We start from the raw sequence: 53,477 nt of genomic DNA, 5'->3' as shown, positions 1-53,477 counted from the left end.
AAAGCAAATTCTTCTGCTGTTTATACTTTTAGTATTTTTGTTTTTTAATGTAAAATGTGTGGAGTCAGCTAACCAAAGATATAACTGATGTAATGTCATTTTAATAGCATGTAGATATAAATATAAAACACATTTTAAATCATTTTCCGTTATTATAAATTATGATTATTGAGAGCACCTGTATAAGAGTAAAACATCTAGACCTATATATCATAGAAACTGCATATAAATTTATTTAGATAGTGTAGTTTTATTGTTTAATTATAAAGAGTTTTTATTTAATTAAACAAGAATTATTTAACTTGTAAAAATGTATCAAACTTATAAAACTTATTTAAAAAGGCAGCACCTCTAATAATTTATTTGATAAAAGTTGAAATTATATCAATAGTAACAGTTAACTATACATTATTAATAACATTCAAAAATGATATTTTTAGCCCTGGTATATTATTCTTGTAAATTTATGCAAATATTTATAAAAAATTTTGCATTTAAGTTTTACTAACCAACTTTTGTTTATAAACTACCATTTCAATTAAAAAGCAAAATTTTTTTTTGGTTTTTGGATCTAGGGACTTATAAATTTAATGAATGTTTCTTTCAAAATCCAAATGAGAAAGTTTTTATGTCTAGTTTATAGGTTTTTGATGACATAGTCTTCCTTTGCTGTTTTAAGTTGTTCCTTCTTAACTCTCTATTGTTGTTCCCTTACATTTCAAAAAACAATTTGAGCTTTTTTAATTGTAAAAATTCAGGTTGGCCTTACATTATCTTAAATTTGAAAATTAGGTAAAAAATTTAATAATTGCTTTTGATACTTTTTGAACAAAAATCATGAAATTTATTAATGTAAAAAAATTAATTTAATTTAAATACAAATAAACTATGATAATATTAAAGTAGCATTACTGTATCTTTTCAGTAATTTTATGATATTATTTTTTTTTTTACTCAATTTGTATTACAAGGTGTGTACCCTAAAATAACTTAAAAAAATCAGAAACTTTGAAAGCAACAAAAAAAAAACAGTGGTCATTCACTTTAAAGCAACTGTTAGTTTAGTAAAAAAAGCAAAAACCAGTTTGTAAATAAAAGTACCTTACCATATTAAGGCTTGAACTTTTAGAAAACACCCATTGGATTAATTATAAGTATTACAGTACTTTAAAACTATAACTTTATATTAATTATTTTATATTTAGGATAACATATTGCAATTAAATTTTAATTACTTAAGAACAGCTTTTATTTACATCATAACTGTTAAAAAACTAGATAATAAATCAAAATTAACTTCATGTACTGAGTAGTCTTCTAACAAATTTTACTTTGGTTTTAAATAACAGGGTAGCCACTAAACCTGGAATCATGGAAAAACCTGGAGTTTATGAAATTTTGAAAAAAAAAAAGGAAAAATCTAGAATTATGAATAAAGATCACTAAAAAACCTGGATTTTCTAACAATATATATATGTTAATTAGAAATATTTTGGTTTGACATAAGAAGTTTATCATATAGATAAAAAGTTTTTCAGGGTTCGTGCGCGTCAGGCTAAATCAGTTTTTTTGAAAAAAGTTGAAAAACGTCAGGCTAAATCAGTTTTTGTGTTTAAAAATTTGAGAATCTCAGTTTTTGTCAGTTCAAATGTATGAAATTTTTTTAATTAAGATCAAATTGAGATGTGAATTTATTTCTAAATAAAGATTTAGTTATTAAAGACAAAATCAGTCAGTATTTGTAAAAATAAGTGCTTAAAACCTTTTGTTGAATCTCTAAAATAATTTTAAGAATCTTCATTATTTTGTTTTTAGTAGATTATATACGTCATAATTATAAAAATTCATAAAAAAGTACAGTTTAAACATTACAGTTTAGTTCAACAACTTGACTGTTTGTTTGAATTTGTTTACATGAGCTTTGTTTTTCAGAGCTTATTTGGTTAAACTGTTTTAATTTCTAATATAAAGGCTTTATACCAAATACTTTATAGATTAATACTCTTAGCAGTTTGTTCATATATTTTATTTTCTGTTTATTCAAAGTTATTAGAGATATTCACAAGACTAAAAAATTACTTGTGTAATATCATGGTTATTTTAATTAGTTATTTTAAAAATTAAGATGCTTTAATGATAACATAAAGTTTTTGAGAGATGTGTTTAATTACATTTTGTTTTTCTTTTACAGACTTATTCACATTTCTGTTTTAATTAATAAAAGCTTTTGGTCCAGTCATGTAACTTATAATTGACAAATTCAAGTACTAATTGACACGAACCTTGTATATGGGTGATAAGTGGTGGATGTAACTAAGCCCCAAAATTTAATAAATGTATGAATTCATTGAAGCAGAAATTATAATGACCAGTTAAAAATATTCAAGTTGCTGGGTGAGGGATTGATAGATGTTGAAAAATAATTCATTTATATTTTTATTTTCTTTAAAAGTAGTTTTGTGAATACTTTTATTGTGTTAATTTGCTATTTAAGACCCCCCGATACCCAAAATGCCTTCTGAAAGTGATTTTTTCTACTTTGAAAAAATGTCAGGCTAAATAGGTCTCTGTCAGGCTAAATGAAAAGGAATTTCGCGCACGAACCCTGGTTTTTGTCATCATTAAAAATTTTTTGTATTAAAAAACATTTAAAGTAGCTGTACTGTTTCTTTTCAATCTTGTTATACTACTTAACACAGTTTTTAACCTTAAACTTAAGTTTAAATAAAAAATAGACTCAAAAACTTTCAAAATCTGGAAGTAATTTCTTTTAAACCAGCGGCCACCCTAAAATAAGTTTGTTATATGAACAATTTGACTTATAATATAATCTTGATTGCTTTCTAAAGTTGCATGACCTTGATGATTATTCTTCAAAGAATAATTATTCTCTTTCTTGTAGAATATAAAACAGGGTTGCCACACATCCATGCTAAATTGATGGTTAAAAAAAACTCAAGCTAGTTTAGAGAATTTTTGAGAAACTCTGGCTGTGTTTAAAAAAAAACTTGTATGTATTTGTATCACTTAGTTAACAATGATTGTTGTTTATAGTTAACGTGGGATTTTTTTGTCTGTTTAAAAATTAGGTTTTAATTATTCGTAAAAAAGTTACATCATGATACTAGCTTTGCTTTCTTGATAGAATTACAAATTTTGCTTTAGTACTAATTTAAGATTTATGAGTATAACACAAACTGTTTTGAAATCAAAATTAGTATTTATAGTTTTTGTATCCAATATCCTATGTAACAAGTCCTAAGTCCAGTTGATAAAAAAAAAAGGAATATGTTTTAATTTTTGGTCTTTTGTTCTACCTATAATTTTTACTTTATATTAGTTATGTACTAATAAGTTTTAAAATTTCTAATGCTAGTTGAAATTTATATCAAGTTGGTACAAATTCATATTATTAAATCTAATTAATTGAATAATAACATGACAATTTTGGATTTTTCCATCTACCTTGAGATTGAAAAACTAATTAAAAGTTTTAGATACTCTTTTAAAGCTACTTATAATTTTTAACTTAGTAAGTATGTTATAAAATTGCATCAAGATCACTTTAAAGATCTTGTACAAAAGAAATCACAGGAAGTATGAGATATATTTGAAGACAATACATGCAAACTCAAGATTTTTTGAATTTTTTCAGGCCATTTTAAAATCTTAAGATTGTTTGAATTTTTTGTGCAAAATTCACTTATACTTAGGTTTTCTAAATATCATGTTGGTTTTTATGGCTTTTCTATCTAGATTTATGTCTTTTAACACAAAGTCCTTTTGTTTATGTATATTTTGTGGTATTCAAGCTTGATTAAGGCCATAGGGGGTAAGCCATGTTTTTTACAAGTTGATCTTAATTTATAGAGTTTTTAACAAGATTCAAGTTGCTTTTTACCGTTTAAAAAAATTCAAATTATATTTTGAGATATGACCGGTCAAAGTGGGCCACATAATAGGTTCCAAATGGGAAGGGAAAACTAAAAAAGCAAAAACAAGACTATTTTATTTAAAATCTATCTCGCCCTACATTTTTCAAGCAATCTTCTTCAAACTTTCAAAGTCTAATCTTTATACAATAACAAAAAAACGTTATTTGGACTTGAAAAAAATTTTAAGTAACAATATATTAATAAAAAAAGACTAATTTTTTTAATTTTGTCATGAATTTTTAATTTTTTAAATTATTATAATTTATAAGTACCTTTTTTTTTTATAATGTAAGGAAGGTTTTCTGTAAAATTGAATAAGATTGCCTAAAAAATGAAGGAGAAGATAGGTTTTTAGTAAATTTTAAAATTTCCAAGAAAATTGACCCTGAAAAATTGGGGTCCATATGTTTGTATCAAAAACTTTTTACAAAATATATAATTTGATATTGATGATAATGATATTTTTGAATTCTATAAAAACTAGCCTGTAGTTTGTACATATAAAAGCCAAAGTTAGTTTTTGTAAAAAAAAAGTGTTGGACCCCCATCTGGCCTTAATCACACTTAAAGTAGAACTACATTATCTTTTCACTACATTTTCAGTATCTTTTTAATACAATTAAGACCTTAAATTTAGTTCTTTACTAAAAATGGACTAAAAACTTGTACTTTAAAAAACCTAGAAGAAATTGAGAAAACCTAGAATTTTTTTAAAACCATTGTAACCCTGATACTCTGCATTAACTATATAAATACAAAAAATAAGAATGGCTTAGACTCGCTTTAAAGAAAGCCAACTTTGATGAAATATGATAACGAACATTTTAAAATTATTATTACTAATTTTCCACTTCCCTAGATGTTTGCAGTTTCTGAAAATTCACTGGAGTTTCCTAGATACAGGGTTGCCACTTTACCTGGAAAAACCTTGAAAAACCTGGAATTTTTAATAATTTTAACATTTTCAGTTGTAAAATTTTGATTTGACACAAATAATCTATCATATAACTAAGATTTTTTGTCATCATCAAAAAAAAACACATTTAAAGTAGCTTTACAGTATATTTTCAATATTTTTATACTATATAACACAGTTTCTTATCTTAAACTAAATATAGACCCGAAAATGTGTACTTTTAAAAACCTAAAAGAAATTTAGAAAACCTGGAAAAAAAAAAGAGTGGCAACCCTGTAGATAGAATTAAAAATCTTGTAGAAAGAATGGCTTGTCTAGAGATAACTTTTTTTGCTTAGTGCTGGAAATTGTTGTAAAAAAATATCAGATTTTTTTCTATATTTTATTTATTTTTTAGGGTTTAAGCTTAAAAAAATACGAGTTCTAGAAGTATAATAAATTTAGTTGAATAATTTATAACTTAAAATATTTTATTTCTTAAAGATTATGTTTATACCAAGTCCTTTTCTTATTTTGTCAGAAATCTGTTTGAAATGGTGTTAATTCTAGTGGTCCTTCTTTAACAACAAATTAGTTGTGTTAAACAAACAAAGCTCATAACCACAATGACATTTAAGTATATATAATAGCTCTCTATGGCATTAAAGGCTTGCATTTATTTTAAATTATATTTAAAATCTTTTACTGAATCAATTAAAAATTTCACAAAGGTTTTGTAATTTTGATTAAATCAAATTTTATCAAAGCTTGTATGTTGTTATTTATGCTAAATATTTATTAGAATTAGTTAACTTAAGTATTTTTAAAACCCTCAAAATAGTTTAACATAAGTATATGTAAGCTTTCCTTAATATTCTAATTTGCAGTCTTTTGTTACAGCTAGTTAGTGTACAAAAATACTTTAAAATGGAAGTACCACAAGTTGCAATAAAGACTGAAAACAGCTGTTCAACACTGATGCCAGAGGACAATGGTGTGAAACTTGACAAAAATGGGAAAGTCAAGGTGCCGCGTGTCAGATTGCACTGTAGTGATGGTGTCTATGAAGAGTATAGCACAGACGAAGAAGAAGAGACCCAGGATGAAATTGAAAAGAAAGCTTTGGAACAGCTGTACAAAACTGATACATCTTCAATGGCTTGGTTACCTTACCTGATGCACCGCTCTAAAATACTTGGCTGGAGGAGCTTGTTTGCATGTGATTTCTTTGGTGAGAAGCTTGCCTATTTCCTTGGCATTACCAGCCCAAAGTATGAAAGCATAATTGAAGACATTAAAGATGAACAGGAAGAAGAGAAAAAGTTGGCACAAGAGGAAAAAGATGCTGAAAATGAATATGTAATGCAGGTTTTAGAGGAAAAAAGAAATAGTGCTGCAATTATTACTACAAATTCAAATCCTAAAGAGGAAGTTGGTGTTGTGTAGAACTATACTATCCAAACTTCTTTGATTTACGCTTGACTATTATGACCAAAAACGTATTTCTAAATTGATACACAAAAGTTCAATTCAATTTAAACTAGTATGTATTTTTTGAATAGATAATAGTGTATTTTAAACATTGTGAGCAACTACCAATTTTACTTTGATTTTTTTCTTTTTTTCTATATTTCTTGTTGAAATAATTTACAGTAGAAAAAATTGATTGTAAAATGCCTTTTTTCTGCCAATTTTCTTCACATTTTTTTTAAGATTTTAAATGTATAAGCATTTGATTGTTTAATTAAAAAAAAGATGTGTTAAGAACCACTCAAAGATTTTTAATATAAAACCTACAGTGTAAATTTTTTTGTTTCAATTCTAATTAAGCAATGTTAAACCTTTATTCAAACAACTTTTTAGCTAGTTTTACTATAAACAAATAAGATAATAGTTAGTTTATTATGTTATTATGTATAAAAAAGAAATATAAGGATAGTAATTTCCAATTCCGATTTTTAATGATTACAAAAAATATTTATATTATTTATTTTGCAGATAATAAGTAAAAGTATGTCAGTAAAGGAAATTAATTCTGATGAAGATTTTAGTAGTGCAGTGCAGCAAGCTGCAGGCAAGATGATTCTAATTGATTTTTCAGCAACGTGGTGTGGTCCTTGCAAAGCTATAGCCCCGCTTCTTAATGAACTTGCTGCTAAGCACGCAGATCTAGTGTTCTTGAAAGTTGATGTTGACAAGTGCCCTCAGACAGCTAGAATTTACAACATTTCAGCCATGCCAACTTTTATTTTTGAAAAGGATGGCAAAGTTATTGAAACTTTCAAAGGAGCTAATCCAGCAACACTAAGAGAAAAGGTTGAATCAGTTAGCAATATGGCAGCTACTGCTGTTAATATTGGAGGAAGCGAGTTTGTGGATCTTGCACAGTTTATCACTGAGAAGTCTTGCTTGAATGAAGATGAAGAACATCCTTTTAAGTGGGTATTTGAGGATGATGAGCATTTGTATCTTGAGTCAGACTGTGATGAAGAGTTGCTTATGTCGTTCAGTTTCAGCCAGCAAGTTAAACTTCACTCCATCAAGATTAAAGCTCCTGATGATGGCACAGGTCCGAAAGAGTTGAAGCTGTATATCAATCAGCCCTCTAACATGGATTTTGATGGAGCAAGAGATGGTAAAGCGGTTCAAGAAATTACCCTCACCAAGGATGACATTTCTGGAGGTAATCCGGTGACATTGAAGTACGTCAAATTGCAAACTGTAAACAATGTTACGCTATTTGTCAAGTCCAATCAAGGAGATGAGGACACAACTAAAATTCAAAACATTGTTTTCTACGGCAAGACTGTCAGCACAACCAACATGAGCCAATTTCAGAGGGTTGCAGGGAAAGCAGGAGAATCGCATTAAAAAGCGCATTTTTGTGCATTACTACTTTTATACTTGAACTGGTGGTACTAATTTATAGCTATCTAGAACTTTATCATTTCTTCTAGTTAAATATGTAAACAAGATAATTTACTTTCTTAGTTATTTTAATAAAGTTTATTTGTTGTTGTTATTCCCTTTTTAATATTTTTTTGTATTTATTAAATTGATGGAAAATTAAAAAAAAAAACATAAATGTTTTGTTTTTATTTTGATGTTGCAATAAAATGTAATACTGGTATATATGTTAAAGCTAAATAAATGACTGCCTCATTTGAGTTTGTTAATGGAAAGCTACCAATTACCAGCGTGTGTGTCCATGAAAACTGTCTTTTTATAGGTTGGTAATTGTTATGAAAATCTCGATAATTTATTTGAAGCTCATCTTTGAGTTAAGAGCATTCACTGTAATTTAAAAAGATATATTTTATCTTAACTATATTTTGTGTAGTTGTTACAGGGTTGCCAAAAAACATGGAATTTGAGAAATTTTGAAAAAAAATTGGAGTTTTGAACCAAAATTATAAAAAACCTAAAAAAACATGGAATTTTATATGTTAAGAAGTAAAACTTCAATTTGACACAAAAAATTTACCATATAGATAAAAAGTTTTGTCATCATCAAAATATTTTTATAAAAAAAGACATTTAAAACTTTACAGTATCTTTTCAATGTTGTTATACTAACACAGTTTTGAACCCTAAACTTAATTATAAACTATAAATAGACCTAAAAACGTGTACTTTCAAAAACTTGGAAAAAATTAAAATCATCTGTAAGAAATTTCTCAAAAACCAGCGGCCACCCTGATAATAGTAACATGCCAACTTTAGTTTATGAGAGCAAGATTATTTGTAAGAGATATTAGAATATGTCAGGTGGTCACTAGTCATAGAAGTTTTTTCAGAATTTCAAAACCTATCCAATGTTTACTCAATTCGTAGCTGAACTGATATAGTTATTGTAGTAAATCTGACTTTCTTAGTAAATAAACTCACTTGATATTTTTTATATAAAAGGATGTACAGTAACCTTTTGCTTATTTACGCACATTGTGTCCTCAGAAAAAATGCGTAAAGATACGAAATATCGTAAAGATACGAGAGGTACCAAATATATTTACTATAATGGCTGTTTTTTGATACTGCTTCTAGTCAAAAGCAGACTGGGAACTTTCTCACTTTTAACAGTTTATTTACTTTATTTATAAATATAAAACTATAGAAATATTAAAAAAAAGGATTTAAATTTATACAAAATAATAATACTTGTAGAAAAGTTTATGATATGTTTTCTAAAAAAACAATTGAGATTTGTGTTAAGTGTAAGCTCTATATTTATTAAGTATCACTGCTACTACTTTTTGCTAGGAAGTTTCATTAGATTTCTTTTTTAGGTGTTTATTCATATATAGGGCAATAGTGCTGTATTATTTATTTGTGTTTTAAACTCTCATTATTTAACACAGTCGTATTTCTTTAAGAATTTTAATTTAATCTCTAATTGTTAACAAAATTTTCTGATATACTGAGGTATAACTAAATATTTATCAATTAGTCAAGGAACAAAGTTTAAAGACATAGAGAAGTGAGTTAGCATTTAAAAATATATACTAAATTAAAAATACACAATAAACCTAATTTGCGCAATATTAAAAAAATTCAACTTTTTTTTTTAAATTTTTTAGAATTCTAAAATGCGTAACTAAACGAGAGTGCGTAACGTCACGAGTGCGTAAATATACGAGAGGTTACTGTATTTATATCTAAAAAGTTAATTAAACTTTTGCATATAACATTTCTTTTGATTGTTCTCTAAAATTTTAAATGTTTCTTTTTATTAGAATTTAAAAAACTAAGGTTTGTTTTTTAATAAAATGTAATGTATTTAACTAATAGGTTTTGAAAGAGTATAAATACTTATAGTTTATGAGTGGTAAGCATGAGAAATTAAGACGTGTTAATTTAATAAAAGAATAAAATACAACTGTTGATTTACATTTCCGAGATATAAAGTATAAAGTAGTATTTGAATGTAAGTAATAGAAACTTACATTTAAATTTTCTTTATTATTTTAGTGGCATTTGTTAGTATTTTTCTAAGATATATAGTACTTTCATTATAAAAATTTTTTTACAAAATAATGTTTACGGATATTTATAACATTTCTTAAAGTACAAGTGAAGTTACTTAGTCAGTAGTTTTTCAATAATTTTTTTTAACCAATTCAGTCCTATGAAATATTTAATAGCATAAAAACTGCTTATGAACTGTAAGTTTAATGTATCATAAAATGATAACAAAATAACTTTTTAAAGGGGGGGGGGGGAATGACAATTTAAATTCAAGCTGCTCAAATTCTATTATTTCTAAGCTTATTTCAATTACCTTTTTTCGAAAACATTTTTTCGTTTTTGTTATTATTAAAATATTTTAAATTAGACTTGCATGATTTAAAAAAAAATTATTGAGATATTGATAAAAAATTTAAAATTTATTCATGTGGATAGTTTATTAACAACAGTTTTATATATATTTTTTTTACCTTCATACTCTTATTAGTTTTACCTAAACGAGTATTTATATACCTATAAATTTAACCAACTTTTTTATGTGGCCTAAAGAATCTTTTATAAGAATTCGAATTGTCATCTAATCTCTTTAAGTATTGTTTATTTGTGTCTTTTTCAGTTAGAAAATAATACTTTTGATTTAAGTTATGTCAATTTAAATTTTTAACAATTTTAGAAACTTAAAAAAAAAAGTTTTTTAAAAGTATGAATACTTGTTAGCGTTATCTAATGCTTGGTATTTACTTGAATAGCAGGGTTGCTAAAACCTGGAAAAACCAGGAGTTTGAAAATTCAGTTAAAAAAACCTGGAGTTTGAAAAATTGTGAAAAAAAAAACCTTGAGTTTTGAACAAAAGCCACTAAAAAAACCCTGAATTTTAGAATTTTTTCAACTTGTTAAGTAATGAAATTGCAGTTAGATACGTAAAATCTCATTAAAATAGATTTTTTCTTGTATCATTTAAATTTTTTATAATGAAACACATTTAGAGTAGTTTTACTGTAGCTTTTTAATATTGTTATACTATTTAAGACATTTTTGTTTAACTTAAATTTAATTTTTTCTTAAAATGGACCAAAAAAACTTTTTTTTTAACCTGGAAGAAATTCAGAATAGCTAGAAAGAATTTTCAAAAAAACTATACGCAACCCTGTAATAATTTTAATCAAATATTATTATTTTAGTTTCAGTTTATATTAAAAATGTATACTCTACAAACTATTCACAGTCTTAAAGGAAAAAATACTTGTTCTTGCTGTGCTTTCACATAACTGTATTAAACACGATTATATTTTTGTTGTTTTAAAAAGCTCAAGACATTTTATAGTTCATCAAAAAATTCAATAAAAGTTTCTTGTATTGTATATGGTTGTCTTTAAGCATCTTTACTGTAATATTATCTGTAAAATATTGTACTTTTGATGATTTAAATGAAAATCATATTTAAAACAGTTATTTTTAGGTTTTGGGAGGCACTTAAAAGTATGGATTTATGAAAATGATGGTTACGTTTCTACAAAACCTATATATAAAACTGAAGTCTTCAAGTCATCTTCTATTCATAATATAAAAGTTAGCTATATAGTGTTTAATTTTAAAAGTTAAGAACTTACTTTTTTAGTGTAACTTGCTTAAAATTTTTCGAAACTGTGAATGTTGTATATATGACTAGTAACTTATTTAACTAGAGGTGTATAAACATTTCTAGTATAATATAAAATGGTTACCTAAGTAGATGTGAGTAAAACTTGTTAACTTTTATAAACATAGATTACACGTTTTTGTTTACTCTAGATTCTTAAAGATATGTATGATGAAGACATAGTTTTGTGTACAGGAGCCAAAAATTTTGCTGGTTTCTTTTTAGGAAATGGAAAAAGTAAGGTTATTTATTGTTTGGTTTAATTTTCAATTGTTCTTGAATTTTTGTTGAAAAAAATGTAGTTTAAAAAAGTTTTGTTGTTTTTCAAGTTCCTAGTTAATAAAAGTGAATTAGTTTTACATTTCTTCCTCGCTTATCCGGCTATGCTGGGCAAGCTTTTTTTGTAAATAAGGCTGGATTAGCCTTTAACCGGTTAAAAACAAAATATCTTTTTTGTTTTAATAATCTACCCCATTAATATTATGCAATGCATATAAGAAAACGTATTTTTATTTATCTGTCAATTTGTTTTTCCTTTCTTCAACTAATCAAAGAACTAAAACAGACAAAAAATAAACCAAGCAAAACTTTGTAATATTAAGAATTAATTTAACGAAAACAAATTATATCGTAAACAGTTTAACTTATATCAGAACTCTTTCTGAAAAAAAGAAAGAATGTAGATTTTTCTGACATAACTTTCTTGTCTCTTAGCATAAAACTCACTGAATCGGATAAGTTGTTAAAGACTTTCTGATGTGGTTTCTGATGTTTTAATTCATCCGGTTGGTTGTGTACTAATGCTAAGATATTTTCCGACAACATTGTTAAATACAACTTGGTTTCATCGCAATTAAAAAATTTGATGTTTGAAGTAGCCCTTTGTTTAATCTTCTTATATTTGTATTGCGCGAAAAATATAAATTATAATTTTTTATATTTAAATAACTAACACATTACTATAAACTGCTTGGTTAGTTATTGAATCAAATTAGATATATATGTTTATATAAGTAAAGCATTGATTCAAGCTCAATTAAATAAATCTACTTCTCAACAAAAACCGGCCGGATAAGTGAGGAAGCTTTATACTATGTCTATTTTGTTTTAATTTATGTTGCAATAATAAATGGAAAACAGGTAGCTCATTCATGTCTCTCATAACTTCTCACACATGTACAGATTGGATCCTTGATATTGATTACTGCATTAAAAAGTAAGTGTACAATGTACAAGTTACTATAAAATAAGTACCTACTCTAACCTACCGCGTAACTTCGCACCAGTAAAAGACTAGATTAGTTCTAAATTTTAATAAAAATCTTAAATTTTTACATTGAAGATTTTATGTAAAATTACTAAAAAAGTTTTAAGGGTGTTTTAAATTCAAAAGAACTGCAACTTTTTTATTGAACTATTTTTTATGTAAAAATTTATTTAAAAAAATTGTACATGTATTTTTTACTAGTTTATGTGTAATTATTAATAGATCCATTTTAAAACTTAATTTAACTATTAATTTTAATAGTAAGTTTGTGTTAAGTAGAGCTATATACAAAACAAGTAGGCATATCGAACATCAGTTTAATGCTTAAGTTTTCCATCTTGTTTGCATATTTGCTTTTTTGACCTTCAATGTACGTAGTTACGCTGCAGATAACTGTATATAATTGAGTTTTTAAAAGTACTATTATAAATAACATGTTAGTATAAAAAAAGTTACCTGTTAAATATTTATTAAGTTATCATGAATACAACTTAATAAAAAAATATAATTCGCTGAAAATTTAAAACCAAGGATAAAAACATTGTAAAATGATGTTCTTTTTAAACCATAACTAAAGTTTAAATAGAAAAAGTATAGAAAATTTAGTATTTTGTTGATACAATAACTTTCAACTTATCAAGTTTATTAAAATAAAACTAATGTTTAATTTATTGTTTTTAATAATTATTTTATTTTCAATGATAATACAAGCTGTTATTTTACAGTGGGAATCATTATATAGTATTAGTGCTAGCCCACAATTCTATTGTACTTTTCAACACATCGTGTCAGTCTATTGAAGAAGAAATACATTGCTCTGAAAAGTGCATTTTATATTCAGCGAAAATTATCAACAGCTCGTCAAGGTATTTATATTAGTTTTTAAAAATGTTTGAAACTTATTGTATGTTTTTTGACACTAAAACTATTATAAGAACATTAACTAATAGTTTTTCAATTTTTTTTTTCAGTATATGTATTGTACAGAAAGTTTGTTAGATTTATTTTGTTTTTCTAAAACATTTATTTTATAAATTAAGAGTATAGGTTTCCAATTAGTAAATTATTGTTTATTTGACCAAAGTATTATGTATTTAGTCTTTTATTTATAAGAAAAGATGAATAAGTGTTCTCATACGTTGAAAATTAAAAAATATCAAATTAGATGGAATGATATACATATTTGCGGAGGTACGGTTTTCAATCAGGTAGTTGTTTGGAAACCTTCACATATCGACCAATCAAGAGTTGCTCCACTTGACTATATAGCAGGTCACAACGGTGTGATATTTGCTATTGAATACCAGTCTCAAACACAAGTTTGTATTAACGAATACTTTTATAGTTTTAATTTTTTTTAAACTTATATGTTAAAATAATTAGAAATTTTTAAACAAAACTTAAGTTATATTACAAAACTTTTAAGTATCTTTTTATTTGTATATTACTTATAATACTATGTATATACACTTTAGTAAAACTTTTATTTTGTTTTAAAAAAAGTTTCTTTAGAATTTTGTTTTTAATTCTAAGATACTTTTTTTAACCGGTATCATTACAAAATAAATTTTGTGACGCAAAAAGAACTAAAAAACTGCAGTTCATAACAAGTAATGATAACTAAAAATATCTTAAAAATATAAATAAAATAAAAAAGTTTGATATTTTTTATAGATATTGTTTAGTGCGTCAGACGATAGAAGCATTCGAGCGATAAGATGTAGCTTATGTAGTAAATACAGCAGAGATGAAAGTCTTAAAACTTGTGCTGTTTATGGACATGAAGGCAGAATATGGGCAATAAAGTCTTATTATCAAGGTTAGAACATAAGTTTTTATTTATAAAAAATGCAGTTTTACACTAATTGTTAGCTTTACAATTTACTTATTCCATTTTAACTGATGGCTTGTGCAGTCTTTTTTTTTTTTAATGTTTTGATCTTAAACTATGTTTTTTTACTATCAATGCATTTAAACCTTCATATTCGTACGTATTTTTATTGAACTAGACATTGAAAACAATTTTTTACTGAGCGTTGCTGAGGATGGCTTCTGTTTAGTTTGGAAGATTATCAGTATTGAAGGAAAAAACATTGAAATGTCAATTAGCAAGCGACTTAGTTTCGGTTCAAATAATCTCAGCTTAGCTGTAAATTCAAAGGGTATGAGTTAGATTTTTAGATACATAATTCATCTTACGATTAAAGCAAAGTTTCTAGCCATTTTTTTAATGTATTATGATATTAAATTTTAGAATTATTGCCTTGCATTTTCAAAAAAAAAAAACATAGCGTTTTGTGATGCGTACGGTTAATAACATACATTTATTTTATATTACTTTTGATAAATTCTGATGTAAGTTTTTTTTTTCTAGGACTAGTTAAAATTTCTACCATTTGCTTTTTTGTTTGAACTATAAGTTTTATAATTTTGTTTTTTAAATAATTAGTTTATAATTTAAATATTTTAATTGGTTTTAACTAATTTAATAGATTAACTGTAGGATTTTTTTCTTTTTTAAGTTTATAAAAAGTGTTAATGCTAAATAAAGTTACTATAATAAGTTAATCAAATAATTTATAGGAATATTTGGGGTTGGAAATATTGATGGTAGCGTCAGAATAATGCAGATTGATCAGCATTCAACTAAGCACCAAATAACTCAAGCTCCACAAATTTGTATTGATTCAGTTAATGCTGGTATGTTTTATTAAGTACTTTTTTTGTATTTATTTTTCTATTTACTAAAACAGTTTTTTATTTTACTGGTATAGAAAAAAATCATAAATTTTTAAAGTCATAAATTGACAAAACCAATCAATTTTTTTATCTAATAATAGTTTATAGTACACAAATATACTCTCTTTACTTTCAATTTATTGTTGTTTTATTTTTATAAATGAGGATTAAGCTACTTGGTCTTTGTTTATGCTTTTATGTTTATTAGAAACAAAATAGTTTATATTTGTTTAGTTTGTTGCTTAAATGTTTTTGTTTCGTATTGTTCATAAAGATTAAGATATTTAAAAGATTTTAGAACTAATTCTATTTATGTTTTTAAAGTAAAATATATGAAATTGTAGAAAAGTTTTTCGTTTTGTTTAACTACTAATTGAAACTTAATTAATGAAAAACTTTACATTTTAAAGTTAATTATAATTTTCACAAAGTTTTTCAATACAAATTTTATATTCTTAAGTTATAAATGATATTAAAATTACATTTTAAATTAAAGAATTTTTAATTATGTACTTAAAAATTTACAGTTCTACAATTTAAAAGAACCTTAATAAAAATATCTTATAGAGTTTTCAATGCAAACAAGAGTTAAAGCAATAATATTTTTTATTAAAGTCTAAATATTTTTGTTTTATGTTTAGATATCCCAATCACCAAGTTAAAAAAAAATAACTTAATTAGAATATAATTTTAACTTCACTCATCACTTGATAAGAATATAATGTTTACATTGAAAACGTTTTTGAAAATAAAATTTGAAAATGAATAGTTTTTCTTTAATAATTGTAAGTGGAAAATGTTTTAAATTAAAACTCTTTAGTTTTCCTGAAATAGGTTATAAAGTTAAATAAAATAAGATTTTTTTAGTTAAGTTTTAAAATGAGTATTACATCAATAGTAATAATAAAAGCTGTATGTAGCTTTTTTTTCTTTTAGTCAATTTTCAAAGTTAACATTGCTTAACCAAAAATGCATTTATTAAAGTGAGCTAAAAGTTGAGATGCATTTTAACGTAGCTTATTTTAATTGTGAAGTAACTGTTGAAAATTTTTACAATTTTGTGCTTGTAATAGCTATGAAAACTTTAAATCCCACTCGAATGCTTTATATAAAAACTTATAGTTAAAACAAATTTTTACCTAAAAACAAAACAAGCTAAATTATAATATTAAGATTGGATTTGTGGCAAAGTTTAAATTTTAGTCAAGTTTCAAAATAAAAGAACAACACAAACAATAATAAAAATTTGTATGTAGCTTTCTATATTCTTCTAGTTGATTTTCAAAGTAAATATTGCTTAAATAAAAATGTAGTTAATAGTAATAAGTGAGCTTAAGTTAAGATGCATTTTGAACAAGCTAATTTTTATTGTGACTTGACTATTGAAAATTTAAGTAATTTTATGCTTGTAATAGTTACAAAATATTGAAATATTGCTTAAATGATTTTTATAAAAAAAAACTTTTAGTTTCAAGAAAATAATAGTTACACAAAAATTTATTAAAAGCATGCATAAAACCTGTATTATGGGCAACTTAAGTTTTGAAGTGGAGTTTTCGGAAGTGCGGGCAGGATTAAAGGGCTCGTACCGATTTAGGTTGTCCCATATTAGGTTTCTAATATGCAAGTATTGCAAATGCTTTGTGGGTTTTTGGCTTTGCCAATATGGTGGATAATTTCCCAATAATTTGTAATTTCTAAATAAACTTTCCCAATAATTTCTTAATATGGTGGAAAGCATATAATAAGAATATTTATTTATGTTAATTACGAGATTTATAGTTGGTTAATAGATTTATGAAATCAAAAAAAGAACGTAAAGTAATCTTTTTAAAATATTTAAAATTGTTTCTACATTTGTACCCCTATAAGTCATGTATAGAAAGTATTTTCGAAAATAGATTATGCTTTTAGCTTTAAAGAATTCAGTATTTTATGACTTAAAATTACTTTTTTTATTGTAGGTTTACAACTGTACAGTAGTAAAATTAAAAAACGTCTCAGTTTATTATACTTCTATATCTAAGAAATTAATAAAATTAAAAATAAGTCTCGATTTTTTGAAAAGTAACCATAGCAGTCTCAAATTTACTGTTTTTTTCTAAGATTGCATCTAAACTTGTAATACAATAGCATCAAAATGACCAATCAATTACTTTACACAGGATCGATAAAAACAGTTCATTTGTTAAAAGGGTCGAGAGTGTTGTGCCACACGGATACCGGGTTGTTGTGCATGCACGTCGATGAAGAGTGGAAATATTTGTGCCAATTCCATTCATACTCCTCATACTCGTGCATGAAAGTTTCCCCTTGCAATTTAGTTGTGGCTATCGGCAACATCAAAGGTGGTCTATATTGTCATTTTTTGATTAATTTCAACTTGTAATGTGAACAATGAGGAACATTAGATATCGTAGTTATTGAAAAGTTACTTTTAATTGTAGTGTTTATACTCTGAAGTAAACATACTTATTTTGTAGTAACTTTTATGCTATAAAAACTATAGACTAAAATAACAAAAAGTATTAAATATGTAATTTATGACAACAATAATGATAAAAAAGAATATTAAAGTTTTTTAAGTAATATTTACAATAAAGATTAAGTACAACTTTAATAGCCTAGAGTTCGGTAGAAATATTTTTTACCTAAAATAAAAAGTTTTCTACACCTAAAAATTATGTACTTAATTCTAAAAAAATGTCTTCGTTTTATGGAAGTCATATAGGTTCAGAAAATTAGTTTAGTAAAGCAAAGTTTAAGTATACTATTTTAATTTAAAAAATGAAGTTGTTTTTATTAAAAGCATAAGTACATCTCGCATATTAACAATAAAAACAACGTAACGAACATAAAAGAAAGTAGGCAAACATTTTTTGTCTCGCTTTTAATGTACTAAACTATAAAGCTGAAACTTAAAGCTTTAATGAGGGCTGAAAAAAAAAACTTATTGTATAGTTTTTCGTATTCACTCAACAACATTTTACAATCTTTTTTCTGTATGTTTTTTATAAAAAGTTCAAAAATAGTTCTATTTTACCAATAAAGCTTTTAAAAAATATAATTTTGTATAGTTGCATAAATTACTTTAATTCAACATTTTAATGATTTTATTAAATATTAAATAATTTATGATATCATTAGTTGAACGCATAAATACTTATGTAAAAAACACGTCATAATGATTTTTGTAAGCAAGTATTAAGTTTATTTATTGTATTTGATCACTGTTATACTTAATCATTTGATTAATATTGTGTTTAAAATTAAAAAAAAAAATTAAATAAATAAATTAAAGAAAATTGACATTAAAAACTTACAAAAAGTTATTAAAGTTTTATTAAATCATAAACTGGTTTTATACTTTTGACTTTTTGTTTAAAGCAATAGGGGGTCAAAACACTTATTTTTACAAAAAATAATTTTGGCTTTTATATGAAAGCTTTAAATACAAACTACAAGCCAGTTTTTATAGAATTCAAAAATATCATTTCAGTTTTGAGATATTTTGTTTTTTGTAAAAAGTTTCCGATACAAACGTATGGACCGCAAATTTTTCGGGGTCAATTTTCTCGGAAATTTTTAATTTCACTAAAAATCTATCTCCTCCTTCATTTTTCAATCAATCTTCTTCAAATTTTCAGGAAATGTTCCTTACAATGTAAGAAAAAAACGTTAACTATAAATTTTAATAATTTAAAAAAATTATCTCAAAAAAAAACTTTTTTTTTTTAAATTCCAAAGTAACGTTTTTGTTATTGTATAAAGATTAGACTGTGAAGGTTTGAAGAAGATTGCTTGGAAAATGTAGGAGAAGATAGATTTTAAATAAAATAGTCTTTTTTCGCTGTTTTAGTTTTCCATTCCCATAGGGAACCTTTTATGCGGCCCGATTTTGACTGGTCATATCTCAAAAAATAGTTTGAATTTTTTGAAACGATAAAAAGAATCTTGAAGCTTAGAAAAAAATCTATAAAATAAGATCAACTTGTAAAAAATGGCTAAACCACCCTATGGCCTTAATTTATCAAAATGCAATGTGTAAAGTAATTTTTAAATTAGTGTATGATTAAATTTTTTTAGTTAAGTTAAGTTTAGTTAGTCTTTTCAAAGTAATTTATAAAATCACAATTAAGGGAATAGGGAAAGGGGGTACTTCTTGATTTTTACAAGTTGATCTTATTTTATGGAGTTTTATCTGAGCTAACAGACATATTTAATCGCTTGAAAAAATTCAAAGTAATATTTGAGATATAAGCGATCAAAGTCGGTGACCTAATAAGGTTCCTAATGGAAGGCGCAAACCAAAAACGCGAAAAAAAGACTATTTCATTGCATCTTCTCTTTTATTTTTTATCAATCTTCTTCAAATTTTTACAGATAGTCTATTATTAAATTTTAAAAGATTGTAAGCAGATTTTTTTTTGAAGAAATAAGATTTTACTTAAAAAAACCACTTTTTTTTTTGTTGTTCTTATCTAAAATTTTTATTTTTTAATATTTTCAAAATCGCAACATTCAGAGTGTTCTAAACTATAAAGGAATGTTTCCTGAAAGTTTGATTTCTGTAGCTCAAAAAATGAAGGAGAAGATATATTTTTAGTAATTTATCAAGTTTCTGAGAAAATTGACTTCGAAAAATTTGCGGTCCATACGTTTGTATCGGAAACTTTTGACAAAAATTACAATATCTCAAAGGTTAAATAAGATTTTTCAATTCTATAAAAACTGGCTTGTAGTTTGCACTTAAAGCTTTCATATAAAAGCCAATGTTATTTTTATAAAAAAATAGGACCCCTTTTCCCTACGCCCTTAATTGTTATCATAATTATTTTTTTGATCAAGGAATACTTTATATGTTAAACATACATACTTAATTTAATAAAATTTGTTTGTTTGAAAGTTTTTGTAAGCCATTACGAATATCCTAATGCTAAACAACCATTGTTTACCTTTACTTATCTTCTTTCTCACATTATTTTCTAGATTTGATGAAGAAAATTTGACTTTTAAAACAATAAGTTATTATCATCAACATTTATTACTTACATATACGAAAAAAATAATTAGATTGAATTAAATTAAGCTCAAAAGCTAAAGTATTTAATTGCATAATTTTAAAATTGCATGATTGAAAAGCATTTAAATAACTATGCCTAAAAAGTTGGTAGTATTAACTTATTTGAAAAATATATTTGTTCGAAATTTTTTGGTTAGACTATTACAATTAATGAAAATAGATCTTAGTCTAAAGAATAATTTGATAGCATTGAATAAAGCATAGTTTTTAGTTTTATTTTGATTTATAAAAAAACTAATAATTTTTCAGGAAACATTATACTAATAAGACTTACATCTGACTACAAAGTTGAAACAACAAAAGAATTTGAAGTTTTTTGTGGCAAAGTTTTTGCTTTAACTTGGAGTTCAGATGAACATTTATTTGCTTCAGGTATCAAAACTAACTTAAAACTCAATTATTCTCATATAACTTTTTTTTATCTTTTAAACTAAAAACTATATACTAAAATCAATATGTGACTGTTAGAATGTATTTAAAGCTTAACATTACCAAATATTAGATTCATTTAAACTTAACTTGTTGTAATAATTTTTTAATAACTCTTTTTGTGACTTATTGTTTAAAAGTGCATATAAAATAATCGAAAAGCCATATATAGCCGAAACGATTTGTATTTAAAAAAAGAAATTAAGTAAACATATTTTTATGTAAACCTTACGAAGTAGTCTAATCTAAGAGATAATAAATAATGACGGTTTTGTAGGTCCACGAGGTGAAGTTAAGCAAATTGAAGTGAAAACTAACAGCATTATGTGCAACTACCAACTACCTAACACTAATATATGGCACACATGTTCGTTATTATTATCCCCTGATCGATTGTTAATTGGTGATAGAAGAGGTTCTCTACACTTGTTTTCAATTCAAAAATGTTAGTCAATTTAACTGTTTTTGATAAATTTAGTAAGATTTTCATAAACTATTTGTTTATTTATACTTTAAAAGTTTTTCAAAAGATAACGTTTATTGATTGTGTATTGAGCTTTATGACTAAAGAATTTGCTTAGCTAGACATATTTTTTATAAAATTAAAGCTATTGTAAGCAAAATTGTTAAACAGCAAACAAACCATTGACCACCTTGAGATGCATTCATGGAAAAAATGGAGTAACTTCCTTGAACAAATTTGATAGTGAAGTCATAATATCTACTGGAAGAGACGGAACTTGGAAAATTATAAAAGTTAATGGCTGTCAGTCAATGCAAATTCTACTAAGTAATAGAGCAGCACAGGTTTAAATCAATTAACAACCTTAACTGACTAAAGTATTGTTTATTTTAGGTAAAACTATTATAGAAAGAATTAATTTAAAATTTTATGTTATTTGTAGAAAAAAAGTTTAAACAAATTTTTTTTTGCAAAGCTGTTTCTATGAATTAAACTTTATATTTTTTTTTTAACGTTGTTCTAGATAAATGAATTTTATATATATATATATATATATATATATAATTTATTGAAATGACAATTTTAAAAATTTAAGTATTTTTAAAGTCGTCATTTCAATAAATTATTTAAAAACCCTTCAAGTGGGCTCAGTAGAAGGTGTTCAAGTTTGAATATTAACCTTATTTTGTATATACATATATATATATATATAATTTATTCAAATGGCGATTTTAAAAATTCTGGAACATATGTTTCACAAAGCTTTAATTTTTCATAAAGCTTTGATCATCAGCCAGTTATATTCAAAATAAAAGGTATTTTGAATTTAACTGGCTGATGATCAAAGCTTTATGAAAAATTAAAGCTTAGTGAAACATATGTTCCAGAATTTTTAAAATCGCCATTTTAATAAATTATTTAAAAGCCCTTCAAGTGGGCTCAGTTGAAAGTGTTTACGTTTAAACATTAACCTTATTTTATATATATATATATATTGATGTTATTTTTTTGTTTGTTTGTTTTTAAGTCTCACTTAAACAGGGAATGGACTGGATCGATAACTTTCACCATATTGGGTCAGTAGAGCATGGTGACTTGTACATGTATGGTTTCCATGCCAACAAGTTTGTTGTGTGGAGCTCTAAGTCAGGTGACTGTTTGTTCACGCTTGAGTGCGGAGGAGGTCACAGAAGTTGGTCGTTTGACTATTTGGCGGGAAAGCTTGCCTATTTAAAAGCAGGAGTGTTGAACTTAGTAAAGGTCTGGTAATTAGAATTACTTATAATTACAGATCTCAGGTTTAATGATATTAGTATAAAACAATTATAGGTTCCAAAATTAAGAACATTTTCTCAAAATTTTAGCATACATTTTGCTGTTGTTCACATTTTATTAATTGACGTTAGATTCAGTCACTTTAAGCAACAAATTTATAACTATTGTTTTGAATGTAGGTTCCGAAATGTTCATTACGAAATAATACAGTATCAAGTTGTCTTCACTCGCAACAAATTCAATCATGCTGCATTCTGAATTGTAATGAGGACATGATACTATTTGCCACAACCAGCGATGACACCAAAATTAAAATTTCTGCATGTGGAATCAAAGACGATCTATCAGTTAGTTTGTATACTTTTAGGATATAAGTTTTTGATACTTTATTATAATAATCTTGGCTAGAATAACACAGAAAAAATGTTTTGCGGGCCAGAATTTACAATAAAGTTTTAGCAGACCACGTAATTTTAAAAAAGTTGTACTAAATTTTATTTTTCAATATTTGAAAGTAAAACTACAATCAAATAATCATTTAACAAGAACTTTTGCACTAAAAACTAAATTAAGAACATATTTATATATATTTAAGCTTTTATTTTTAACATATACAAGATTTTTTCGAACTAAAAATATATGGTGGGCAAGAGATGGCTATCCGTACGTTATCAACTTGTATACTAGGTGTTTCTATTTATTGTTGTTATAATAAAAAAAATTATATGTAGCCACATGTATTTAACTGTTTGATCAACTACAATTGACTAATAAATCTTAAGTTAATTATAAAGAGTTTTTCTGACTTTTACATGTAGAAATGAAGTTTTGTTATTTGTAATTATATTTGTATCTATTACAGTTTAGAATTGTAAATAAAAGTATATAATGTTGTATTTAAATGAAGTACCTTTTTACGGCGTTGAAAACTTTCTAGTTCTACTAGCATTTCATAGTATGAGTAAACAATAAATATAGCTATTTCTACAACTTTTGATAAACTTTTTTATTTATTCTGCCATTAACAACATTGAAAAAAATTGTTCTGTTAGCTTTGTTTATTTTTTTTTAAATATTAAAGTTCCGTATATATTCTTATTTAAGGTGCGTTGTAATTTTAAAACACCATATAAGTTTAAATAAAAATACTTTTATAAAATTATTTTCTAAGTTTAAAAGAAACTTATTGAAGTAAATTTTTATGCATTGAAAGTATTTTATCTAACAATTGCTTGCAGGAAATGAGAGTCGTTCGCACTCTTGACGACCACAACTCCAATGTTAGGTGCGTCAGATGCCTTAAACATGATGGCGTCATCACCATGGTAACTTGTGGAAGTAAATCAACCGTGACTGTTTATCAGATAAATGATAAAGACTATGTGGTTTGTTTGAAGTGGTTGATAACTTATACACAGGGCTGCCATAAAACCTAAAATAAAGTATAATATACTTTTTTTTTCTATTTTCTATAGTTTTGTATATTATAAAAACATTTAAAGAAGCATTACAATACTATACTTTCTAATTTTTAATATTAAAATAGATTTTATATTTAAAAAAGTTGGTTAAAAACTTTGTTTTTAAATCTTATTTACACGGTAGTTATTTTACATATGATTTAAGAGTGTTTGACTTTAAAATATCTTGTTTTAATCTAGTACTAATTAATCATAAGTTCTAGTAAAACATTATACCTTAAATTTTTGTTAACTACTAAATTTAATTTCAAAGTTAAAAACATAGAAACTCTTCTTAAACATTAATAATTTTTTTTTTGTTCTGTTAAAAGTATCTTACAGTACATACTCAAAGCTTTTGAATAAAAGACAAGGCTATTTTTGTAAAATAAACATTGGACCCTCTTTGCCCTTAATTTTAACGTATAAGTAAAAATGTATGTATATATACGTTTAAAGCAGTGTTTAATTATTTACGTTAAAAATTACTAATTTGACCGAAGTTTTAAACAATCAGGGAACATCTATAAGGAAATTATGTCAGTACAAAGAAAAGCAAGTTAACAAAAATTGTGCCGACGTTAGATTTATGGCGCTAGATTTTATTTACCATAAAAGTTAGTTTGTAAGAAACTTTTGTTCTGTAAATTATTCTTTGATATTTTTTTAGTTTTTTTTTATTAGCTTAAAATTTTTTACACTTGTTTGCTTTTTTTGCCATTTTTTATAAGAAATGTAAAATTAAAGTAAAGTTAAAAGTATTTTGTAAAGCTTTAATTCTAAGTATCTTTAGGGTAAGTAAAACAACTACTACAAAAAACTTAATTTGTATAAAAGGTTAGTTGAATTAAAGTCATATACACTGAACACGTTTTTAAGAGTGTATTTTTCCTGTAGTCAAACATTCTGTAAAAGTTATATTTTCTATTGCTGAGCAATACATGTACTATTTATTATAGATCAATCAAGTGAATACACAGTAGCAGTTGCTCGATCAGATGGAAAAATTGAAATATTTGCAGTTAATTCTGTTCATAATTGCAATTCAACTGGAAACACTCATCAAATATGTTCTTTAGGTATTATTTTATTTGTTAAAAATGTGAAAATTCAAACTACAGAGAGTTGCACAATGAGAAGGAACCAATATAATTTTTTGTCAATAAAATTGAAACGGCCAGCAGTTTGAAAAATGCTTAAGTTTTGTTTGATATAAGAAAGGTTAACTTCGGTTTCAGTATGTACAGAACAATAATAATTAAAATGCTTTATAGTAAGACCCAATATAAAGATATAATTTATAAATATAAAGATACTTCACTAGTTAATTGTAATAATATTTTAATAAAATATAACTAATTTAATCCTTTATAAATGTTATTTTTATATCATAAAAATATTTGTTTTTAAAGTGTATTTAAATTTATTTTTAAGAATGCAGCTACTATAAGTAACTATTCAAAATAGTTTAGTATCTTGCTTAATGTAAGTATTAACAAATTTATTAGATTGTTGAAGTTGTATTTCTCTTAAACTTGGCTTTTAATCGTTGATTTTAGCTATTTTTAAAGAATACTAACAAAATATAAAGTTAAAAGTAAGCATTTCTTTAGTTCACTGTTTATTAGGAAGAGTAAAACCCTTTATAAAAATATAAGTCATGCTAGCTATACCTAACTATATAAATATCCATCACAAGTTCTTTTTAGATATTCTTTTTCAGCAAAGTATAAATCGAACAAAAATAACAGGTAGAAGCGAGCAGTACAACAACTGCTTCCTCACAGTTCGTATCCATGACAACGTGATTTATGGGGGAAGCACAAACGGAAGCGTTTACATGTTCGACACGCATGATTGCAGTTTGGTGAGAATAATTCCCCACATGCATCAGAGCGGCATTAACTCGTTGTTGCTATGCCAACGAGAAAACGGGGGGACTCTGTTGGTAACTGGGGGAGATGACAACTGCGTTTCGTCGCTGCTGTTGAGTGGAGGTTGTGATGAAGTCATCAAGAAAGAAACTCAACGTCATTCGGGTCAAGTGACGTCACTGTGCTGGTTGGAAAACAGAAACGCAATTTTGTCGGCTTCCGTCGATCAGAGAGTTGTCGTTTCTAAACACGCGGCTAGTCGTCACCAAAGTGATCTCACAATTGTGACGTCAGTGAGCGACGTTTCTTGCGCTGATGTCATGACAGTTAGCGATAATGTCATGATTGCTATGGCGGGTTGCGGCATTGAAATTTTTAAATTATGATGTCACATTAATTTTAATATTTTAAATTAAGTTTATCAATCTTTAGGTGCTTTTTTTGCTTAAGTTTTTAAAACTATTTAAAGTTTTACTTGTGATAGAGTTGATTTTTAGGTAATTTTGTTTGTGAGATAGATTTATTTATAATTAGATCGAAGTTTATATTAAAAGCAATTTTTACTATAATTATGTTTTGTGTAACTATTGAAATTAAAACTAATCAAATAATTTTAATTCGTTCGTCATCTACTATTTTTATCTAGTATTTAACTATATTTTACAAAGTATTTAGTTATAGTTTTTCTGTTAGTAATGACTATTACAAAGTATATTAGAACTAAGCATGTTTCAAGTAGTTCTCTGAAAACTACAATTAAAGCAAAAATCGTTTTAGCCATGTTAATCGATGCTTTTGTTTTTATTAGATTTATAATTAATTAATTTTGACGACGAAGTTAGGTAAGGCTCTTTGAAATGTTCATCTTTAAAGAAAATTGGTTATTAGCGGTTCTCTAATTCTTAAATTTGTACACTTTAGACAATTTAAGAAAATTACTGTGCACACCAAACTTTTAAGTAAGTACATTTCTCAGAAAAATATTATATCTAATGGTAAATTACTAATCTAAATGAACTTTTAAGATCTGTCAATACAAAAGTCTTTTGGTTGTGACTTACTAATGAGTCCTAACAAGGACTTTCGTCTACCGAAGGCTTGTGTTCTGATAATCGATTTGGTATGATCAAACCTTTGTTAGACTTGTCTCACGGTATACAAAAGTCCAGGCTTCGGGTAGTAGAATTCAAGCGATGTTTACGTTGATTGTATCAATGAAAACGAGTTGAGATATAAAATTTGTTCAAAAAAGGAGACGGATTCTAGCTCTTCTACAATTTTCAGCTAAACATTCATTATTCTCTTTATAAATCAATGAAATAGACTTAAAAATTGCAAATAAGTAAAAGAGTACCTAAAAAGTTTACTTATTTGCAAAGTGTTAAACTAAGAATTTTAATTATTTTAAACATATTTTTTAAATTTATTTTATTTAAAATTGGTAAGCTTTGAGTTAGAAATCCCTTTTGATAATAAAATTAAAGGTGTTTAATTTTGAAAACCAACTTTAAACTTGATATCTACGTACATTTTTTTTTATTTGCAGTTATTTAATTATCAACCAAATGTTTTAAATTGTATTGATAATTGTAATACTTTCTCAAAAATAAAGGTCCTTCTAGCGTAGGGGTGGGCAACGTTTTTGAATTAAATGGCCGGATCCGGGAAAAATTTAGTTATTTGCGGGCCGGAGCATTTCGAATTAGTGATTTACCGGATCCAGTATCCGAATCTAGCCAAATAATGACTTTTTAGATCCGACTTGAACTAATTTTAAGTCATGATCCAGATCCATTCGGACTTTAATTTAAATTAAAGTATCGGATCCGGCCGGAATCTAAATTTATGGGCACAATTGATCAATTTTTTATATCCTTCAAGTTCACAAAACTTAAAAGTGTGACAACTTAAGATGTAGATTCAGATATGTCAAGTGTTTAATTAATGTCTATATTTAGAATTGTAGTTGACAAAGGTACGTATGAAAAATATCGTAGTTAAAAAAACAGTTTGATTGGAAAATTTGACCAAGAGATTACCCAAATAAGTAAGAACAACACAAAATATTGTACAAAGTGGTTTATTTATTAGTACACATTCATTTTTAGCATGTTTTAAAAGTCAATTTTTTTCTGTTTTGTAAAGCATGATACAAAGTTTTATAAAAACTTTGAAATACTGACCCTTTGCGGGCCTGTATTTTCGATCGCGAGCCGGATCCCATTAAAGTTTTAAAAACGGTCGGGACCGGTAATTTTCACTCTGCGGGTCGTACGTTGCCCACCCCTATTCTAGCAGATAAATTTTGTTCATATAAATGTCCTTCTATTTTTATAACAATTCATTTGGAACCCTGTATAGTAAGTTACATGTTTGCCATTAATTTTGTTTCAAGTAAATAGTAATGCACAATTATTCGTTTAACATTTTTATAAGTTTTTTATTCCAGATCTACAGCAGCCTATTAGCTACAAATCTTATTTCACTGTTAAATTTTTTCCGTTACTTATACAACCTAAAAGCCATAGTTAGTACTATAAAACCATATGCAAACACATTGAACTGGCCAGACATTGTGTTCAGTTCGGAATTACTTTATCGAATATGTACCTGAAGTATTTTCAGCCATTTGCGCAAGAGTAGCGTACTTTTTAACCATCTTAGAGAGTCTACTGGTTTATAATTGAATAAGTATCTTACTATTAAAACTAATAGCTAAATATATCTAGACTAGATAGTGATTGTTATAATTTATCTATTGTAACCTTAATGTATAATAAAATACGGAATACTAGTACTAAGAATGTAGTTTTAATTTATCTTTAACCTGCCAGAAAACAGAGATTACTTTAGTTAAGAGAATTGTATTGCTACAGTATACTTTTAATCATAATAAACATTAAAATAAATATTTTATACCTAAAGCTACTACTTAAACAAACTAGCCACAGCAAATAAGCGGTTTGGTAACTATTAAAAGACATAAAGCGGTGCACAAACGAATTATATAAAGAACCATGTACAATGTAAACCTATAAAGTTTTACATTAAAATGTAATCAAAATCTTTACACATGTTAAGCCTAAAAGAAGTATACTTTAAGAATGTATGAATTAAGTTGAATTTAATCGCTTATAATGAGCTAAATGAATTAAATCGCTTGTACAAAGAATGAACATTAGTCCTGGGCATGACGTTAAACTGTTCCAGTGTATGACTCGATAACCGAAAGGTTTTTTGTACACCAGGTACTTGGACCAAACGTTTTGAGCGTATTTTTGTCGTTCAGTAAACAAAAAATTAAGTAGCTTATGAAAAATTCCATATCTGTAAATAGAAAACGAATGAAAATTATTAGCACTCAAATTTTACAACTTAGTAAGTATTGCGATAAACAAAGAAATTTAATTTTTGTGCAGGCCAAAGCTTTTAGGTTGTTTAAAAGGATATTTTTTAACTAGGCGTATTTAAATTTAAAAGAACTAAGACGTATTAGTTGAACAACAGTAGATTGACTAAACTGCACGAAGACTTTTTTGTACGAGCAGGCAATTTTGCACAGAGACATTTTTGCACGGGTTAAAAAATATTTTATTTTTACTTTATGATTTTTTTATTTAGTTATTTTTTTATTACTGTTACCTCTTAATTTTTAGTCCCGTGTAATTTTGACCCGTTACCGATTATTATTGTTGCGCTTTATTTTAAATTTATAATAAGTTTATTTACAATCAAGATTTACGCTTATTAATAAACAGTTATAAGTGAAATTCAAAAAAAAATTAACTAAAAATACTTTTTGTAACTGTTGCAATTAAGGCTTTCAAATTTTATTTTTGAATAATTTTTATAGAATTTTATTTTTGAATAATTAATATATTTGAAAAATTCTTATTAAATTTTTTAAACAAAGATCCGGCCGAATCCGGATATTTTTATAATTAGAGCCCTAAAGATTTAAGTTGCTTGTAATGTAAGTAGAATAAAAGCTTAAAAATAGTAATTATGTACTATATTACTACTTACTTGTTAAAAAAATTGAATAATATTTTTCACTTGTTAATAAATAAATAAATATTGTTGAAATCATTTATTTTGTAAACGAACAATAAAACGAACGTCTTGTTAAAAATAAATCAAGTTACATACACAATATCTTAGTTTAAATTTTTTGATATGTATGCAAGCTACGTTAACGACAAACTTGTATTTTTGTTCAGTAAAAAATAAAGTATCGACTTTAATAATTGCTTAATACAAAAAACGAGAAATCAAATCAATTTTTTAATGTTACAACAAACGAGTATGAACATTTACTTTTGCAAGTATTTAAAATTATAAAACAAAGTACGATTAAAAATTACATTGAACCGCCATAAAATAGAAATATAGTACCAAACCAACTATATAAAGGTCTACAATAGAAGAAGAAATAATTTTTTTATAAATTTTTTTTTTTAATTTGACTGAGGGTTAAGCTTTTACCACTATAAAAAAGAAAAACAAATGTACTAAAAACTAACTATCAACTGTTTCAAATTAAAAAACGAACTACACTTGCAAAATACTGTTTTTTATACCATTTTTCTTTCCTACTTATATAAAGCTGTGAAGTTTGTTTTCATATCGTATATGCATAACTCAATTTAAACATTGTTATAAATTTTTCTAATTTATAAATTGTAAGATATAATAATCAAAGTGTTTTTTTTAACTAATTTGATGCTAAAGAGCAGTGAAGACTTTTACACTTTTGAGTTTTTTAAGCAATAGAATTATAACTTAGGTATAAAAAGTCTATAGATCTACCGAATCCACAAATTTAAGACCCGTATTCGAATAATATTTTCATCCGGTAGATCACTGTTTTTTACTCTTCATTTCAAGCCCAAAAATATCTAGTTTTGATATATATTGTATGAATAGAACATTTATAGACCTTTTCTCTTTTTATGGTGTGAGGTTAGATGACCGAAAGGTTTTTCTCCACACCAATCCATTGACCATAGTTGTGAGCAATCACATTTATCTTTCTTTCTTGTTTCAAATATATTATGAATATTACAATTTAAATTTTAAACTTGCACTTTATTGGCATATTTTTTCTCTAAATCGATGAATAGAAGCATTTTTATTCAGCTAACTGTTCAAAAATATAGGTTTAATCGTTTGCTAACAAAAGATCCTAGTGAAGTAACTTCACTGGAATATAAATAAAAACAAATTGTACAGTAATCTTCCTTTATTGGACCAACATATGTTTCTGTGTGTTAACGAATCAACACACTTCAACCGGGTTGTTAATGGAAAGAATAACATAATAGAGTTAATAGAGTATAACAAAAAATATTGAACGAAAAATTAATAAATTTTATTAACATCAAGACTGATAAAAATTTTTACATTACTTATTATTATGTTTTCAGTCTTTTACAGCATAATTAAGTTCATACCGACACCAATACATTAATTTATAACAAATTTATTAAAGTAGTTCTTAAGAACTGATTTTTAAACTCTTTGGCTTTCAAACTGTCTTATCAAATACTATCATGTCAAACCTAGACCATTCTTAAACTTTGCACTTCTGTACAAACATTGAATGGATTTCATAAAACTTTAAAAAGTAAAAAGATCTCTCCTTATTTTCTTCTCAAGCCAGAGTAGATAACACTTAGAACCTACAAAAAGTGTTTCAGATTTTTTTTAATATTGAACACAAAACTTTTTTTTTGGTTTTTGTAAGAAAAACTTTCAAGAGTATTTCCGTTTTTGTAAAACTAAAAAGATTTTTAAAAAATAAAAATTTCTTAAGTTTTTAGTTTTCAAACAACTATCTTGCTTTTCGACGTAGACATACAAGCTTTCAGTAGTCTCAGTCTACCAAGAGGTGTGGTCTGATGATCTAAGTTGTGTGATCAAGACTTTATTTTAACTTGAGCTTGCCTCACGTTACATTGAAATCCAAGCCTTAGCTTAATGAGGCTTACTTTGACTTTTTATATATTTTTTTAGTAAGTTTATTTCTAACAAGTAGATTTTTATAAAAAAAGTATACCAAAGTATAATATAATATACAAAATAAGTATAAACATTACACTATTTAAAAAAAAAAAGATAGTAGAAATACTTCTTTGAAAGTGTCAATTTAAGTCTCTCAATTGTGTAATTTGATATTACCTTTTTCAATTTTTTACTTTTTTTCTTTATGACCATGTTTTAAACCAAGTATATCAGCTTTAAGAGGTTTCAGTGTATCTTTTACTTTAACAAACCTTATCAGCTTTTCTTTAAACTTCTTTACGATTTTTGGACATTCAACCAGATTACGAATTTCAGCTTCAGTTGTCGTTGCTTTTATTTAAAATATTTTACTTCGGTGTATGTATTAAAATATTTTGATACAACTTTTGACACAACTTTTGATACAACTTCTTTATCTTTATCTATCGAATAGAACTTTGATTTAATTATATTTAAACATTTAAGGAAAGTATTGTTTATTAGAATTTTAAGGTTGTATGCGACTTAACTTACAATAAATATTCTCTGCATTTTTTATTGACTTTACTTATGATCAGTTTTAAAAAATCATTATTACAGGTCATAAAACTATATGGATATATTAGGTCATTGAAACCCTGTTATGGTGAAAATAAGAGCAACGTCAGTCATGTATATCTTTGTTCACGTAAATTATTACCTTTTCTGATTTAAACGTTTTTGATTTTACTTAGTAGAATGTACATCATAAACATTAAGAGATTAATAAACTGCATAAAATTTAGAATTTTTTTTTTAGTATTTTTAGGCTCACAAATAAGTCACTAAGTTTAAAATTACATAGAACTTTAAGTATTATATAAATATTTAATTAAATTTATAGCAGTATCTTACAAACATTTTAAACAAAACTTTAGCTTTCTAAACTTTGAAAAAAAATTTAGTTATTAAGATTTTTGATTTAGTACTTTATTTGGTCTTAGTAAGAAGCATACAGCCATTTTTTAGAACAATAAGTTTAAATTTTAGACAAAAGCACTAAATAAATAAGTTTAAACCTAAGTTATATAGGGCATTTATGTTGTTTTTTAAAACTAAGTCGAAATCTTATACAATAAAAAAGAAAATAATATTTAACTTTAGCTAGTTCTTAAATTTTCGTTTTAAAAGCCATTCTTATAATATGTATGCATTATACTTTTAATGTGGTTTTAATAAAGTAAAAATTACATTTAAAGCGACTAAAATATATAAACTTAACGTAGATTTTAAGAAAAAAAAGTTACATTAAATTTATCAACTTGTTAAATTATTAATTAATGAGCTGCTCGGACCCTTTTACATAGTAACGCAGCAGTGCAGTAAAAACAATGTATTACTGTTAAGTGTAATCCCGTATGCAGAAGTACCAAAAAAGTTTTTAATCATAAAACTTATAGTCCACCAGGTCAAAGTAATTCTAGAACCTTAGCAACCTTGGCAGAAAATATAAAAGAGGCTTTTGAAAGAATGTTTTATGCTACTGATAACAGCACACGAATAAACCTTCATGATAACGACTTGTTTTTACTCACAACAGCTGTTGATCCACGGTACCGACTTGACGTTTTCCCTGCTAATTTCAAACTAAAGGTTGTAAGGCTACTGAAATCAGAAGTAAAAAATTATAATTGTCTTGAGACTGTTCAAAGTGGTCAGGTTCCTCTAGTACCGCCTAATAAACCTAAAGCTCAACTACTAAAAATTTTGTTCCCAAAATTTTTTGTCTTTCTATTCTACATTTAAACTGGAAACAAGTGCAAACACTCACGAAAGTAAGCAATAAGATTCAGATGATTAAGAGATTGGGACAGAAATCAAGTTTTTTTGACTGAAAAAAAGTTATCTGTTGAAGAAGTTAAAGAAGCTGAAGTCTTGTCTTGGTGGAACTCAAGCAAGAAAAATACACACATCTTGCCAGGTTTGCAAAAAGGTATCTTTCGGCCATACCATCTTCTGTTTATTCTAAAGGGTTATTTTCAGAAGCTGGTAACTTGAACGAAAAAAAGCGAAATCGATTGCTTTCAAAAACTGGTGAAAAACTTATATTTTCATAACAACTTGAAAAAACAATAACAGTTTTTTTTGTAGCTTAATGGCGTTGATAGGAGTAAATTTTATTTTCTAAATTACTTAGTTTTATATCTGTAAACTTAAACAGTTGCTAAAGAAGTTATTGTTCATCTTATAGTTCGAACTTTTATAAATAAAAGTATAATGTAAAGCTTAACATAATTAAAATAAATAAAGTTCATTATTTTTTAAAGCATTTTTACATATAGTTTCTTTTTGTTTTACGTCATACAAGTTTCAAAATTCAAGTTTAGTCGTATAAGTAGTCGTTTAACATATAAACTGAGATTTCATACAAGTAGTTTTTTTTTACAACGTTCCTTTTTCTAGTGTTAATATACAATATTTAGACAATAACATTGTGTTTTTTGTAACTAATACTTGTATTAAACAATTTGTACTAATTAGTTAATGGTACATATTATAATAATTAAATTTTATAAGTTTGTTCTCTATTGAAACTACCTAAAACAATTAGGATCCGGAACCAGCCGGATCTTAAATTAAAAAACAGATCTTGATCCGGTAGATTGATCCTGTGGTGAACGACTCGATAACCAAAAGGTTCCTTAGTACACAAAATCCTCTGACGAAACTTTTTGAGCGGTTTTTTTTATTGTTCAATAAACATATTGATAGTGAGGTTTTACGTATGAGGGAGGAATAACTAGCAATGGAAGAAAAAATAATTTTAGAAACATATTTTATATTGTTTATAATATCTTTTTTATATTTGAGACATTTTCTACCACCAAATACTTTCTGTATAACTTCTTGGTAAAGCACTAAAAATTACAAAACATTTTTAAAAGTAATAAATAATTTTCCGTAAAGTTACAACCGATTTTGTTAAGACATAATTAAATAACAACTACACCCATTAAAAGTGGAAAATTAGTCGTTAAAAGTGTTCTGGTTTTATTTTATAAAATATTTCTTTAATTCTATTTACAAGTTATGTAAAATGCACTAGTTTGTAGCTTATAACCTGTTTTTTAATTTAATTTAAATACTTAGATCTTTAATATTTTACAAACATTTTAGTCTTCATTACTAATTTTGTACTGCTTCAAAACAAACAAAAAATATTAGGATTTTCAAAACTAGTAAGACAACTAATAGGGTAGATTATATCAATACAAACCATGAAATCAATTCAAACCTAGATAATTTATCTGACTCTATCTACTAACTTCTACTAAGGATTTAAAATAGTGTTCACAGAAAATGTCTATGTATATTGATGCTCTCCGAGCTAATTGCGTCTCCAATTGTATGTTGTACGCCTCTGTAACAATAGCTTCGGGGCTATCTTTATTTTCAGTTGATCTCTCGGTGTGCGACCGAGTGGGAGGTGGTTCAAGAGCGAACACCCTTTTTTATTTTGCTTAAACAATTAAAATAAATGTAGTCTAAAAAATATCTTATTTATTATACAGGAAAATAAGAAACGCAAACAAAAATAGTTTAGCAAAAGTAGAATGCTTCTTGCAGTTCACGACTCTAGTTGTGCTGTGACGGATGGTTGCTTGTACTATTTGCTGGTTCAGGACGCGGGGACTTATGCTTCCTCGTTGATACCGTATCTAGAGCGCGCGAGACAAAAGTACCATGTTGAAACATAGAAATGAAAGATAAGAATATTAATTTGATGCGAGACAAAAATAAAAACTCAAATTGAGTTATGCGCCCCGAGAGATATAATATTAGATAATTAACTGTCGTAAACTTATTACTTTATGACACGTTAACAACTTAAATCTAGCTGTACGCCCCGTCGACGTTGCTAAAGTACATATAAAAACTAAGAAGCGATAAAGAAAAATACAAAGCGCCAAGTGACGTTGCTTTTTTTTGGCACGAAGTCGGTAAGACTTGCTCTCTCGTTCGCTTGGCTGCTTGTTTACATCTAGATTGCATAACAATTTCCGCATGACCAAAGCAAGATCATTGCATAATGAATGAAGCATGATACATGGCGTAATTGATAAATGTTTTTACTTTAAATTAAGCAAAATGCGTCAACTAGCGGTTGTTATTATTTGTTTGAAACAATGCTTTTAAAAGCCAAAGTTTTTTTTTATCGTTTAAGATAGGGGTGGGCAACGTAAATAGTTGACGGGCCGGATCCAAAAAAAAAAGTCCTCAGCGGGCCGGAGCATTTCGAGTTAGTGATTTACCGGATTCAGCTGGATGTATTTTTAGATCTGGATCCTAATTTTAAAATTTTATCCTGATCCGGCTAAATACTAATTTTAGACAAAGATCCGGATCCGAACGTATGCTTATTTGAAAAAGATTTGGATCCGACCGGATGCTAGTTTATCGTGTATTTAAGAATTTTGAATCTATATATTAATTACCAAGGTTCTCAAATATGAAATTTTGTTTTAATAATTATAAAGTATTCATAAATATATATTTATTATAACTCTGGGTCGAATTAATACTAATTAGTCTTATAAAAACAATAATTTATTCACTAAAAAATACTCGAGCCTAATATTTCAAGCTAAAACATTAAAAAATTGTTAATTATTCTAAATTATATAATTTAGGCAATCCTTGGCTGGAGTTTTCATTAATAATATTATTCAGAAGTTAACTAACATTACAAAATTAAACTACTAACTTTTAATTTGAACAAACTAATAAAGATTCATCACATATTTTTCACGTATAAAAGAAACCAAACAACAAATAATTCTGATATAATAAACAGTTTTACCATAAAAAGCAAAAAAGTAAAACTAAAAGATCTCGATGAAACACTTAAGGTTATTCATGTATCACAGCTGTTTAAATCTAGTTGCATGACGGTTTGGGAAAATCTGCAAGTGCACTGAAATACCGATTAGGTTTGAGATTAGCTTATCCTTGTTAATGTTAATGGTCGGAAATGTTTGTTTTCAAATGTATGAAGTCTCAAACAAAACAACTAGGTTCATGATCATACTTTGAAGTTGACAAACTTTGGGTCGTTCAATAAGACATAAAAATCTATCTAAAAATCTACTAAAAGCAGCGATATTATATGCTTGATTTAAATTTTCATATCAAAATATTTAAAAAAACAGTTAAAACTAGATAAAAAATTACTTTGACTTAAAATTCTAGTACTTATACTTTCAAAATATCAAACAAATTGATCAACTTATGAAACTTAACTAAGTTCTGTACTCTAAAAATAACATTATCAAACAAATTATCTAAAATACTTTTATAAAAGTACTAACATAAAATAACGAAATACTAAAATAAAAAGAGATTAATTAACACTAAATATGATAACTATAACAATTAAATAGACTATTAGACTAAGATCAGTTTCACTAATGAAAATAGTACTAAACGAAATACTAACATATAAAACTGTCATATTATATATTAAATGTAAAGTTTAAAGAGTTTAGGAAAAATAATTACACTAAAAAGAAGTCAATAAGACATTTGTGGATCATCAAAGTTTTTAACAAGTTGTTTAAAATCTGGAAGTATACAAGAAGTAGATAATCTCAGTAAAAACTGCAGATTGGTATCAGTAAGATTTGAACGCAGCTAACTTTTGTTTATATACATAGTTGAGAATGTTTGTTCGCAAATATAACAAGTAATTTCATTGCCATATTTTTTAAATTAATAAACTTTGACTTGTTACTAAGGGCATAAAATCTGTCAAAATTTTAAGGTTTGAACTTTTTTTTAGTGAACTGTCACATTTAAGTTTAGCAGTTCTAACTGTATATTACTAGGTGCATTTTCGGTGTCAAACGTCAACTATGATTACACAATATGAAATTCTCATATTTAAGTCTGCAAAACGACGACCAAACTCATTATCAAGTGAAACTATTGTCATCAATTGGTCATCACTAAACTTAACCATAAAGTTAATCAAAAAGTCATTGATAAAAAAACTAATAGCAGAAAAGAGTGCAGTTTGTAGTCTCAACTTAAAATATTTCACTAAAATTTAATGTTGAGCAGTTTAACTTTAAATAATTGTCAATGTTTAAAAAGATTTTTTTTTACTTTTCTAAGCAAGTATAAAAACAACTACACATCTGGGTTTTTTGGACTTTAAATCATCTTGGTTAAAAAAGACAGCAATTTTTAACACGTCCATTTTTTAAAAGTTATTATGGTAGGTAAGATCATCAAAGTTAGTTTAGCACACAATTGTTTTTGGATAATTTGAGAAAGGATTACTTCAACTGACTCGAAACAGAAAAAGGTACTTAAACAAAAGAGTGTTTTTATCACCACAAAAATAAAAAGTTAATTTTACAAATGTTTTCAGGGTCAAAGTCTTACATTTTTGGTTTATTAAAATAATTCTAAAAAGGTTTTGTACAAACTTTGTAATATTTACATTGGTTGGCTGGATTTCATATAAAATTGAAAATGCTTAGCGGGCCGGATCATCTACTCGCGGGCCGGATCAATTTTGTCCGCGGGCCGGATTCCATTTAAATTTTAAAAAGGTTTGGGGGCCGGTCATTTTCACTTCGCGGGCCGGATCCGGCCCGCGGGCCGTATGTTGCCCACCCCTAGTTTAAGAGTTATTATTAAAAGAAAACAATTTTTAATTTAAATTATGTATAAATTCGACATTTGGACTATCGAAGCGAAAATAATCAAATTTTTACGTCGATGTCCAACAATATCTATAGCTGAATATAAAATATTAAATCAGCAATAAAAATATTTTGAAGCTTTAAGCATCTTTATAGATTAAAACAGAAGCAGATAACAACTAACTACCTTCATTAGTTTATAAAATTTAAAAATTTTGGACTATTTGTTTAATAACTAAATAATACTTACTTCATTGAGGTAGAATTTATTAATAAAATAAGTTAATAAAAAAAACAAAGTTTGACTAACAAAAGCAACAAAACATAATAAAAGGACAAAATATTATAAAATTGTTTCGATTCATTTAAAATAAGCAATCAGAAAAACTTGAACAACTTAAAACTATTTTATTGGAAACTTGTATTATTAAAACTATCATCTAGATTTAAAAAAACTCATATCATAAAAAATTAATACTTTTTTAGTTTAGTATTTTATCTTTAAAACCAAGCACTCAAAATTTTAAGGACGGTAAAATCCAGCGTCAATCTTATGTTAGCACTTTAACAAACTATCTTTTTGTTTTATATAATATATTTTCTAAAAAAGACAGTATCAAAAAAGATTTATTTGATTTATGATAAAATACTTTATATTATATTATATCTGGCTAATGTGTTCAAGCAATAGGAAAAAATATATATAACTTTTTATGTCACTTAAGAAACAATTGATAACAATATAGCTGTAAAGTTTAAAATATAAATTTTTAAATGTAAAATATTCAGATAGAAAAATTTATCTAAAAGTATAAATTTAGTATTAAAACTATAATATTTCAAACTATTTCTGAATATTGCTCAATTTATTTTTTATTTTTGCGATAATTTCTTCCAAGTAGGCGAATGTGTTCAGATCCTTCCTACCTGATTCCTCGTGCTCAAACTCGAATGCCGGCCCGTACTCGGCGAAATACTCATGTTCCGGTATTTCCCCCTCCAATTCCACGTCGGCGACGGCGGCGGTCATCCGGCACCAGCACTTGGCCGCGTTCGCTTCGTGGTAGCCCCCGCCGCCGAGCACCAACGTGGGGATTTCCCACTTTAAAACGAACTTCAGCACCGATATCAAACTGTTCGGGGTGAGGTTCAAAACTTTCATGGGGTCCCCGTTCAAACCGTCGCAACCCGCCTGGAAGACCACGGCGTCCGGGCGGAACTTCTCCCTGACAACCAGCAGCGCTTTCTTCACTATTGCCTTGTACACGCCGTCGCTCGCCCCTTCCTTCAACGGCAAGTTGACCGAGTAAAACTTGCCCCTGCCCACTCCCACGTCCTCCACGTTCCCTGTTCCGGGGAAAAACCCTGGCGTAGCGTGGTGGGCGGAAAATGTGAGGACGCGGTCGGTGGCAGCAAACGCCCTCTCCACCCCGTCGCCATGGTGAACGTCGACGTCGATGTACAGAACGCGTTTGAAGTTGTGGGAGAGGCGCAGGATGGACAAGACTATGTCGTTAATATAGCAGTAACCCGAGGCGCGATCTTTGTGGGCGTGGTGCCAACCCCCCATCCAGTGGACCGCAACCTGGTACTTTCCCTGACATAGGAGGGAGGCGGCAGTGAGGCTTCCACCGGCGATGTTGCGGCAGTACTCGAACGTACCCTTCCTCAGCGAGCAGTCGTACCCAAACCCGTACTTCAGATCCCCATCTTCCTCCTTTTCCTGCAAACAAGAACAAGCAGTTAACAAAAATATTTTTCAGCATATGGGTGCTTTTACATGTTAGCATTAAATTGACCATCAACAAAAGTTCATGCAACATTCTGCGACCTGCGGTGCTATAATAACATGGTAGACCACAAAATAACATAAAACCTCATTGTTGATAATGTAGTCGAGGTACTGTTTGGAGTGGAACGCGGAAAGGTCTTCATACGAGGCGAGGCGAGGTCGAACAGGTGTTATGTGTTTGAATAGTTGGCACGATTGTATCAATGTGTGGACCATGTGGTTCCTATTTGTTGTCGGTATGAAATCGTCACTCTTCAAAACGTACGCGTCGTTGTAAATGTAGCATGCTTTCTTCGTCATTTTTGCATGAGTTTATATATGACTATAAAGAGTGTTTATTTCTTATCGCTAATTCAAGAACCTGTCATTAGTAAGGACAAAAGTTGCAAGGAGACTTCTTTGATAGTTGTAAATGTTTTACAGGAAGTCATAAAAGCGAATGCAATTAAAGCACCTTTTTAAGGAAATAAAGAGAAATAAAATAATTTGTTATTACTCAAAACTTATAAAAGTTTATTTTTTAAAGGAAGTACGTACTCAACATAAATAACTAAGAATTTTTTATTCAAAGTTTTACAGTAAAAAAATCAAGGACAGAATCAACTACTGCAGTAAATTAATTAAATTCACAATCTACCAAAAACAACATATTATGTGAAAACAAACTTACACTCTAATGAGGTATAATTTTAAACTACAAGTAGTTTGAATTAGTGAAAGTATAAGTCGAGTTGCTAATTAAAAAATCTTCAAGCAAAAATCATAGAGTATTAAGTCGAAATAAACAATTTATTAGAGTGTTGTTTTTCAAAAAGTGCATAGGATTTTTTTTTATAAAAAAACCTTTCAAAATACTTTTGTATTCTTTTTTAAATGGTTTTAGTCGCTAGGACTTCACAAGTACAAATGTAGTTCTTATTTATTCTAATAATTAAACTTTACAACAAATAAAACATTTGTTTCTAATAACTTGTACATTTAACTAATAATTCAGTGTTTTCATATTTTATAGTGTTTACTATGCTAAGTTCTTTAATTTTCGAAAAATATTGTATTAAGGAATATTGTTAATCGACCTTATAGAATCCTTTATTAGGTTGTAATATACAAAAAAACAGTTTTACAAATCCAAAGTTTTTTTATCATAGTTTTATTTGAAAACTGTAGAAGAAAAAAAAGGGTCAATTTGTTTATACAAATTTACATGTACAATATCTTAAAAGTATAAAACTAAAGTAAGTTTTCAAAACCAATTTCGCTTAAATTGAGGATTCAAAAAATGTTAGCATAAAAAAATATTAAGTCACAAAACCATTATGTTACAAATTCCTTCAAGACAATATATATATATTTCTCATTTTTTAAACTCATAATCAGTCTACATATACAATACTAACAAAAACAATTGAACTGTTTTTTATATTTTTAATGCATAATTAGTGATCTATTATATGCACTAAAGTTGTTGTTTTTTTATTAAGTTATTGTTTATGGAAAGTTCAAAAGCTTGAAAACAACTGGTTAATCTAAAAGTTTAAAAACAAGCTTGATAACTTAAAAACTATAACATTATTCATATTCAAAACTTGAATAACTTAATAACAATAAGCTCAGTTTCACTCTGGTTTAAATGACAAATATATAATGAAAATATAAACACTGATTAAAACATAATAAATTAAAAATAAAATATGTACATTTAAAAAACTGATTTGTTCTGTATACTTATATATAAAAGATTTAATATATCCAAACTTATATAGAATAAAAAAGAGCCAATACTGCAGAATAAAACCATTTGTAATACATAATAAATAAAACTTTAATGCTGTATCATTATAATATTTTATTTAGAAAATGCTACAAAAAAAAATTACAGAAAACTCCTTCCAACAGTAAAAAACATTTGTTGTAATAAACCAATAATTGTTACCTTACAATGAACTAAAAAAATAAATTATGTATGTATCACAGTGTGAAATAACTTAAGCATATAACAACAAAATTAAATATTGAACAAAATTTTTTTATTTATTTTCTTCTAATTAAACTTCTTGTTGGCTAATTAGTCTAAATTCCATGTCAAACATGTGTTGTTGTGGACAGTTTTTTTATAGCGCAAAATCAAAAATTTAAATTAATTATTCTTGCAGCTATGTTAAATTTGAAATTCTGTGATTGGTGATGAATTTGAAATTAACTCCCTTGCTCTTCACAGTTCTTGTTTATCAAAAATTTTCGTTTAAACAGTAAAAAATATAAGTTGAACTATGTTGACATTTTATTTTGAAGGTCACTGTCAAACTCTTTTAAATAAAAAACAGTCAGAGCTGTGTGTGTTTTAGAAGATAAATTTTAATAAACATATCTACACAAATTGTTGATTTGTCCAAAAGTGACATATTTGTTCTTGGATTTTGTGTCAATATTAGTTAAAGTATGTTCATCCAAAGACTCTTGTGAGCAAAACTAAAAATTTTAAATAAATTTTTCTTGGCATTACATATAAAATATTCTTTACTGTTTTAATACTTATTTTTGGAAAATTTCATAAACAAAAGAAGCTTAAAAGAAGATTGTGAAAGTGATCAGGTAAAATATGAACACTTAAACACTATTATACTTTTTTGTGTTTACCGGCAAAAGCTTTTTTTGAACTTTTAAGTTAAAAGCTTGCTTCACCTGATTAAGAATACTTTTTGTTAAACTCAAGCAGCAATGATTAAGCAATGTCAACAGTATGAGATGGTGGTTTTGGCATACTGTAACTGTTGTAGGTGACATGCTTACAATTCATGAACTACTAGAAGAAACTTTTTCATTTTGTTTTTTGCATCAAAAGTGTTAAGTCTGTCTGTAAAACATTGTTTATTTTTAACTTTTTTCTGACTTGTAGAAAAAATCTCTCTCCACCCCTTGTTGCTTAGAAAGTGCATGATTATAACAAAACAGATAAGTTTTATGCACATTTTCAGATGGCATTTGACTTGCAAGTAAGTGCCTTTTGTAAAGCAAGCAAGAGCAATCAACTGAAAAAAGTCCTCTTGTGGCTATAAGAGAACTATTATCTAAGTAAAAAGTCATTTGAAGTAAACTCAAACAACAAGCATCTCAAACTCGTTCTTCTGAGTTAGTTTTTACTGTTTGTACTCAAGAATAAATAAAGTTTTTAAATCTAAGGCTTTATATTTTTGAGTGGACCAAAAAAAATCTTTTAGTGATATAGTCAACCATTGACTTATTTTTAGGATCTAAAAAAGCATTGTATAGACTGCAATACATAAAATCTATTATGTCAACAAAGTCATTTAAACTTTTCTTTGACACATCTAAACAAAAATTAATTGATGGAAAACACAAAACTAACAAACAATTAGAATTTTTGTTGTAGTTAAACAGGCAGTAAATAGTTTGACCAGAAACTTTTAACTTAAAATTTACAGCATTGCCTCTAAAGCTGTGCATGAGAATTTCAAAAAATAGTGAGATACATGCCATGAATTGAACAACATTTCAGAGTTAGCAACTTCTGGATAATACTTGTAAAATACTTCTTTTTGGCTGTCAGCATTCATTGAGTTTTACATAGATAGCTGCATGAGGAACTTTTATTTCTGGAAACTTTGATCCAGCAAAGGGAATTATAACTTTTACTTCACCAAGTTCATTAGTATTCACTTAGTTAGGATTTAATGATGATTCTTGCTTAAAACAAAGTTTAACACATCTACTAATTAGTGATCTTGAAACTTTGTCAATATTTTTTATGTCAACACTACTGTCTTCAACTGAAACAAAAACGCCACCTAACCTAACTAGGCAATTTTTATAAGCACTACACATCAACTACAATGCATCAATTTTTTTGTGTCTTCATTACTATACTGACTTGTTTAAAAAAATACAAAGAATGTTTGTTGAAAAATCCCACTTGTTATGCTTTTAGTGAGGATATCTAGGGCATAATATGACAAACACAACCTTATATGTTTTTTTTTTTTGCTTAAATTAGTATCTTTAACCTCTTCAGACTGTAGATGAAAACTTTCTTCATTTCAGTTGATTGTTGTTGGTTACATCATCATTACTATAATCAGAAGTAAATTCAATGATGTAGACCCATCAGTTGAAGTTGAGGGCAACCGTTGTTGTCTTTGCATCTATAGTTTTGCTGGTAATGGTGTAGAATCTAACTTTATAAAAAACCAGTCTAATAATTTAATTTTAAAATGTTAACAGTAAATATATTTGTTCAGCAGTTGTATTATTTACACCATATATAGTAAACACAACAAGATATAAAATAACAGTTTTAAATGCAAAAAAAAAAAAAGTTAATTTCTTTTCAAGAAAGGTAAAAGGGTAACAGCAAAACTTTCTTATCTAACTTGTACTAATTTTAATTTAACCAATGTGAACAAAATTGTAAACTTCAAGCATAAAATATTCTTTATAGCTGTACAGCTACAAACCCAATTTTTTAAACTGAGATAGGGTATAAATTATCATATATATATAGTAGTGGTAAACTAAATTAGTGTTTCCTAAGTGTGGATCTAGCTAGACACAAAAATTTAAACAACATGTAAACTGTTTTTAAAACTAGTGTGCTGCCAATTAAAATATGTAATAACTTTAAATATAAAATAATGCTTAAAAAAACTGTCTTTAAAAAAAAAATTATTTAAAAATTTCTATATAAATTTTAATTTTTAATTGCTTTTTAAGGGCATAGATGGAGTAAAACACTTTTTCACAATTTGATCTTATTTTATTAAGTTTTTACTAAGCTACAAGATGCTTTTTACACGTTTTAAAAATTCAAAATAGTTTTTGAGATAAAGCCGGTCAAAGCCAGAAAACAAAAGGTTCCTTATGGGAGGCTAACTAAAATGGCAAATAAATAGAAATCACTAAAAATATCTCCTCCTACGTTTTTTGAGATACCTAACTCAAATTTTCAGGAATACTACTTGCAATATTTAGAAAATTATCTCAGAAAAAAATTTAAAAAAATTAAAATCATATAAGAAAAAAACAGAAAAAACTATTTTAACTAAACACATCAAACTTTCAAAAACTTTTTTTTCAATAATATTTAGAAAAACCCCTTGTAACAAGTTTTCAAAAGAAAAAAATTATGAACAAAAACAACATCCTTTTTTGTTTATTTTCAAAACTAAAACAAAATGTCAAAAATTTAACAATTCTGACAAAACAAGATATTTTTTCTAAATATTTCAAAAAAAATTCCTGAAACTTGAGATTTTTACCTCAAAAATTCCAAGTAAAGATGATTTTAAGTGAATTAATCTTGTCAGCTTTTTAGTTTGAGTCTCCCATAAGGAACCTATTGTACTCTACAACTTTAATATATCTATATCCCAAAAATTGGTTTGAATATCACAAATTAGCTTGGAGCTTACTTGAATCTATAAAAACAATCTAAACAATAAAAAGACATAATTGTAAAAAAAAGATTTACTCCCCTAGGCGATCTAAGATCACATGAGATCTTAACAGCGGTTTCTTGCAACTATGCCAGCCTAATGAGTCCTTATAAGAACAAACTGGTCATAGGTTATCTTGGATACTGTTTTGATGGTTGTGTGGTAAAGTTAATTATTTATTAGTAATTTATTTAGAAATTAAAACATTAAAACTATAGCAAAAAAGTTTAGTAGTGACAAACCATTGTAACAAATTATCTAGTGTGATCAAAATACTGTTTCTAGTAATTTACTGTGTATAGCTTTTGGGAGTTTGAAAACCACTTTATTAAAGAAATTCAAAATATACAAAACATATATAACTTTATTATATTTTAAAAAACTACAGTTTAAAACACAAAATAAGACTTGTAAAACATATGAAACAAATTAGGGTCATATTCCAAAAAATGATTGTAGATTGTCAAAAAGCTTAACCAATCTTTGTTTTTTGAATCAAGGACTTGAATTTTGAAGCTTAATTAATTATCTAATAAACTTTCAAAGTTTTAAGTCAACACTTAAAAATGTTTTGACTCCAACTATTATAAAACAATCTATTTTAAATTGTTTTTTAATTATAGCCCAAAAAATAATAAATTTAATTTGATAAGGTATAAAAATCAATGCAAAAGTTAGTAGAAAAATAATCTTATTTGATTGGATGTTTTTATCTGACTAGTTTTGTTATTACATAGTTTTCAGTTATTTAAGAGAAATTTTAGGTACTTATCTCAAAAAATGTAGGAGTAGATAGATTATTAGTGATTTCTATAAATTTGCCAGTTTAGATTTCATCTCCTATTAGCAGAGGATGGCCACATGTTTTTGAGAAATTTCTTCTAAGTTTTTTAAATTTCGTCTAAGCATTTGTAAGTATTTATTTTTAAGTTTTTTTTTAGTTTGAAATTAAGTCTAAAGTGAAAAACTGTGTTAAACAGTGTAACAACATTCAATAGGTACTGTAAAGCTACCTTAAATGGGTTTTTAATAATAAAAAAATCAACAGCTATTTCTATGCCTGATGAATGCTGAAGAGTGAAACCTGACATAGGTTGTCTGGTATACTGCTGTTGATATTCATCAACTTATCTATATGTTAGATTTTTGGTGTCAAACTGAAATTTTATACTAAACAGGTAAAAATTGTTTAAAAATCCAGGTGTTTTTAGCCTAAATTGTCATATTCCAGGTTTTTCCAAGATTCCAGTTTTAGTGGTCAATGATTTTTGCGAAATTTCTTCCAGGGTTTATGAATTTCTTCCAAGTTTTTGAAAGTACATGTTTGTGAGTCTATTTATAGTTTAAAATAAAGTTTCAAGTAAACAAATGTGTTAAATGGTATAACATCATTGAAAAGATACTATAAAGCTACTTTAAATGTCTTTTTTTTAAATTAATAATGACAAAAAAAAATTATTTATATGATAGATTTATGTCAAATCAAAATTTCACTGCTTAACATGTAAAATTTTCTCTAATCCCAGGTTTTTTAGCTTTTGAAATTTTTTTAGGTTTTTTTAGGATTCTAGGTTAAGTGGCAACCCTTTATTCGGAGTTTTTAATAAGTTTATATTTAATTTGTACTGACTGATTTTGGGTTCATTTAGGTAGTGATCTCACATTTGCATTGAATTTTTTAGTTGCAGCCTCAGAACACTTGCTTGGAAATTTGATTTTATGATTTTTCCACACTTTGTGGTTTTCAATGTTGAGGTTTTAGCCATGTCTGCCAAGTGTCAACTGCCAAGGTTTTTTTTATGAAGTATATAGTTTTCTTTTTATTTTTGTAATTAAGAAAGACAAAAAAATAGAAAGTGAAATTACAAATGATGAAACTTGCTTACTTCAATTTTGCATAAAAATTAACATTGAAGAAGCATAATGAGTACTAAAATGAAGTAAAATTAATAAAAAAGTTTATGTGATAGACAAGTGGGTTTTGATCTTACAACTTATACAGCTTTCAATTTTATTTTGACCCTTTTTCTGCCAGGATAGTCTTCTGGTTAGGTATAGTTTTAGTTGAAAAATAAAACAGTTTTTTGTTGGAAAATTTACTGCATATATAGCAATAGAAATAATATACATATTCTACGGCCCAGTACTTGTTACAATATAGTTTATTGAACAACAACAAAAAAAGCTCATACCATTTGGTTGTAGGACCTGGTGCACAAAGAACCTTTTGGTTATTTAGTTGCACACCACGGGGATCTTTTAACAGGACATTACAATCATTATCCAGGACAATACAACCAAAAAATATAAACTTTTTTCAAGGTAAAACATCTTGTACAACAGTGTACATGTATAACTTCAATAAACTTTTCTAAATTTTTGAAAATTATTTTTAAAAGCCAACTAGTTTTTGAATTTATTTTCAAAAATAATCGTTGTTGAAAGTATTTAACAAAGTTGTTTTTATAAAATTATAAACAAAACTGCTACTTTATTGCTAGATTCAAATTTGAGCATTTTTCATTTCTACATAAGTTTCTTTAGCGCCCCCCACCATCTGCTATCTAATAGTTTATCAATTACCAGTTTACAATAATAGTTCAGGAGTCAGGACAGGACTTAGGTTAACTTCAATCTAGAAATATATTTCAGTTGCCAAAAATATAAATCTAAATTAAGCTAGTAATAAATATGTATTTAAACTCTTATTGTACTATAATAAAATTTTAAAGAAGTAAAATACAGTAACAAGTATATAGTATTTGTCTATTTAACAATTTACAAAGGAGTATTTTATAATACTAAACACAGTGCTTTCTACCAAATCTAAAAAGCTGAATAGAATTTATTAAAGGACCAACTAGTTATTGAGTATAGAATAGACTATAGAGTATTAAGTGAAACAAGAAAACTACTGCTATTATACTAAAAAACATCAGTTTAAATCAGGGTTTCCCAAAGTGGGCGATATCGCCCCCCTGGGGGCGATTTTAGTAATTTGGGGGGCGATAATTAGTAAGGGGGCGAAAGGGTGGGCGATAACTAGTAAGGGGGCGAAAAGGGGGCGATTTTAAAATTTTGGGTTGTCATGAAACTATAGCCTGTGTTAGAGTCCTCCATGTTAGTCGATTTGTCCGTTTTGTCCTTGGACCGCAAAACTCGTTGAAGGGAAAGTTTCTTCGACTTGGAAGTTTTTCCGCGCGTTGGAGGCATTTATATTATTACTAAACTTCTGCTATTTTATACAACTTCAGTGTGATTAAGTAATTGTGCTTTAATAAGTATAAAGTGCAGTGACAAGTTATAAAACACACTAACACGTTACAGATATCCGTTTGAAAGTCGTAGCAGCTTTGATCGTAGTAAACCTTTCCTGCGGCTTATAGTTGAGTTCCGCGCTGTTTCAAGGGCATAACAAAAAGGCGAGCACTGTTTCTTAAACAACCGCTTATATATGCATTCGGAAAGAACACATATTCTCTCAATATTGGCTTTTTTATGGGAAAATGATTATTGTTATGCAACTTTAAATGATTTTTTATGAGAAAGCTTATCGCAGTTTTATTGTTTACGAAGATTCCGATGAGAAAGCTTATCGCACTTTTTATTGTTTACGAAAATTTCGATATTAATATTATGACATTTTCTTTTTTTACTTTTTAACTTAGTAATTAAAGCCTAGTTAAAAGACAAAAACTCTTTCCCTACTTTTCTTAACTCACGAAAAAATGATCAAAGCTGCTCTTCAAAAAGATATTTAAACAACATAAACTTGTAATAAACACATAACACAAAAACACAAAAAAAAATATTCTATTAAATATAGTGTTCATTGTTTATAAATTTCTTATGTACAATGTCTGTTCCTTCTTCACCAATTTATGTATTGATTCCAAGAGCAGCTTTCAACACAATGATAACCATTGCAATGAACATGGTTATTGCTTGTACTCTAGCGAAAACTTGGTAACACGTTTCCAACTTCTGGATAATTCGATCACTCCTTGACCCTGTTTCCTCGCTGTCACGGATTTTTATTGTGGGGGCATCCCACTCAACTTTAATTCTTCTTGGTGTTGGTGACCTAGACCTTGTTCGACGACGATGAATTGGGCTATAATCTCTATGGTACATCCTAATGCCAAGTGTACAAAATTTGAACAGCAACTTCCAATGTCCGCTCTTCTTATGTGCCAGTAGGGAAAAAATCAAATTGAGAGTTGATTTCTCGAAAGGTCGATGTATTAACGATTTGAAAAACAAAAAGGATTCGTTTTAATAACAGAGAAAAACAACTGGGAGTTAAATTATAAAAAAATTACATTTGTCAGATAATAAAGCTGATTTGTTTTGAGAACAGAACAAAAACTGGTTGTTAAATTGTTACAAAGATTATATTTGTCAGATAATAAAACTGATTTGTTTTGAGAACAGAACAAAAACTGGTTGTTAAATTGTTACAAAGATTATATTCGTCAGATAATAAAACAAATTTGTTTTTGCGATTCACACACAAAATTGGGAGATGTTATCAAAAATTGATATGAGTTATCGATTAAAAGCAAATTTCGTCGTTTAATCTAAAAAGTAATTTTGTTTCCAAATTTATAAGTCCTTTGAAAAATCTTTAACTCAAAAAAAAAAAGGTAAAACTTTTTAAACACAAACGAGCCTATAATGTGAATAGTTAATAAGTTTAACAAAAATATTGTAGATAAATCGTTCACTGGTAATCAAGATTTTAGTTTACTTTATTTACTGAGAGAAAAAAAACTAGGAAATTATTTGAAAAACAACAAGTTTAAAATACTATATTTAAATCTAACATTTGTCAAAACAGAAAAAAAGTTGTTATTAATTTGATTAACGATAAAACTACAATTGCGAATTTTGTGAGTATCTTAGTAATTACACTTAAGGCACTAGGTTTTTGTATTTTAAATCTAAAAGTTTATATAAAAGTTTAAAATAGATTTATTGATCAAAAAAAGTTTTAGAAAAAAAATAAAAAACATGTGTAAACTTAGTTTTTGTTTAATGTTTTAATTTAAGTTTCAACCTGTATCGCCCTTCTTCTTCCGCAAACTTTTGACATTCCTTCTCGTACTGATTGAACAATGACCGTTATCAGAAGCAAGGATATTGCAATCGTATATACTTTGGTCAGAATATCGATGATGTTTCCTGCCTTCCCCCATATTCCGGAAGTTACTGATGTGAAAATGTCCGTAAGAAAAGAAAAATCGAACCCTTGGCCTTCCAATAGATAAGGTTCGATATCAATGCCTTGGGCCTCGTATGTTTTCTTTGTTAAATAGATGAGGTTTTTCAGCTGTTCCTTTGTATTTTCTTCTTCAGAACTAGTAATAAGTTCAATGTCTTTTGCCATTTCGCTTTCATTGATTGCAAATAATTTTTCTTTAAGATTTAAATTTTTAATTGTTATTCGATGAATCGAAGGTCGCTCGTTCACAAGCGTTTCGTTTTCAAAAAGTAAAACGTTGTCACGGAACTCAAAGTGTTTTTGTTTTGCGGTAAAAACAGTATTTGAAATATGTTTTGACAAGAAACGCCCCTGACGGAGGCTTGTCATTACCGTCCCCAGACCAACATAGGCCTGAAAAAGAGGTCGGTCAGAAATGCGACCTTTATAATTAAGACTTGGTTGCAAGTATGCCTCAACCATCTCGCACTTAAGTTCGCGTAACAATCCAGCCGAGAAAACAGCATTAACTTCCCTTTCCAACAGGAAGCTTAAAGTTTTCGAAGGGTTAAACTTTTGAGACCCCATTAAACTTACTAAACTAGTTCGTGCGTTCTTGCATAGCGCGTTTTCGAAAACACGCTGCAGTAGCTGTGTGTTTAACAAATTTATATTTGCGACTGTTGCTAGTGCTGCATACAATTGTTTGAATTTTGTTGAAGTGTTCATCAATAACCCTTCTGTCGATGAAACATTTGCACTCTCATTGATTTTAATGACGTGACCGGAAAGAAAACATAATAGTTTTTCCCCTTCCTTTGTAGGTATACATCTAGTTACTTTATCGTCACACTTTGAAAGAATCGTGGAAATGAGATTAGTTTGTTTAATCTCGTAAATTACGCCGTTTGCCGTAGTGTGCAAAACCAGACTGGTATTTTTTATTTTTGGTGGGTCTTTGCAACTGTTTTCTATTTTTTCCTCGTATACGATGATCCAGTTATCAGCTGAGCAAACTTTTTCTTCTTGCTTACATCTTAAAGTTCCAAGTGTTATGTGAGAAAACGTTTTCGAAGATCTCTCTTTGTTAACCGTTATAAATGCGAGTATAAAATTCTCGACTTTATTTACCGTGGTCCACGGGTAACTAAACACTGGTTTAAGAATGTTTCTGGATGAAAGTGTTTTATCAGTTTTTGGGAATAAGACTCCCTGCCTTGTAACCCTATTTCTTTCTGCACGCTTGCATGTATCAGCGTCTACCGGTCGATATTCGACCCTTTTCAAAATACAATTTTTGGAAAAGAAAAAATAATAAGTACACTCATGATACTCAATTTTAACTCTACATGCAATTGCTTTTAATGTTTTCGTGTCGTCTATTGGTCTGTAAACGTCAACAGGGGACACTATTTGTGTGGCGTTATAAGATTTGCAAGGGCCTGGGTCTGTCAGCTTGTAGGCTTTTACTGGAAAGTTTTCGCAAAGCGGTAAGTATTGCTTACGGATAACCTCATCCGCTTTTATAATAAGGACCAGAATCAGACAAACTACTACACGGAACATCTTTAAACAAATGTTTGCTTCAAAACGATGCTCGCTATATATCGAAACAAAGACGGAAAAGAGAAAAGAAAAGTTTGTCATAGAAATTTATAAATATCCATTTTATTTATAATCAAAGGAGTACGGTTTAAAAATAAATTAAACATCGAGATAACATTGATTTATTTTTGTTTATGCAGGTGTTTCCGTTTTGTAATCTTTTTTAAACGTGCATGATTTGGTTTTTAACTTTGAAAGCTTAGTATGTCTATAAAACATTTAAGTTTCACAAAATCACTGTTTTAAAACTAGGGGCTTGAATATGAATAAAGAAAAAAATTCTCGGAATTGTAGCGAAAGCAAAGAAAACTGTATAGGTTTTTTTGAAGTTCGTAACAGAACACTTAAAAAGTAAGGGAAAATAAAAACCGCAAGTTTACGCGTGTAGCGAATGAAATTCATTAGGGAGTGAAAAGAAACACTTTCGATAATTTTCGCTTGAACTTGCTAATGTAATAAGAACTGACAAGTGTTTTAAACTTAGGAAACAATTAATTTAAAACTTGATAAGAGATGATTTTTTTATTAAACTGGTGTCGTCAAAGTTTTTTCTCTTTGCTTAAACACAAAAACTTAGTTTCAAACTAGTTTCAGTATTAAAATATTTCAATAAATTAATTTCAGCATTGTTTCCCAACAAGTGAAATGATAAGAAAATATTGATTATCAAAAATAACTTTTGCTGATTTTACCAGTAAGTTTATACTTAGA

At 27.2% G+C, this 53,477-nt stretch overlaps 4 protein-coding genes across 5 annotated transcripts; 3 read left to right on the top strand and 1 right to left on the bottom strand.

Moving 5' to 3' along the window:
- Positions 1-5,734: 5,734 nt before the first annotated feature.
- LOC145829368 (protein FAM177A1-like) lies at positions 5,735-6,668 on the top strand. Its single transcript, XM_082937138.1, has one exon. The coding sequence runs from the start codon at positions 5,758-5,760 to the stop codon at positions 6,274-6,276; it is 519 nt and encodes a 172-aa protein (XP_082793264.1). The 5' UTR covers positions 5,735-5,757; the 3' UTR covers positions 6,277-6,668.
- Positions 6,669-6,832: 164 nt separating this feature from the next.
- LOC145849538 (thioredoxin-like protein 1) lies at positions 6,833-7,971 on the top strand. Its single transcript, XM_082954479.1, has one exon. It carries the CDS (start codon positions 6,844-6,846, stop codon positions 7,699-7,701), a length of 858 nt encoding a protein of 285 aa, XP_082810605.1. The 5' UTR covers positions 6,833-6,843; the 3' UTR covers positions 7,702-7,971.
- LOC145849537 (tRNA (34-2'-O)-methyltransferase regulator WDR6-like) lies at positions 7,970-26,489 on the top strand. 2 transcript variants are annotated; one of them, XM_082954477.1, is made up of 19 exons: positions 7,970-8,059; positions 11,255-11,364; positions 11,587-11,671; positions 12,575-12,650; positions 13,427-13,567; positions 13,867-14,020; positions 14,376-14,520; positions 14,711-14,863; positions 15,285-15,401; positions 17,606-17,788; positions 20,773-20,895; positions 21,230-21,397; positions 21,587-21,759; positions 22,457-22,675; positions 22,870-23,037; positions 23,929-24,075; positions 24,668-24,767; positions 25,110-25,229; positions 25,902-26,489. In XM_082954477.1, exons 1-19 carry the CDS (start codon positions 7,981-7,983, stop codon positions 26,408-26,410), a joined length of 2,970 nt encoding a protein of 989 aa, XP_082810603.1. In that variant the 5' UTR covers positions 7,970-7,980; the 3' UTR covers positions 26,411-26,489. The 2 variants fall into 2 exon arrangements, with proteins under 2 accessions (XP_082810603.1, XP_082810604.1); XM_082954478.1 differs by lacking the exon at positions 7,970-8,059 and having other exon boundaries at positions 11,323-11,364; positions 11,587-11,676.
- Positions 26,490-39,390: 12,901 nt separating this feature from the next.
- Positions 39,391-40,819, bottom strand: LOC145829254 (histone deacetylase 8-like). The gene is made up of 2 exons (XM_082936999.1): positions 40,593-40,819; positions 39,391-40,439 (listed from the first exon to the last, which is right to left on the bottom strand). Exons 1-2 carry the CDS (start codon positions 40,806-40,808, stop codon positions 39,561-39,563), a joined length of 1,095 nt encoding a protein of 364 aa, XP_082793125.1. The 5' UTR covers positions 40,809-40,819; the 3' UTR covers positions 39,391-39,560.
- Between the last annotated feature and the right edge of the window lie 12,658 nt (positions 40,820-53,477).

This window comes from Thalia democratica, chromosome 2 (genome assembly GCF_965202585.1).
Source record: "Thalia democratica chromosome 2, ktThaDemo2.hap1.1, whole genome shotgun sequence".
NCBI classification, from domain to species: domain Eukaryota; kingdom Metazoa; phylum Chordata; class Thaliacea; order Salpida; family Salpidae; genus Thalia; species Thalia democratica.
This window is presented reverse-complemented; position numbering and strand designations above follow the sequence as displayed.

What these genes read in the sequence shown, in the direction of transcription:
- LOC145849537 (XM_082954477.1), top strand. Translation starts at nt 7,981, where the DNA reads ATGACTGCCTCATTTGAGTTTGTTAATGGAAAGCTACCAATTACCAGC. An exon ending in CTTCTATTCATAATATAAAA is followed by an intron (nt 11,365 to 11,586) that starts GTTAGCTATATA and finishes TGTTTACTCTAG; the next exon opens with ATTCTTAAAGATATGTATGA. An exon ending in GAGTGTTGAACTTAGTAAAG is followed by an intron (nt 22,676 to 22,869) that starts GTCTGGTAATTA and finishes TTTTGAATGTAG; the next exon opens with GTTCCGAAATGTTCATTACG.
- LOC145849538 (XM_082954479.1), top strand. Translation starts at nt 6,844, where the DNA reads ATGTCAGTAAAGGAAATTAATTCTGATGAAGATTTTAGTAGTGCAGTG.
- LOC145829254 (XM_082936999.1), bottom strand. Translation starts at nt 40,808, where the DNA reads ATGACGAAGAAAGCATGCTACATTTACAACGACGCGTACGTTTTGAAG. An exon ending in ACTACATTATCAACAATGAG is followed by an intron (nt 40,440 to 40,592) that starts GTTTTATGTTAT and finishes TCTTGTTTGCAG; the next exon opens with GAAAAGGAGGAAGATGGGGA.
- LOC145829368 (XM_082937138.1), top strand. Translation starts at nt 5,758, where the DNA reads ATGGAAGTACCACAAGTTGCAATAAAGACTGAAAACAGCTGTTCAACA.